Below are 71,684 nucleotides of genomic sequence, written 5' to 3'. Positions count from 1 at the left end.
AGGAAAGGAAATCTGCCATTCTTACCTGGTCTGGCCTACATGTAACTCCAGAGCCACAGCAGTGTGGTTGACTCTCAACTGACCTCCAAGGGCAACTAGGGATGGGCAATAAATGCTGGCCAGTCAGTGATGCCCATGTCCCATGAATGCATTTTAAAAAAAGAAAGCAAATTTAGAGTCATAGATGTTTACAGCATGGAAACAGCCCTTCATCCCAACTTGTCCATGCTGTGCTTTTTTAACCAATAAACAATTGCCCGCGCTTGGCCCCCATCTGTCTATAGCCATTTTACCCATGTAACTGTCTAAATGCTTTTTAAAAGACAAAATTGTACCCGCTTCTACTCCTACCTCTCAATCCAGGCACTCACCACTCTCTGGGTGAAAAAATTGCCCCTCTGGATCCTTTTGTGACTCCCTCCTTTCACCTTAAACAGATACCCTCTAGTTTTAGACTCTCCTACATCTTGGGAAAAGATGTTGACTATCTACCTCATTTAAGACCCTCACTTGGAATGTCGCTCCTTACAGTCATAGCTAGGGTGTACAGAAAGATCAATTTAACGCAGGATAGGCCCATTCAAAAGTCTAATAGCAACAGGGAAGTTGTTGTTCTTGTATCTTTTGTATCTTTTTCCCAACTGAAGAAGTTTAGAAGAATGCATTTGAAAATACTGTACTAAACAACAATACAAAAAGTGAATCCTTTTTACCCAAGAGTGAGGACTTCATGCATTAGAATCTCGGCAAATTGATGAAACAATGATTTCAAATGGGGTTGTGGCAAACAGGTCAATTTCACTTGAAGCTGTTATGTTTTCTTTGTCGTTTCCCAGTTAGATGTTAAAGGCTTAGCAGGCTCTGCCCTTGGAAGGAATGAACTTGCCCTCAAAATGCCCGCAAAACTTGCAAAATAAAAGGATTGGGGGTCATGAGACTAACTCACTCTTGCAGCCAAACACAAGTCATTATTTTCCAAAAGTGTAATCAAGACGTTGAATCACTTTGGTTGGATTAGGTGAAGGGAGATAATATTCCACTGCTCTTCGCGAGTTCAACACAAGGAATTGTTGTTTAGCGAGGCATTTAAACTGCATACCTCCTCAAGTATGTGGGATTAGTTTCCATGGCATTGTTTGAAATTGAGCAGAATGTTTCTTCTGCCAGTGTCCCGGCCAACATCCGACTGCCAACTAACATCAGCAGAAAACAACAGAGATCAACAAGGCATTTGTCACATTTACAGTTTGTGGGATCTTGCTGTGCGCACGTGGCCATCAGGTCTGCTGGTGAAACGGGGGTGACTGCATTTCAAAATTAAATAATTTTCCATGATGCACTTCGTCCTGAGGATGAGAACGGGAGAAGGGACCAATAAGCAGGAAATCTTGGCCTAGTGGCATCACCGCTAAACTATTCATCCAGGAAACTGTGAATCTGGGTTCGAGTCCCACCTCGGCAGATGGTGGAATTTAAATTCAATTGTAAAAAAAAAGTAGAACTAAGAATCCACTGATAACCGTGAAATACTTGTTGGAAATACCCATCTGTTTCACGAATGGTCTTTAGGGAAGGAAATCTGCTGTCTTTATCTGGACTGAGCTACATGAGACTCCAGAGACATGGCAATGTGGTTGATTCTCAACTGCCCTCCATGGACAACTGGGGATGGGCAAAATAATTCAAGCCAGCCAGTGACACCCATGTCCCATGAGTGAATTTAAAAAGCTTCTGCTGCAATGGCTTGTTTTGATCCTGCATTATCCTGTTGCAGGGTGTAAGAATTGGGGCAGAGAGTTACTGAATGCTCTTGGTAATGATGATGTCAGAAGTGTTTAGAGAGGCATTTTTTTCACACAGAGGGTGGTATCTGGAACAAGCTGTTAGAGGTAGTAGTAGAGGCGGGTACAATTTTGCCTTTTAAAAAGCCTTTAGACAGTTACATGGGTAAGATGGGTACAGAGGGATATGGGCCAAATGCGAGCAGTTGGGATGAGCTTAGTGGTTAAAGAAAAGGGCAGCATTGACAAGTTGGGCTGAAAGGAAGTTTCCATGCTGTAAACCTCTATGACTGTATGAATATTACACCTTTTATTTAGCGAGAAAAGACATCCTTTGCATTGTCCTGGTGCCACATGGACACTATGCAACAAATGTGATTTATTCCAGGTATTTTCTAAGTGGAAGATTCTGAAGCACATTGAGATGAATCGATGAGTCACGTTATGTTTGTTGTTGTGGTTGAAAGTAACTCTGTGGCATATTTGGCCCCATCACCAGATCAAACACAACCTTTCAGTTCTAGGCCATTAAGTTCAGTAACACCCATTCCTACGGATCAGGCCATCCCATTTGTCATCATCTAACAACAATCAGGAATTGGCATCTTAACAACACTGGTGAGAGATGTTTCCATTATGCTGGAACATTAAAAATGACATTTAGGTATGTGCAGGCTCTTACTACTGAATGAGGAGACTAACAAGAAGCTCATGTTATAGGTAATAAAATGTTTTTTAAAAGGCTTGAGATACGCTCGAGGCTGTAGCAATGCTTCAGGCACTAAATTAGGTTGAATTTGCAGCACAGAATCAGGCCCAACAGGTCTATGTTGGTGTTTACGGTCCACACAAGTCTCTTGTCACCCTAGTTCACCCCAACCTCTCAGTATATCCTTAATTCCCACTCCACCTCAATCAACCCCCTGAGATGAATGCTGCTCTTGGGGGAGGGGATTCCACGGTGATGGGGGGAGGGTTGTTCTTTTTCCGTGGGATCCAGGTATTTTTTAGTTTAATATTTTTCTTGTAAGCCAAGTTTGCAGGTGAGGCGGGTTACTTCGGAGTCAGGGTGACGTTGTGGGACTTGCCACCAGGATTATTATTTCAAAGTGTTCAAACGTTTGGTGGGGTCACAGGGGGAGAGGGCAGGGGAGACGGCCTGGATAAGTACTCTGTTAGAGAGTTGGGACAGAATCAATGGGCTGAATAGCCTCTTCTGCACTGTAGGGATTCTATGAAAAGCCGGCAGCACAGTCAATGAGCTACACACCACTTTTCCCATGTGACACTGTTGGAGGTTGCAAAAAAAGGATGGATTGTTGAAACTGAAAGATAAGTTATCTGCTTAAAGGGGCATTTGGCATATTCCAAAGATCAACATTTATTCCACGACCTAACATATATGAGCAGTACAGTGGCACAGTAGTTAGCACTGCTGCCTCATAGTGCCAGTGTCTTGGGTTCAATTCCCTGCTTGGGTTGCTGTCTGTGTAGAGTTGGCACATTCTCCCCGTGTCTGCGTGGGTTTCCTCCCAAGTCCGAAAGGCAGGCTGTTTAGGTGCATTGGCCACACTAAATTCTCCCTCAGTGCACCCGAACAGGTACTGGAGTCTGGTGACTAGGGGATTTTCACAGTAACTTCATTGCAGTGTTAATGTAAGCCTACTCATGACACTATTAAATAAACTTTAAAAACAGGTGGTCAGGTCATTTGTTTGTTGCACAAATTAAGGCTTCCGCATTCTAACATCACACTTCAAATCTACACTCCTATCAATAACTGAGTGTAGCATTTGGTTTGTCTTTTGTCCCATGACATCTTTGTCATTTAATCTGCCCCACCTTCTAACCTATCCCTGACCGCATAAAACCCATCACTCTTCAGTTTGGAAGAAGTCATACTGAAATCAAAACATCAAACTCTCTCTCTCTCCACAGATGTTGCCAAACCGGCTGAGTTTTTCCTGCACTTTCTGTTTTCATTTTAAAAGTACATCATTGTTCGTAAAGTGCTTTGGGGCAGTTTGAGATTGTGAAAGGTGCTACGTAAATGCAATCTTTTTCTGTCTTCAGCTTGCCAGAATTGTCTCTACATTCAAAAATACGGAAGGCTGAGTTGGGGTGAGGTATTGGGGACTGTCCGACGAACCACAGCTTAGAAACAAAGTTTACACACACTTTACAAATCGCAAACTACCCTTCCCCTAACAGCAACGTCAGAATCTGTTTGTTTCAGTCAATGAGACACTATGGTCTCAAAGGACAGGCCAGCCCAAAGTCAATAACATATTAACAGCAGAATAATACTTACGTGCAACATTTAACCTGCTTTCTGGAGTAATGTGCATGTAACCCTATAGCAGACAGTAGCTGCATTGGTAATTATCCAGCTAGGCTTAAAGAGTTGAGATTTAAGAGAAGCGTAGGCTTGGAAATGATTTGATTGAGTTAATAAGGTGATGAATGGACTAGAATGTTTGTGGGCAGATTCATTGTTTCAGCGGAATAATTTAGGGAAGCCCTGGGGTCACTCGTATATTGGCGTAAAACCAGCTTAGTCATTTATAATTGTTCTTTCTCCAAAGAATGGTGAATCTGCAGAACAGGCAGGTCATTGAATCATAGAATCCTACAGTGCGGAAGGAGGCCATTCGGCCCATCGAGTCTGCACCGACCACAATCCCACTCAAACCCTATTCCCTTAACTCCATGTATTTACCCTGCTAATCCCCAAACACTGGGGTCAATTTAGCACGGTCAATAAATCTAACACGCACATCTTTGGAACGTGGGAGGGAACCTGAGTACCCGGAGGAAACCCACGCAGACACAGAGAGAATGCGCAAACTCCACACAGACAGTGACCCCAGGTTGGAATTGAAGAAGGGTCCCTGGCGCCGTGAGGCTGCAGTGATAATCACTGTGTCACCGTGGCACCCCAAATCTCACTGAATCCCTTCCAGCTCGATGTGGAGGTGTTTGGGGCTGGGAGGCAGATCGGCTAGTATGAGAGTTGGGCACTGAATAAACCTTACTGATCACCAGGGCCAGTCTGCTCTCCTGCAGAGGCAGACTTATAATGAAACACATTATGCCTAGGCAAAGGGCCCTGGCCAATGTGGAGACCTCTTGCTGACTTGTGGCTTTGGGGCACCAATCAAAGCCCAAGAGCTCTGAATTTGCTGATAGGCTCATGTGTGAATGGAGAGCAACACCGGGCACTGATTGGTGTAGAGAGACTAAATAGACTGGGTCTGTACTCGTTGGAGTTTAGAAGGATGAGGGAGGATCTTATAGAGACATATAAGATAATGAAGGGGATGGATAGGGTAGAGGTAGAGAGATTCTTCCCGCTCAGAAAGGACAGTAGGACTAGGGGGCACAGCCTCAAGATAAGGGGGGTGCAGTTTAGAACGGAGTTGAGGAGGAACTTCTTCACTCAAAGGGTGGTGAATCTCTGGAATTCTCTGCCTGTTGAAATGGTGGAGGCTACCTCGCTAAATATATTTAAGACACGGGTAGATAGGTTTTTGGTAGGCAAGGGAATTAAGGATTCTGGGGAGAAAGCAGGAAAGTGGAACTGAGCCACTTCAGATCAGCCATGATCTTATTGAATGGCGGGGCAGGCTCGAAGGGCTAGATGGCCTACTCCTGCTCCTATTTCTTATGTTCTTGTGTTCCTTAGAGCGGGAAAACAGCGTACAAAATCATTTGGTGATTTTGAAGGAGAGAGCAGCAGTGACGAGGATCTCTGAAAATACTTCTTAAAACAGCACACACTCAGGTTTCTCCACCAGGGCTGGAGAAGCCTGGCATAGGCAGGTAGGCAGCCCGAGACAACAGTGAGATCGTGAGCTTACTTTGGAGGATGCGAGATTGCGAGGGGCCAAGTGAGGAGGGCAAGTTGGCAGTCATTGAGAGGAGCAGCCGAGTGAATTTCAACCCCCATGCCAGGGCTGAGGAGGGTGAGGGGGCAATCTAAATGTATAAAAAGGCAAGCCAACTTCTGACCAGAGCCAGGGGCCTGAGGAGGCCAGAGCAGCCTGAACCACGAGCAAATTTATCTCGAGTGTGAAGGCCGAGGAGGGGGCTTTGGCATTGTGGAGGGGAACAGTGGGATTAGTCAACCAGGCTAGCAGGGCTGGTGGCAAGGATCTGAGGGCGAGGTGAGGCAGGGTGAGGAGGCCAGGCAGCCAGTGGGTGAACCAGGATGTTTCCTGAGATTCTTTTCAAGCAGAGGTGAGGTGCAAGAGCCAAGGAGGTGGCGGCGGTCGTCAATGCGGTGACTTGGCCAAGTCAACGGGACTGAGGAGGGCTGGGCAATGAGCCAAGGGTGAGATGAGGAGGTCAGATCGCCAGGCAGGCAGCCAGTGAGCCAGCAGAACAGTGAGGTTATCGAGGGAGCAAGAGAAACCCGAACCCCAGGGCTGAGGGGGACAGATAAAGCCTCCTCAAGAAGAAGTGGACTTTGAAATGGGAATGGAAATTCAAGATACTGCTCAAGCTCGATCTTCTGCAGCTGAAGTGAGGGAAGAAACCCACCCTGAAGACATTGCCTTATGACCAAAGCCTGTTCCACTGGGTAAGATTGAATATTCCACAATAAATAAACCAGAGGGCCTAGGCAGTATGGAAAATTGGAGAAAAGAGTTTGACGCTGGAGGCTGAAAGCAGCTTCGATGTCTTCATGAATCCCATTTTCTGAAAGTGAAGAGTGATGGTATTATTGGAAGGAGAAATTGGTTGATTTTTTTCAGAAGCCTCTAAGGCAGTTCACTGTTGAGTTTGTGAATTATTCCCTGACCCTAGAAAAAGGGAAAACACACTCATCAACGGGTACTCTAACTGGAGAAATGCTGGAAGAGATCTTACTGATCATCAAACTTCCAAAAGTCATATTAAGGCTCTCTGTGTGTTGATGCAAAGGTGTAAATCATCTGGAAGAATTGATTCTGAGTTATTGGCTCAGTTTGAAAAAGGGTGTTCTTACTGGAGGACGTGTTGTTGCCACAAACTGCTATCTTCCTTGGGACTTCCTTCAAGAGGAATGATGAGTCATCAGTTGAAGAGGTTTTTTTTTAGCCTGCCTCGAATATCTCAGTCAGTTTGACAAGCTTCTCAAAGAACACTTGGAAGTCGATCAATATTGTGGCTCAGGGAAGACTAACCTTTTAATGGACAGACCCCATGATGACTTCATCAATATAATGGCGGAGCGGCTCAGAAACCAATTCATGGATGAAGCTAAAAATGCCAAATACTATTCCATAATAATTGATTCAACACCAGATGGGAGTCGGATGGACCAATTAACATTCATTTTAAGATATGTGACCAGCGATGGTGAAACTGTAGAGTGATTTCTCCGTTTTGTCCAGCGACAATCCCACATTTCTGAGCGCCTTGAGACAACTATTTTGGAAATCACTGCAAATTTAGGTTGAGACAGTAAAAATTGTCATGGGCAGAACTTTGACAGTGCCGCAAATATGGCAGGAAAATTTTCAGGTATACAAGCAAGACTAAACAATACAAGTCCTGCTCATGTTCATAAGAACATAAGGACATAAAATCTAGGAGTAGGAGCAGGCCATCTGGCCCCTTGAGCCTGCTCTGCCATTCAATAAGATCACGGCTGATCTTTTTGTGGACTCAGCTCCACCTACCCGCCCGCTCACCATAACCCTTAATTCCTTCACTGTTCAAAAATGTATCTATCCTTGCCTTAAAAACATTCAATGAGGTAGCCTCAACTGCTTCACTGGGCAGGGAATTCCACAGATTCACAGTCCCTCCTTGAATTTACTCTGCAATGCAGCTGCTGAATCATGTGAGAGAGCCATACAATTTATTGACTTTGTTCAAAATTTGTATGTCTTTTTTGCAGTTTCCATGCATCGGAAAAATATGCTGCAATCACCCTGGGAGCAAGCACATGAAAAATAAAAGACGGACAAAATAATTTGTGACACCAGCTGGTCCGATAATGCAGATGCTGTTTTGAAAAAGTTTATTTATTAGTTACAAGAAGGCTTACATTAACACTGCAATGAAGTTAATGTGAAAATCTCCTAGTCGTCACATCCTGGCACCTGTTTGGTTACGCTGAGGGAGAATTTAGAATCATGGAATCCTATAGTGCAGAAAGAGGCCATTTGTCCCATCGAGTCTGCACCAACCACAATCCCACCCAGGCCCTATCAACATATCACTACATATTTGCCCACTAACCCCTCAAACCTATGTATCCCGGGACACTAAGGGGCAATTTAGGATGGCCAATCAACCTAGCCCGCACATCTTTGGACTGTGGGAGGAAACCAGAGCAAACCCATGCAGACACAGGGAGAATGTGCAAACTCCACACAGACAGCGACCCAAGCCGGGATTCGAACACAGGTACCTGGAGCTGTGAAGCAGCAGTGCTAACCACTGTGCTACCGTGCCGCATGGCCAATCCACCTAACCAGCGCATTTTTCCGGGTCGTGGGAGGAAACCAGAGCACCTAGAAGAAACCCGCGCAGATATGGGAGAGAACGTGCAGACTCTGCACAGACAGTGACCCAAGCCTGGAATTGAACCCGGGGTCCCTGTTGCTGCGAGGCAGCAGTGCTAACCACTGTGCCACCATGCTGCCCTGCTTTGAAATCAACTATGTTGCTTTAAAGGAATGCTTACAAGACATAACCATAAAAAATTCAGAGAAACCAAGTGTGAAAGCGGAAGCAGAGAAGTTTGAAAGGTATTGCAGGTTTTACTATTTTGTGTAACTGTTTACTTCAAAGAATCAATGCCATCAACAGATCATTGAGAAATGTTCATATAACTTTATTGAATGCTTTATAATTGTTAGCCTCAGTATGAAGTTTTGTCATGGAAGTTTGAAATGATTGCATCTTAGTGATAGCATTAACAAAGAATAAGGTCCCTCTGACAATGAGAAGCGTACAAGATGCAGGAAGTTATTTTTTGATTAAGCTAGAGATACTGAAACCATGTTAAAAGAGAAAGAGAAGATCATTGTTGAGACTGTCAATGTTATTTATGACACGGTAATGGTGCAATTTCAGAGTAGAAGTAAATCGTTAAAGGAAACTGTTGGATTATTTTCTGAGCTTTTTGAAAGAAGCTTGGATGAGAAAGCTAGGAGCCACTGCAGTAAGAAATTCACTGAATTCTACCAGGAGGCCATAGGCACAAATCATTTTGAAGATGAAGCGAAACAATTCATTCATTTGATCGATGATGATGAGCTCTGTGCTTTGAGATCACCGGTTGATTTGTTCAGACCTTTGCAGGTAACCTTTCTGCAATGACTCAGGAAGGCTGACTGGAATGAAACAAACTTTATTACAGAATGCAACATAAAACCACTACTGTGGTGCACACACACTAGTCCCTGTCTGGGACTATAGTTCAGCAGGCCCAGTCCTGGTCCTGCCTTACAAAAGGCTCATGATAATGAATTCCAACTGGACAGCTCATTGCCTGTTACCAGGGGAACTCGTGCTCAAAATGCCCCACTGGGAGGTCAATCAATGATTCTTCATGAACCTCGAGGGGATTAGCATACTTTCCAAATGTGGAAACTGTTCTGAAAATATTTTAACAATACCTGTCACAAGTGCTTCCAGTGAATCTGAGTGGCATGGTGGCACAGTGATTAGCAATGCTGCCTCACAGCGCCAGGGTCCCAGGCTCAATTCCAGCTTTGGGTCACTGTTTGTGTGGAGTTTGCTCCCTGTGTCTGCATGGGTATCCTCTAAGTGCTCTGGTTTCCTCCCGCAGTGCAAAGATGTGCGGGTTAGTTTGATTGGCCATGCGAAATTGACCCATTGTATCAGGGGGTTAGCAGGGTAAATGAGGGTTACAGGGATAGGACCTGGGTGGGATTGTGTACGGTACAGACTTGGTGGGCTGACTTGCCTGCTTTTATGCTTTAGGGATTCTAGGATTGTTCTTTCTCTGTATTGAAAAGAGTTTAAAAATTATCTGTAAAGCATGATGATTCAAGAACATTTGACAGGTTCAGCAATACTGATGATTGAAAATGCATCCTTAAAAGATTTTACCTATCGTGATGTTATTGATTTTGTGAAGAAAAAGTGCAGAAGAAAAGCTATCTAAATTGCCATGGATTGCAAACAACTAATGAAGCAAGAAAACCTTTAAAAATATCCTTATACCATATTGTTTTGTTTAAATTCTGTTTTACAAATGGGATCATCATTTGCTGCTCCGATATCGTGCCTGTCACATGCAGTCAGTTATAACCAGTGAGTAATGCCATTCCCCCATCGCTCTCAATACTGACCTTCAGAAGGGAATCCTGCCAGACAGTTGCCAGCAAAGCCACTGACTTGGACACACTGGATGAGAGTATTTGCTCTGGCACTGGACTTTTTCTGGCTCATTCTGTCCTGTAGCCATATCATTGGCTGATTTCTCATTGCACATTGACCAATTCCATGTTTGCTTGCATCAAGACACATAGATCACAATATTGACCATCTCTGCTGTCGTGCTGACAACCCGTGGGCTTGGATTTCAATTGATCAATTACTGGCTTGTTTTCATCAGTTTAAAAACACTAAAGAAACTAAGCAGTGATTAGTCATTTGCGTATTTTTTAATATATGTTTGTGGCTTGGAATGTGAATTCATCAATTACAGGCTTGTCATAAAATCATAGAAACCCTACAACGCCATTTGACCCATCGAGTCTGCACCAACCACAATCCCACCCAAGCCCTACCCCCATATCCCTACATATTTCCCTGCTAATCCCTCTAACCTATGCATCTCAGGACACTAAGGGGCAATTTTTAGCATGGCCATTCAACCTAACCCTCACATCTTTGGACTGCGGGAGGAAACTGGAGCACCTGGAGGAAACCCACGCAGACACGGGGAGAATATGCAATCTCCACACAGACAGTGACCCAAACCAGGAATCGAACCCAGTTCCTTGGAACTGTGAAGCAGCAGTGCTAACCACTGTGCTACAGTGCCACCTAGTCTTCGCCAGTTACAAAACCTGAAGCAGTGAACGCTAATTTGCATACTTGTACTTTTTCCGGTTTCTATGGCTTGCATTATGGATTTGAATTCATCAGTTACAGGCTTGTTTTCATCAGTTAAGAATCAGTGATCTGCACGCACCTCTGTAGTTTTATGGCTTTCATTGCGTGACTTGAGGGCAGGCATGATCAGGAGGGCAATGACCTCACGGGGAGTGGGTCTTGACATCACCGGGGGGTGGAGTTCCATGTCAGAGGGGGCGGAGGCGGGGTATGACATCATGGGGTGCCCCACATAGAGGCAGAGCATGGAGCTGCCAAATTGTAAATCGTCTGGTTTCCTGGACTAGTGTCAATTACCGGAAAGTACCTGAGAGGAATTGTTTGGACTGTTTTCATTTCTCTGCCCAATAACCTTGGCTCGTGTGCTGGGTTTTTTCTCCCATTGCTTCTAGGAGATCACACGGGGTTTGTGTGTGTGTATATGAGACAGGCTTAACAGGACAGACTGCATGGACCTGTCAGTCTTTACCTGTCCATCAACATTCGTAAACAAGTTGAGGGTATCGCGTTTCTGGGAAGGAGAGCACACTTGCTCCGATTCTAAACAGGTAATATTGTGCAGTGGGGGTGAATGCTAGCTCCTATCTTTCCCACCAGAAGTTAATCATATGCTGGTTGTCTGTCCTGACACTACATTTTATGAGTCGAGTAGCTGATTACTGCCAGACCTGGCTGCAAGCCCAGAGCTAGATTTTGTTATAATTAAATGAAGCTTCAGACATTGGAAGAGGAAGGGGGTGGGGAGTTTTTTGTTAGCGAGGGAGTCTATTCTGGGTAAGGGCAAGGAAATGTTCTAAAAACTTTGAAGATTGCTGAAGCTTCCTGACCTTTACTGTGCTAATTAATGACATCAGTGTTACCATGGCACAGGGCAGCAATATAGATTGTTTACCTTAGAACTTAATTACTGTTTTCCCCAACTTGGCTAGAAGCAACTTGGTAATGTAGATATTCATTATCTTCTACATTTTATCAGCTCATGTTCTTCTTTTATCGACCTTTACCTGCCTGATGAGCTAAAAGATTAGCAACATACACAGAAACCCCATGGTTGTGTTACAGGATTAGCAATTGGGTGGGATTTTCCAGCCCCCCAGTGTGTTTTCCAGTGGTGGTGAAGACAGCTCGCTATTGACCACCATAGGGGATTTCCAGTCCCACCGATGTCTACGCCACTTTGTGTGGCTCCCCCCATTGCACTGCTGGGAGACTCACTGTGGGTGGTGGTTACTTTCGGGTAGGGAATGGAAAACCTCCCCCATGGCGGTGACCACCTCAAGGAGCCTTGCGTTGCAGAAACCGCTCCAATCTCTATGGGCAGTGGAACGTCTCCTCATGTTCCTCATTAACATTGAGCTGGAGACACTGCCTGGAGGTACGTCTGCCTGGATGTTTGAACCATCTGAGAACCCTTTTAATCCTGCAAGACTCACAGACTGTCCCTGCTCCATAACACAAATAAATTGGGATCACACAGAATTTTACAGCACAAAAAGAGGCCATTCAGCCCAACCAATCCATGCTGGTATTTATGCTCCGCTCAAATCTCCATCGATCTTTCCTCATCTATCAGCAAAACCCTCCAGTCCCTCGTATGCTCTAAATATATCCTCACTGTTCACTTCGGGCCATCCCGAAAGCTTGTGGCTTTTGCTATGAATAAACCTGTTTGGACTTTAAACTCTTTCTGTTTTACCCCAGTCCAATGCCGGCATCTATACATCATGGGAGATAGGGACATTAAAGCAGAGCAAAAATAATTTCTAAAGTCTCTAGAGAGGGTGGGTGGGTGGGACTGGGCAGGAGGGGGTGACCAGAGGAGGAAGTGATGTCAAACAGCCAGTAATAGAGAGGAACCGGACTGTCCCAGTCACAGAATATCTTACGAGCAAATATAAATGGTGAGGAACATTGTTGGAAAACACACTCCCCGCTAACTAATCCCCCTCCTTCTCTTGGCCACCGTTCTTCACTTACTTTCCAAAACCCATTGCTTCCTTGCTGAAATATAGCTGGGGCCCAGGTACGGGCAAATCTTCACCAGGAATGTGAGTTACCCAACTGTGACGCTGCACCCTGTTGGTCCACTAACTATTTGGAATAAAATAGAGGAAAAATTGGGGAATGAGGCAGCAAGTCTGACCCTGAAATACTGCACAGTCACAGACTGCTGGGCAAAGCAGGGTCCAGCAAAACAATGAGGCTGGTCGGGGGGGCGGGCGTTGTTAGATGGCAATAGGCACAGTTTACTGCTCAAATGTACTAAATACTAGTGTGAAGGGAAATTGCGGATGAGGTTAAATAACTGGGATTGGATCTGTTGTTCTTAAACGTAGAAGATTTGAACAAAAAGGTTGGTCTGGATACACAGACCAACATTCCAGACTCTAAACAGGTAGAAGGTAAGCACCATATTTGTTGAACAGAATCTTTACAATGCAGAAGGAGGCCATTCGGCTCATCGGGTCTGTACTGGCTCTCCGAAAGAGCATTCGACCCAGTCCCACGCCCTGCCTTACCCCCCTAACCTTGCACATTCTCTCCAAACAGCAATCCAATTCCCCCTTTGGACACCTCAATCGAATCTGCCTCTACCCCCTCTCAGGAAGATTGTTGCACACTCCAACCACTCTCTGGGTGAAATAATATTCCCTTGCATCATTTCTACTCCTGTTGGCAATTTCTGTGTCCTCTGGTTGTATAGAAACATAGAAAATAGGAGGAGGAGGCTACTCAGCCCTTCGAGTCTGTTCCATTATTCATTCTGTGGGTCATGGGTGTTGCTGGGTGGGTATTTATTGCCCATCCTTCGTTCCCCATGGAGAGCAGTTGTGAGCCAACCACATTGCTGTGATTCTAGAATCACATGTAGGTCAGACCAGGTAAGAATGGCAGATTTCCTTCCCCAAAGGACATTAGTGAACCAGATGGGTTTTTACGACAATCAACAATGGTTTCATAGCCTGGCACTGCTGCCTCACAGTGCAAGGGACCGGGGTTCAATTCCCAGCTTGGGTCACTGTCTGTGTGGAGTCTGCATGTTCTCCCCATGTCTGCGTGGGTTTCGTCCGGGTGCTCTGGTTTTCTCCCACAGTCCGAAAGACATGCTGATTAGGCGCATTGGCCATGCTAAATTCTCCCTCAGTGTACCCGAACAGGTACTGCAGTGTGGTGACTAGGGGATTTTCACAGCAACCTCATTGCAGTGTTAATATAAGCCCACTTGTGGCACTAATTAATAAAAGCTATTCTTAATTCCAGTTTTTTAAAATTGAATTTACATTCCACCACCTGCCGTGGCAGGATTATTTTGATCAATATCCAGATCCTGCCCCCACCCCTCTCCTTATCCCTTTAGCTCCAAGAGATACATCTAATTTCTTCTTGAAATGACACATCTCCCTTGAGAGGGTGAGGGGGGGGCGGGACGCAGCAGACAAATGGGAATTTGTCCAAATCAAGTTTGAAAGTTGAAGCTTCACCGGAAACATTTGGTACTCGCTGGTTTACAGAGAGAGTGGGTTAAAACTAATGAATATGCTTCAAGGAAATAAACCTTTCAAAATCTGCCAACTGTGTGCAGGAGTTCATGGAAAAACCTATCAATATTAATTATTAACCTGCTATCGTAAACACCCACCCACGCAGAGGTCCCCCACCCACATACGCTGACTGACAGGTTTTGAGTAAGCATTCTGCGCAAGAGGATAAATATGCAAATTATAGTGTAAAGCCGAAAAAGGAAAGGATCTGATTTCTGTTTTCTTTGTAAAAAAAAAGGTAAACACACTTTCTCGGATGCAATGACAGATCCGCCCACCTCTGCTGCCAGGGCTCTCACATCAGCGCTGAATATTCAGAAATAAAATGACAGCTTTCAACAGAACGCTCCTTCACAAAACAAACCGGGTCACACCCTCCAGCACACACTGAGGAGAGGATACTTCAATATTTCCGAGGTGACTCCGGGATCTCAATCCTCACAAGAACATGAAATCAGTACTGGCACAAAGTCCTTTGTGAGCCGGTTATCTCCAGTACCGAGTGTTTAAGGAATAGACACTATCTGAAGTGATAAACACAGTAAGACGTCTCACAACGCCAGGTTAAAGTCCAACAGGTTTATCTGGTATCACAAGCTTTCAGAGCACTGCTCCTTCGTCAGGCGAGCGGAGAGTTGGGTTCCTGATGAAGGAGCAGTGCTCCGAAAGCTCGTGATACCAAATAAACCTACTGGACTTTAATCTGGAATTGTGAGACTTCTTACTGTGCCCATCCCAGTCCAACACTGGCATCTCCGCATCAAAGTGATAGGCGGATTGCAATCATACAATACCTATAGTGTGGAAGGAGGCCATTCGGCCCATTGAGTCTGCACCAACAGCAGTCCTGCCCAGGCTCCAACCCTGTAACTCCATGCATTCACCCCGCAAATTCCCCCGACATTAAGGGGCAATTTATCACGGCCAATCAACCTAACCTGCATTTCTTTGGACTTTTTTGGAGACGAGGAAGCACTGACATGACCAGGGGCTCCTCAGTTTGAATTAGAACCTGGTGGGGGTCTTTATTTTGGCCAATTATTTTTCATTTCCCCTTCCTGAAGACAGCAATGCTTGGGTGTGACTTGCTTGCCTGGGCAGCAGCTGGCATCTTGCCCAGTCCACAGTTCTTATACTGGCCTTGATTCAGTGGGCTGAATGGCCACCTTCTGCACTGCAATGACTGACAGCAAGTGCTGCGGACAAATGTGGAACCGGAGAGTCACGAAGGAGCAGAAAATGAACGTCAGCCTACAAGCCTCAGTTTTCACTCAATAAACACACCAGAATTTAGTAGTTTAAACTACTGGCCTCACAACCCAATGCAATAGCCCACCCCCATTTTACTGCCGCCATTCTGACCCCCTTTATTCTTCATCCTCTCAGCCATATAGCTATTTCTGATGTGAGAGCCTTATTCCCGTGGAGAGCTATTCGGCTACATGCAGCATCACAGACCCTGCCTGAATCAGAGAGAACTTAACCGCTCCCTAACCTGGGACCTCTGCTACTCCAAGCTCAGTAAACTGGAACTCCCTTTCCCCAGTAGTGACTGCCAGCCTGAGGCCAATGGGAGGGCCAAAGGACATTCATTTCTTCTATATCTTTATTACAATTTCCACGCCCAAAGTTCAAGGAGTAATTCCTCCTCCTCCCTCATGTTTTTTCCCTTATTCATGGAACATGGACCATGCTGGCTGAGCCAGCATTTATTGCCCATCCCTAGTTGCCCTTGGGGAGCAGTTGAGAGTCAACCACGTTGCTGTGGGTCTGGAGTCACATGTAGGCCAGACCAGGTAAGGACAGCAGATTTCCTTCCCTAAAGAATATTAATGAACCAGATGGGTTTTCCGACAATCGGTAATGGTTTCACGGTCATCAGTAGATTCTTAATTCCAGATTTCTTTTTATTGAATTCAAATTCCACCAGCTATAGTGACGGGATTCGAACCCGGGTCCCCAGAACGTTACTGAGTTTCTGGATTAATAGTCTGGCGAAAACACCACTAGGCCATCGCTTCCCCTTGTCATTTGAAACCATTCGCAATTCATTACTTGACTGCTCAACACATCGGGGAGTTTTGTTTTATTTTAAATAGAAAACACGAGGTTTATGATACACAGTCAATTCACTCAGGCCTGGCTAAGTCCATCACTTTGCTTCAGAGGCTGCCTGCGGCCTCTCCTTCTCTTTTGTGAAGTCATGCAGGTTCAGGACACTGGGTTTATTTGTAAAGGGATTCCACTGGCCCTGTATGCTGGGGTTGTCCGTGTGAAAGGGTTTGCGAATGCGGATGATGTCCAGGCCCGACTGATTAGCCATTTTCTGAATGAGCTGGCCAATCTCCGCTGCTGTCTTGCGGTTCAGGGCCTCTTCCTTCACTGCTCCATTCACTGCAACCAGACAGGACAGGAAGTTATATATACTTAAAATCCGAAGGTGCCACTCATGCTATCAGTATGGGTTGAGTTCCTGATCCCTGGCCACAGAACTCAGAAAAACAGCCAGCAACCTCACTCAATATCAAAATGCTGGAAAAACCTCGGCAGGTCTGACAGCATTTGCGGAGAGAGAGAATAGAGCCAACGTTTTGAGTCTGGGTGACCCTTCAATTTTTAATCTGATTTGATTCAAAGAACAAAGTTCTTTGATTTGATTCAAGGAACAGGCCCTTTGGCCCTCCAAGCCTGCACCGATCATGTGTTCCTACCTAGACCATCCATTCGTATCCCTCTATTCCCAGTCTGTTCATGTGGCTATCTAGATAAGTCTTATATGATCCTAGTGTGTCTGCCTCAACCACCTTGCTTGGTAGTGCATTCCAGGCCCCCACTGCCCTCTGTGTAAAAAAAGTCCCCGCATTTCTGTACTGAACCTTGCCACCGCCCCCCACCTTAAACTTGTGACCCCGTGTGTTTGTATTAACGTACAGTGAAAAGTATTGCTTCTTGCGTGCTATACAGACAAAGCATACTATACATAGAGAAGGAAAGGACAGAGTGCAGAATGTAGTGTTACAGTCGTAGCTAGGGTGTAGAGAAAGATCAGCTTAGTGCAAGTTAGGTCCATTCAAAAGTCTTCCCTGGCAGCAGGGAAGAAGCTTTTCTTGAGTCGAGCTCTGACGAAGGGTCATCCAGACTCGAAACATTGGCTCTATTCCTCCCCCACAGACGCTGTCAGACCTGCTGAGATTTCCCAGCATTTTCTGTTTTTTCTTCCTATTCCCTGCCTCCCTCCCCCTCAATATCTACCAGTAAAGTCCTTCCAGGTCTCGAAAGGTTAACTCAGTTTCTCTCTCCACTGACGCTGCCTGACCAGCAGAGGGTTCCCAGCATTTCCCATCTTAATTTATTAAAAATTACAGAATTCTGAATCTGTCTGGACCAGACGAGGCCTGTATTTGGAGCGAGCGTGTTGAGCTGTGCTAGACCCGGGTAAAGTGCGGGCGGTAGCAGGTCTGTTACTGATGGTAGGGAGCGGCGAGACCAGTTAGAAGGGGACACAACCAGACAACACTCAAACTTTGGTGTTTATCTTTCTGCTGCCCATCAATCGACTGTACTAAAGCAGATAATCTAGTTATTGGTATTTGTCTGAGCCTGCTGTGTACAAATTGGCAGCTGTGTTTCCCACATTACTAAATGCCCCACCATTACTCCAATGACTGCTAGGTTCTTTGGGACGTGGTGAAAGACTCTATTAGAAATGTGAGTCTGGCGTACCCGTTAAGCCAAGCTCTGCTCCCACAGGAAGGGTCTGGGAATTGGGATGGGGAATCTGGGGAAACAGCACATCGATTTCCACAGGAAATCCGGGATCTGAATGAATAGTCTTGACGAAACATGAACTGACCTTGCTCCGGATGGAGGCCCAGGACTCCATTTCCCAACAGGCCCAGGGGTTCCTGCACGTGTGCAGAGCACGGCAGCAGGACAGGCTATGCTTGCCCTCTGCTGGGTTTTCTCCCCCGAGGTTAAGGGGCTCCAGCTATCCAGCCATGGGCAGTGCGTCTGTATGGGATGAAGCAGCAACCAGGAGGCCCAGTACAGGAGTCCCATGACAGAGTGAATGGAACTCAAGGAGAAGATCCAGAAAAGGAAACCCGAGAGAGACAGAGAGAGAGAGACCTGGCCATGCGCAGCAGCACGACATTGTCACTGCTGCTGATCAATCCCAATTTGACTGGCTCCGTGATTCTCATGAATCATGCACTGAAGAAGTGACATTACATTGAGTGCGCTGTGGCGGGATTCTCTGATCCCACTGATGTCACCCCACACTGGTTGGTGAGGAACCTGTGGGCAGTGGTGTGCTGACGACAGAACTGGAGAATCCCGCCGGTGTGAACGGCCTGGATATTCCTGCCATGGCCTCCACCAAGCCTATGGTGCACTGGTGCATTGCAGGCAGCTACATAGGGATATCGGCACTTAACCGCACATCTTCCCTTGTCTGAAGCAGCAGCCATTTTGCACACAAGTAACCCAGGAAACGCTGGGCCCGTTTGGACGTTATTCAGCTGCCCATCATGTGCTTAGACTGACAAATCGGTTCCAACACCATCAGATTCCCATCTTTCTGGAAAGGAGCAATGTGATAATCCCCCATGTGGTCCATGGGGGAAAATCGCTGACCGATGTCTCGATGGGGGTCATTGAGTACGAGTTCTCCTGCTAACAGGCAGTGACCTGCCCAACTGGAACTCATGACCTGAGCCTTTTATAAGGCAGGCCCTAAACTGGGCCTGCTTAGCTGTAGTCCCAGATAGGAACTAGCGTGTGTATACCGCAGCAGTGATTTTACTTTACATTCCGTAATAAACCATGTTCCTTTCCAGTCAGGCTTCCTGCGTCATTCCAAGCAACACAAAGTTGCCCGATCTGAGGAGATGTACATGTAAATCATCCTTCCCGTGCCCCAGTAACCTTTGCACGTACCACGGCGTATCAACAAGGTTGCCAGTTTGAGCGCAAATAATGACGTGTCACCTGATATCAACACTGGAATAAAGAAACTTGTCAGAGTTTGCTTTCTGTAAGCCAGACGCGGCTCAAATATCAATGAGCAGACGTGTGCTGCAGGGACAGGTCGAATGGAACAGACTCACAGATCTGCTTTGATGTATCACCCATTCAGCACTTCAGTCTGGTGGTGATTCACAGACTCTGATTACATCTTGGGTCTGTCGAAGAGGCACGGAGTTTGCTCAGTCTGCTGCTTTGGGACTTGGCGAGGACTGGAAGGCACTCGTCGGGGGGGGGGTAGGGAAGGTGGCGGGGGTGTTGTCAGCATTGGAGTGTAAAACTAGCTGTCAGTCCGTTTGTTTGCTTTCCTTGCAGGGCCAAGCCGGTGAGCTGGGAACTCTGTGGCGTGCTGTCAGGAGCTGCGCATGCCTGCCGGTTCCTGCAGCATCAGTGACGATCGAGTTGGAAAGATGACTGGAGATGGATTATAGCACGCCCTGTATTACGAGGCATTTTCAGCACACAGTCACAGGGAATTGTCAGAGTCCGTGGACAGGTGTTTGTGACAGGGGAAAGTTTATAAGAGATTACATAGAAACTAGAAGCAGGAATAGGCCATTTGGCCCTTCGAGCCTGCTCCGTCATTCATTTTGATCATCAAATTCAATATCCTAATCCCAACTTCCCCCCCATATCTCTTTAGCCCCAAGAGCTATATCTAATTTATTCTTGAAATCAGACAATGTTTTGGCCTCGACTACATTCTGTGGGAGTGAATTCCACACATTCACCACCCTCTGGGTGAAGAAATTTCCCCTCATCTCAGTTCCAAAAGGTTTACTCCTTATCCTCAAAATCTGACCCCTAGTTCTGGGCTCCCTCACCATCAGGAACATTCTTTTCAAATCTAACCCTGTCAGAATTTTATAAGCTTCTCTCAGATCCCCTCTCACTCTTCTAAACTCCCATGAATATAATCCTAACTGGCTTAGTCTCTCCTCAGGCGACTAAAGACAGCAGAAAGCCAGGTTGCGAGGGGAGTAAACTACACGGTAATGAATGAAGAATGGCAGCGGGAACATCAGTGGCAGTCACTGATAAAGACAGGAGCTGGCTCAGATACCTACAGAAAACAAAATGAGATTTTAAAATTCATTCTTTTGGGCTGAGCGTACCACTGGCATTACATGAATGATGTCGATGAGAATGTGGTTGGGGGGGGGGGGGGGGGATATTATCAGTAAGTTCAGAGATGACACAAAAATTCGTGGTGTGAAAAATAGCAAAGAAGAAAGCCTAAGATTATAGGACGATATGGACAGGCTGGTCAGATGGCCAGAACAGAGGTTAACGCTGAAGGGTGAGCTGATACATTCTGCGAGGATGAACAAGGCAAGGGAACACACATTGAGTGGTAGGACACGAGGAAGTACAGAGGAATCTTGAGGTACGTGTCCGTGGATCCATGAAGGCAGCAGTAGAGGTAGCTAATGTGGTCAAAAAGGCATATGGGATACTTGCCTTTATTAGCGAAGGTATACAATACAAGAGCAGGAAGGTTATGATGGAGCAGTATAAAAGGCTTTTTAGGCCACAGTTGGAGTGCTAGTCACTCACCTGATGGAGGTGCAGTGCTCTGAAAGCTGGTGGCGTTTGCTACCAAACAAACCTGTTTGACTTTAATCTCATATTGTCAGACTTCTTACTGTGTGCACTCCAGTTGGGGGGTGGTATAGTGGCTCAGTGGTTAGCACTACAGCCTCACAGCGCCAGGGACCCGGGTTCTATTCCCGGCTTGGGTCTCTGACTGTGCAGAGTTTGCACGTTCTCCCCGTGACTGTGTGGGTTTCCTCCGGGTGCTCCCACAGTCTGAAAGACATGCTGGTTAGGTGCACTGACCCGAAGAGGCGCTGGAATGTGGCGACTAGGGAAATTTCACAGTAACTTCATTGCAATGTTAACGCAAGCCTTATTTGCGACTACTAAATAAACTTTTAACTTTTTTCTTCTAATTGCATTTCTGGTCGCAACACTATGGGAAGGATGTGTTTGCACTAGAGAGGGTGCAGAGGAGATTCAATCAGGTCTCCCCTCAGCCCTCTCAACGATTTAACTTTTCTACAGCATGAGATCAGCGAACGTGTAAACTACAGACTGCCGAGCTACTTCTGTATCCCAAACGGTATCTACTATCCAGGGCATGCTGTGTTTACAGTTCTGGTCACCCTATTATAGAAAGGATATTATTAAACCAGAAAGAGTGCAGAAAAGATTTACTAGGATGCTACCGGGACTTGGTGGTTTCACTGGGACATTTTTCTCTCGAGCTCAGGAGGCTGAGGGGTGATCTTACGGAGGTCTATAAAATAATGAGGGGCACAGATCAGCTAGATAGGCAATATCTTTTCCCAAAGGTAGGGGAGTCTAAAACTAGAGGGCATAGGTTTAAGGTGAGAGGGGAGAGATACAAAAGGGTCCAGTGGGGCAATTTATTCACACAGAGGGTGGTGAGTGTCTGGAACAAGCTGCCAGAGATAGTAGTAGAGACAGGTACAATTCTGTCTTTCAAAAAGCATTCGGACATTTACATGGGTAAAATGGGTATAGAGGGATATGGGCCAATTGGGATTAGCTTAGTGGTTTTAAAAAAAAAAGACTGGCATGGACAAGTTGGGCCGAAGGGCCTGTTTTCAAGCTGTAAACCTCTGTGGCTCTGAGGGGGGAGCTGATTGGGGTGCACAAAATTATGAGGGGCATAGATAGAGTGGATAACAACAAACTTTTCCCCTTTGTAGAGGGATCAATAACCAGTGGGCATAGACTTAAGGGGCAGGAAATTTAAAAGGGATTTGAGGGAAAGTTTTTTCATCCAGAGTCACATTATTGAGAGGGGTTGGGAAGCGATGGCCTAGTGGTATTATCGCTAGACTATTAATCCGGAAACTAAGGTTTCGGGACCCCGGTTCGAATCCCACCGCAGCAGATGGTGGAATATGAAACCAAGAAAAAAAAATGTGGGATCAAGAATCGACTGACGACATGAAACCATTGTGGGAAAAGCCCATCTGGTTCACTAATGTCCTTTAAGGAAGGAAATCTAACATCCTTACCTGGTCTGACCTCTGTGTGACCCCAGAGCACCAGCAACGCGGTTGACTCTCAACTGGCCTCAGGCAACCAGGGATGGGCAATAAATGCTGGCCAGCCTGCGATGTCCACGTCCCACAAATGAATAAACAAAGTCTAGCTGGAGCACTTTGACATGACTGGTGTGTGGACTGACTCTCTAAATTGCAAACTGGAATTACACATTATGTACACATTTCATTCAGCCTACAAAAAAAAATTGATAACAATGAGCGCAAACCTATCTTTATTACACTGGATCGGATAATCTGCCAGGGCCTTTGGAGACAAAAGCCTCCTGGGAGACCTCACCTCACTGCACAGCCCAATATCACCAGCCTCGTCCTTTGTGACATTAGATCAGCCGGGAACAATTACATTCCAGTCATGCCATTCCTACTGGACGTGTCCTTATTCAGCTTGCTCCTGCCGTGCTACAAGGGACTGTCTAAACACGGAGGTTCAACTGTCCAACTGCGCCCGTTATTCGGCTGGAGGGCCTGTGTGGGGGAGCGACAGAAAGCCGGGTGGGAGGGTGAGCCGTGAGGAGGATGCAGAGATCCGATTTGAACAAGTTGAGTGAGTGGGCAAATGAATGGCAGACGCAGTATAACGTGGACAAATGTGAGATTAACAATAGCAAAAACAGCACGACAGATTACTGCCTGAAAGGCCATAAATTAGGAGAGGAGAATGTGCAACAAGACCTGGGCGTCCTCGTAAAACAGTCACTGAAGGCAAGTTTGCAGGTGCAGTAGGCAGTAAAAAAAAAGGCAAATGGTATATTGGCCTTCGTAGTGAGAGGATTAGAACTCTCCATTCACCTGACGAAGGGGGTAACCCCGAAAGCTAGTGAGTATATTATCAAATAAATAGGTTGGACTAAAACCTGGTGTTGTCAGACTTTTTACTGTGTTGCTGCAGTTATACAGGGCCTTGGTGAGACCACACCTGGAATAGTGTGTGCAGGTTAGGTCTCCTTATCTGAGGAAGGATGTCCTTGCTCTAAAGGGAGTGCAGAAGTTTCAGGCTGATTCCTGGAATGGCAAGATTGATGTACAAGGTGAGATTGAGTTGATTGGGATTGTCTTCACTGGAGTTCAGGAGAACGAAGGGGGGAATCTCATAGAAACCTATCAAGTTTTAACAGTACTGGACAGGGAACATCCCAGAAGGAGATGAGGAGAAATTCCTTCACCCAGGGAGTGGTGAGCCTGTGGAATTCACTACCACAGAAAGTAGCTGAGGTCGAAACACTGCATGTTTTCAAGAGGCAGTTCGATATAGCACTTGAGGCAAAAGGGATTGAAGGATATGTGGGAAAGCAGGATTAGGCTATTGAGTTGGATGATCAGCCATGATCATAATGAATGCTGCAGCAGGATGAAGGGGCCAAATGGCCGCCTTCTGCTCCTATTTTCTACATTTCTATGTGCTGAATAATAATGAAGGTTCTGTTGTATTTCCACATTTAGATAAGAGATTTACAACAGACAGCACAGTGGTTAGCACCGCTGCCTCACAGCTCCAGGGATCCAGGTTCGAGTCCCGGCTTGGGTCACTATCTGCTTGGAGTTTACACGTTCTCCCCTTGTCTGAGTGGGTTTCCCCCAGGTGTTCCAGTTTCCTCCCAAGGTCCAGAGATGTGTGGGTTAGGTGCATTGGCCCCGCTAAATTGTCCCTTAATGTCCCAGGATGCGTAAGTTAGAGAGTTACAGAAATAAGGCCTAGGTAGATTTTTTTCAGTGCAGACTTGATGGGCTGAATGGTCACCTTCTGCACTACAGGATTCTATGATTCTTTAACATCTTTCACAACTTTAGGATGTCCCAAAGCGCTCCACAATCCATTGAGGTACTTTGGAGGAGTGATCATTGCTGTAACATCAGTGCAACAGGAACTTACTGGTTTAGCCTGGAAAAGGGATCTGGATAAATACTTGAAGGAGAAAAGCTAAATGTAGAGAGTTGAGGAAAGAACGGGGGCATGGGATTAGATGGCTCTATGAAAGAGCTTGCATAGACTCAATGGGCCGATTGGCCTCCTGCTGTGCTGTACCAGCCTAGCCGTAAGGCCTGTAGCCCCTACACTCTCCCTCATCAGTTTCAGTAAGACACTGCGCCTTTTCCAAGGCATGCTGGCTGCCTGCTGGATGAGAGTAACTCTCAGGACTGACCCCAATGGAGACCTCCTGCACCCGCCCTCCAATTTTGCCATCGGGGGGAATCGAGGCTTCCTGTACTACGCGGGACAGCCTCGAATGTGCCGAATCTGCGGCAAAACCGGCCATTTTGCCGCGAGCTGCAGCACCACCTTCTGCAGAAACTGCTTGAAGGAGGGGCACGCGACAAAGGACTGCAGCGACAGCAAATGTTGCAACCTGTGTGGGGAGGCTGGCCACGTCTACAGAGCCTGCCCCAAGCGAAAGGCCACTTACGCCCAGATCACCGGAGGCGGAGTGAAGAAGGCAAGCGTCCGTGCCACCTCAGAGGGACAGACGACCGGTCCAGAAGCAGGCCCGGAAAAGGCTTCGGAAGGACGAGCGGACCCCCCAGTGCAGCAGGAGGACGCATCGTCAGCACCACCAGCAGAGGGCGCCGAAGCCATGGAACAGGAGAGCTCGGAGCTCGAAAGCCCCTGGCTGAAAGTCAAATCCAGCAGAAAGATACGGAAAAGGAAATCCGTGGCAGCGAGACCCCTCAACGGTGACGAGAGAAAAGCTGCCAGACGACGACAGAACCTCAAGAGGCTCTTTTCAAAAGCGACGAAGAATCCACAGGTGACGGGGAGAACCGACGCCATCGCAGCAGCAGCAGACCATCCAGACGGTCACATGAGTCCGACGATGTCACCCAGTCGCCGACGAGGTTTTGAGGCAGGTTCGGACGGATATATCAGCCCTGCCGCCCTGCAGAACTTCGTCAGCACCACAGGAATGCGGAACCGGGTGCATGCTGACTGACGGACATGTAAGAACTGCCAAATCTTTTTGTACTTTAAAAATGTCTTTTAAGTTTGCCTCGGTAAATGTACGCAGTGTCAAAGACGGGTTGAGATGTGCGTCCACGTTATCCTACCTGGCCAACGTCAAAGCCGACCTGCTGTTCCTGCAGGAGTGTGGGATCCCTCACCTCAGCAGCTACAGGCGCTGGTCGAGTGCGTGGTCCCACGGACCGTCCATCTGGTCAGGTGGGAACGACTGCCGTTCCTCGGGCCTCGGCATCCTGCTGCGGGGAGGTGGCTTCACCATCTCCGAAGTTAGGGAGGTGGTGGGGGGACGCCTTCTCGTAGCAGACGTCACGTACAAAAACTGCCCTCTCAGGCTGATTAATGTGTATGCCCCTGCCGCCAGAACCGAGCGGCTGGCGGTTTTTGAGCAGCTGCCACAGCTGCTCACCACCTCCAGGCCGGTCATTCTGGGTGGGGACTTCAATTGTATCCTAGACAAGGCCGACCGATCCAGCAGGGCTGAAAACAAACTGGACGCTACGTCCAGAGCCCTGCTGGAGACGGTCAAAGATGCAAAGCTGCTCGACGTCTTCAGCAACCCAGCAGACGGAGGGCAGCGCAGGTACACGTGGTCGCGGCCCGACGGGTCGGTTCGCTCCAGGATCGACTTTATGTTTGTGTCCCGCGCGCTCACGGTCAGGCCCACCGACGTCAGGCCGGTGTTCTTTTCTGACCACTGCCTCCTGCTGGCCGACTGTCAGCTGGAGGCAAACCAGAAAGTGGGCAGGGGGTCCTGGAAGCTGAACGTAGAACTGTTGACCCCAGAGAACCTCGAGGAACTCAGGAGGGATTACCACGGTTGGAGGACCGTCAAACCCTTCTTTGAGTCTCCATCGCTCTGGTGGGAAACCATCAAAGGCAACATCAAAAGGTTCTTCATTCGCAAAGGGGTTCAGAAGGCCAGGGAGAGACGGCGGGACATGTCCCGACTCCAGAAAAGCATGCAGGAACTGCTCCAACTGCAGTCGATGGGGGTCGATGTCAGGGAGGAGCTCCAGGAGGCAAAGAGCCAGCAAGCCTCGCTCTTTGCCTCGGAGGCCGCCAAGGTCATTTTCCGGTCCAGGGTCCGCTCCGTGGAGCAGGACGAAAAGTGCTCACGCTTCTTCTTCCAGAAGGTGCACAGAGAAACCTCTGTGATCAGCAGCCTGAAGGAAGAGGACGGCTCAGTGGGGTCATCGCAGTCTGACATTCTGAGGATCTGCAAATCCTTCTATGCCGGACTGTATGACCTGAAGCTGACAGACAGCACGGCCTCCCAGTCTTTCCTGTCGTCTATCACGCAGGTCTTAGACGACGGTGAGCGGGACAGCCTGGAGAGACCGGTATCTCTGGAAGAGCTGACCAAGGCCGTTGAGTCCTTGCAGAAGGGTAAAACTCCCGGAAGCGACGGCTTACCGGCGGAGTTTTACTCGGCGTTGTGGGACTTGACGGGCCCGGACCTCCTGGAAGTATACGAGAGTATGCTTCTGGAGGGCAGGATGTCAGAATCCATGAGGAAAGGCATCATTACCCTCATCTACAAGCAGAAGGGGGAGAGGGAAGAAATTCGGAATTGGCGACCCATTTCACTGTTGAACGTGGATTACAAAATTCTGGCCAAGGTCATCGCCAACCGGGTCAAGTCTGCTCTGGGGTCAGTGATCCATCCTGATCAAACCTGTGCTGTACCCGGCAGGAAGATCTCTGACAGCCTGGCGCTACTCAGGGATACGATTGCCTACGTGCAGGACAGGCAGGTGGATACGTGCCTCATTAGCCTCGACCAGGAGAAGGCGTTTGACAGAATATCGCACAACTACATGATGGATGTGCTCTCCAAAATGGGTTTTGGGGAGGGAATACGCAATTGGATCCGGCTGCTCTACACAGACATCAGTAGCGCAGTCTCAGTCAACGGGTGGGAAACAGATAGCTTCCAAATCAGGTCTGGAGTCAGACAGGGCTGCCCTCTCTCCTCCGTCCTTTTTGTGTGTTGCATTGAACCCTTTGCCCAGGCCCTCAGAAGCGACCCAGGCATCAAAGGGGTGACAATCCCAGGCAGCGGAGGCACGCAGGTCAAAGCCTCCCTGTACATGGATGACGTGGCTGTGTTCTGCTCGGACCCCTCGTCTGTCCACAGGCTCCTCCAGGTCTGCGAGCAGTTCGAGCTGGCCTCGGGAGCCAAAGTCAACCAGGGAAAGAGCGAGGCCATGTTCTTTGGGAACTGGGCCGACAAATCCTTTGTCCCCTTCACCGTCAGGGCAGAGTACCTGAAGGTGCTGGGGATATGGTTCGGAGCGGCAGGGGCATGCATCAAAAACTGGGAGGAGCGCATCGCGAAAGCCAGGCAGAAACTCGGCTTGTGGGAGCAACGCTCGCTCTCCATGACAGGGAAAAACCTGGTGATCCGGTGCGAGTTGCTGTCCGTGTTGTTGTACGTGGCGCAGGTGTGGCCTATCCCCAAATCCTGCGCTGCAGCAGTGACGCAGGCCATCTTCAAATTTATCTGGAGATCAAAGATGGATCGCGTCCGGAGGGAGGCGATGCACAAATCTCCAGAGAACGGAGGGAAAGACATTCCCAACGCCGCCCTGATCCTGATGGCCACCTTTGTGTGCGGCTGCATCAAGCTGTGCGTAGATCCTCGGTACACCAACAGCAAGTGCCACTACTTTTTGAGGTTCTACCTGTCCCGAGTGTTGCGAAGGATGGGTCTGGCCACACTGCCGCGGAACGCTCCGAGTAGTTGGACCGTACCGCAGCACCTGTCCTTCGTGGAGAAATTTTTCCGCAAACACACCTTTGACCACAAGGCGATTAAGCAGTGGTCAGCGCGTAACGTCCTTGGGGCCCTGAGAGAAAAGGAGATGGCGGATCCTGTCGGATGGTTCCCTGAGCAGACTGTCAGTGTCATCTGGCAGAACGCCTCATCACCAGAACTGACAAACAAGCACCAAGATCTGGCTTGGCTGGTGGTGAGAAGGGCACTCCCCGTCAGATCCTTTATGCAAGCTCGAGGTCTCAACATCACCGCACGCTGCCCTCGAAGCGGCTGCGGGGCTGACGAGACGGTCGCACACCTCCTTGTGGAATGTGCCTTTGCAAAGAAGGTCTGGAGTGAGATGCAGTGGTATTTGTCGAGGTTCGTCCCGAGCAGCTCGGTGACGCAGGACTCTGTGCTCTACGGGCTGTTTCCGGGGAAGCACACCCAGACAAAAATCAACTGCTGCTGGAGGGTCATCAACTCGGTGAAGGACGCACTTTGGTCCGCCTGAAACTTGCTGATCTTCCAGCTGAAAGAACTGTCCTCGACCGAGTGTTGCAGACTGGCACATTCCAAGGTCCAGGACTACATGCTGAGGGACGCGCTGAAGCTTGGGGCAGCCGCCGCAAAGGCACAATGGGGAAAGGCCACACTGTAAGGCCTTTTAACGGAGGCAGACCGAGGGCCCAGGAACTGCAGAATACCCTCGACCTGCGTAACTGTGTGCCAATCTGAGCACTAACGGCACACAGTAATCTTTTGAGGCATGTATATAGTTTTAAGTATTGAAATGTAATCATGGCAATTAGTACAAATATGTAAATATTGAGACATGGACATAGTTTTTTAAGTACTGAAATGTAGTCACTGTAGTTTGGACAGATCTGCAAAAATGTTTTGATTCCGCATTGTTTTGCTACTCGAAGCCCTGTACACTGTAATAGATTACTTGAGATTTTTATGAATAAAGTATATTTTTGGAAAAAAAGAAAAAAAAAAATTCCTCCATTTGTCAGTGCCCCATGACTTGGCTGCAGAGAGATGCCATTAATTGCCCCAGTCCCAGGAGCATCGGGAGACTGGCAGGGCTCTCACGATCGAATGTACGGTGGCCAGGAGCCAAGGGTGCAGCTCAGCAGTTACCGAGTCTAGATTAGGATCAACAGAGGGAGGAAAATTCGAATCTGTGTCATCACACAGCCCCCCATGGCAGTCAATCTCGGTGAGACAGCGTCACGGGTCCTCCTCACTGTCCAGATGCTGGCACAAGCTATTCCAATATAAATCCCAATCAAAGTTCACATTTCCACCTTTATTGAAGAAAACTGGCAAAAAGAGCAGAGAAGGAGGAATCTTTTTTGTTGTTAAACACAGCGAGTCGTCATCATCTAGAATGCGTTACCTGAGAGCAGATTTAATATTGATGTTCAACAAGCAATTCAGATCAAAACCTAAAGGGAGCAAGTTGTGCAGGGTTATAGGGAAAGAGCATGGGACTAATTGGATAGGTACAGGCACGATGGGCTGATCGGCCTCTTTCTGCACGGTTCTGTGATATACAAGTGTGATATGGTTGAAGTGGGTAGCCTGCAACTGCCTAATACAAAAGAAAATGCCCCAAAATTCCCACAAACAACACTGCAACAATGAACGGTGAAGTGTGGCGAACTTGCAACAACCTACAAGAGTTCACAATACAGCTGCCAATTCATGCTGGTCTATTCAACCCACCCAAGGTACACCTCCCATCAAGAAGGCCAGTCTGGAAAAACCCTCCCACACACTGGACATCAACACAAATCCTACCTGGATAAATAGGAATCATTGGACACGGCAAACAAGCACCTGGACTCAAACCCAACCCAATAGCTGCCTGGTTCCAACATTCCAAGAAGAGAGTGGTCCACCCTCAACAGCCACAGCCCCCTGCCTGGTCAATCTTCACAGATGGGGCATTAGTGCCAGCCCCCTGTGTGCCCATGGGAGAGAGCAAACTATACATCACATCACAGAAGAATGTCCAATAAACAGACTCAGCAGAGACCAATCCACACTCAATAAACTACTCGGCTAAGGGGCTCTGCATTTGCTAAATAACTAATTGAAGACACAGTGAGTGGTTAGCACTGCTGCCTCAAAAGTGCCAGGGTCCTGGGTTCAATTCCGGCCTCAGGTCACTGAGTACGGAGCCTGCGCATTCTCCTTGTGTCTGCGTGGGTTTTCTCCAGGTGCTCCAGTTTCCTCCCCAAATCCAAAGATGTGCGGGTTAGGTGGATTGGCCATGCTAAATTGACCCCAGTGTGATGGGGATTAGCTAGGGCAAATACATGGGGTTACGGGAATGGGGCCTGGGTTGAACTGCGGTCGGTGCAGACTCGATGGGCTGAATGGCCTCCTTCTACATTGTAGAAATTCTAAGAAATATTAACAGGGATAACATGCAATAATAATGTAACTGATTTTAACACTGCGGTGCTAATGTTGCAGTGTGATTAGAATCTCTCCACAGTAACGCGCTGCATTTTAACCACACTGGCGCTATCACACTTTCAGTCCAGTTATGGGTCACATTAGAGGCAGGTTGGCTTAAAAGGTGTTACAGCTCCCAGAATACACTGTCTCACCAGCAATACATGTACTGGCACCCAGAACACACTGTGTCACAAGCAATCCATGTACCAATATCCAGAATACATTATGTCACAAGCAATCTGTGTACCAGTATCCAGAATACACTGTGTCACAAGAAATCCATGTACTGGCACCCAGAATACACTGTGTCACTAACAATCTATGCAGTCTGCAGTAACACCTTTGTGAAAAACTAATTCACTAACATATGTTTAAATAAAATTGCTGCAGCTCCAGGCTGTGACATTTGCTGAAAGTGGGCCTGATATTCTACCCCTTTTTCAGTTCTTTAATCCTAACTTGTCTGAAAACGATTCCTGGTTAACTGGTGTGAATCAGAGGAAGTCCCTGGCGCAATGCTGAATCTCCGGTCCATTTGGATGGACTGGAGCTGGGTCACAGAGGACACCTTGTGGCAGGGTGCCGAAACTGCAAACAGAATCATCTCACAAAACCTGTATTTACATAGCGCCTGTAATGTGGCAAAATGACCCGAAGCACGTCACAAGAGCGATTATCAAGTGTAATTTGACACCAATCCCACAAGGAGATGCTCAGACAGATGACCAAGAGCTTGGTCAAGGAGGTAGGTTTTAAAGGAGCGTCTTCATTATTGTAATTCTGCCCGTGGGAGCATACTGTGCGCAAATTGGCTTCCAGGTTTCCCACATTTCAGTGGTGTTTCCCCGTCACTGGCAGAATAATACAGACTGACAATTGGTGGCAGTAGGTCATTTGAGGACATCTCGTGGTGAAGTTTTATCCTTGGATTAAAACGTATGGCCTGGGAAGCAGCATTGCTTCACCTGCTATGGGCTACACAGTTCCAAAGTGCCACAGAGTAATGCGGGTTTGGCAGTATAACTGCAGTCTTGGCTTTTTACTATCACAACTCTGGATAAACTAACAGAGAGCACAACCACAGACATTTACAGGCAGCAGAATTCCTCTCATATTACACACTGCGAACTTCACTCACCTAGAATTATCCACCTTCGTCTCAAAATGATGCTGCAACAGAGATCGCCATTACACTGCCTGTCCCTGTTACAGCATCGCCATTACACTGCCCCCTGTTACAGCATCGCCATTACACTGCCCCCTGTTACAGCATCGCCATTACACTGCCCCCTGTTACAGCATCGCCATTACACTGCCCCCTGTTACAGCATCGCCATTACACTGCCCCCTGTTACAGCATCGCCATTACACTGCCCTCTGTTACAGCATCGCCATTACACTGTTACAGTATCACCATTCCAATGCCTGTCTCTCTCTATTACAGTATCACCATTACACTGTCTACCTGTTACAGTATTACAATGTCTGTTTTTCTGTTATAGTACCATTACACTGCCTGCTTCTCTCTATTACAATATCTCCATGACACTGCCTGTCACTCTGTTACAATAGCTCCATTACACTGCCTGTCTCTCTCTCTCCATTACAGTATCACCATTATACTGCCTGCCTCTCTGTTACAGTATCACCATTACACCTCCCTGTCACTGCTTTTAACTCAATTGTTCAGCATTGTGGTGTTTTGCTCTCATTACGAGGAGATGCTGGTTCACTTGGTAACCTGGTACGGTGTCTGTTGGGGAGGTGCCAGACACAGGCAGGTGGGGCGAATACATCGGCTGGTGTTATCTGGAGTTTCAAAATGCCTTTCACCAGATGCCTTACTGGAGAGTGACGGAGATGAGAGAACGTGGGGTCAGTGAGAAGGTCAGGTTAGACTGGAGAAAGCAGAGCGCAGGGTTGGAGAATATTGACTCAAACGTTTCAACGCAGTAACAGTGTTCTGTGCTGTGACAGCTCGCATTAGTGAATTCAGAAAGAATATTCCCGATGGTGAGGGAGTCCAGAATTAGGGTTCACAGTCGAAGGATAAGGGGCTGAGATGAGGGGAAATTTTTTCACCCAGAGGGTGGTGAACGTGTGGAATTCACTACCACAGAAAGTAGCTGAGGCCAAAACGTTGTCTGATTTCAGGAAGAAATTGGATATAGTTCTTGGGGCTAAAGGGGACAAGGGATCTGGGAGGAAGGGGGAAAATCAGGATATTGAATTCGACGATCAGCCACGATCATAATGAATGGTGGAGCAGGCTCGAAGGACTGGATGGCCTACTCCTGCTTCTAGTTTCTAAGTTTCACCGTGTACCTCAACAATTAAACTACACGCCCTACACCAATCGGGAGGGCGGGGGTAAGCTGGGTTTTCTGAAGGTGTAAAAGTATTGGGGAAGGGTGCAATTAAAGTGGTTAAAGTCAGCGGTATTAAATGGATGGGTCTAACGGAACACAGCGGGGATGTACAGTTTTGGGCTCCACACCACTGGAAGGACAGTGAGAGAATAGAGAGTACAAAACGCAGTCACTGGCTGGTCAGTGCGTGAAAACTGTGAGGTTTCTCAGGACTCCACCTTTTGGTTTGAGCTACAGTTTGAGACGGTCTCTTTAAACCGAGGCTAAATGAAAGAGTGGAGTTAGTTAGATCAGTTGGTTAGATGTCTAGCCCATAGTTCATAGCAACACCAAAAGCACTCTGGCTGTCTGGGAGCTGCCTCTGTGCCTGCCCCATGTTCCCCGTGGAGAGGTTCCCCCCAGACTACAATTAGGAGAGAGATGCTCACAGTCCCTTGAGGATTCCTGCTGCAGTGCTGGTCTGCTCCTTGGCTCTGCCTAATTACCCTCCTACTGAAATGAATGGTAACGTGCTGGCATCAGCTCGGGTGGTTATATTGTTAGAGATCAGGAGCAGACTCAGGATTGTTTTACTGAGAAGGGGGTGCAAGACATTTAGACTTGGGGACATTGTAGATTTAGGAACAGCTGTCATGTGTCTCCCAAAGTCCCAGAAAACTGGTATCAATACCAATGTCAAACATTTATGTTAGGGCCAAAGGCAATTGTGATCAAAAGTAACTGATTAGCACTTCCACTTGGAAACAAAGCCAGTAGGTTGCCATGGAGAAGAGGATAGAGGAAGCCATTTTGAGATCAGGTTACAGGCTTCCCCATAAATCCAGAAATACCACCGTGTGGGCAATAGCCTACTTCGTGTTGAGGTGATCTTTCTCTACACGGGCACAGTGGTTAGCACTGCTGCCTCACAGCACCAGGGATCCAGGTTCGATACCCGGCTTGGGCCACTCTGTGTGTGGAGTTTGCGTGTTCTCCCTGTGTCTGTGTGGGTTTCCTCCCATAGTTCAAAGACGTGCTGGTTAGGTGCATTGGCTGTGCTAAATTCTCCTTCAGTGTACCCGAACAGACACCAAAGTGTGGCGACCAGGAGATTTTCACAGTAATTTCATTGCGGTGTTAATTTAAGTCTACTTGTGATGAATAAATAAACTTTAAACTTTACCCTAGTATGACTGCAACACTACATTCTGCACTCTCTCGTCTTCTTCTCTATGAACGGTATGCTTTGTCTGTATAGCACGCAAAAAACAATAATTTTCACTGTTTTCTAAAACGTGACAATAATTACTCACATCAAAAACTGAGAGGGAGCGAGCAAGAAGACAGAATAGCCTGCGCCTTAAACAGAGTAAACACTGACTATCTTTTACAATGCAGAATTTGGGTGCAAGCTTGCACTAAAGACCAAGACTGCGAGAAGTGAAACAAGGCTGGAAGATTTGCCTAGCTTGGAGCGAGAGAAAGGAATTTACAGTGCAACGCTCACAGTGAGAGATCATTCTAAGATAAGAAGTTAATTTGCTGGGAAAATAGAAAGTAAACAACATAGTGGAAGATGGGAGCAACAGTAAACTGGTGGCTATGAGACTTTGTAACAAGAAACAAGTTGCCTACACAACAAGATGGTGTTTGGTCAATCATGTTTTTCATCATTTGATACAGTAAACATTTAAACTTGATGTCAGCCTTTCAGTTAACAAGCGGAAGTTTGAAATTTCTCTTCCAAAGTTACAAGTCTCTGCAGAAAAAATACTAAAAGGTTGGAGGGATTGGGGTTATTTTCATTCAGATAGATACTAAGGCAATTTGATGCATTGGGCTGAACAGGAGGTTTAGAATTATATTTCCTCTCAATAAAAAAGGCCGTAGGTACTGGAGGAAAACTGGAGCTTATCACAAACAAAGGATTTTTCATTTGGCCAGGAATGTGGCAGTTAAGGTGTAGATCAGCCCCCATCTATTCTGAGGGGCTGAATGGCCTCCTCCTCACCCGACAGCGGATAGAAACAGACAGTTTCCATTCTTCAAGGAATCCAGAATGAGGGAACATCGATTAAATAAATAAAGCAGAAGAAATCTTACCAGACAAGAGACTTACAAGGATACACTACCAAAGTTGTGGTTGAAGCAGAAAACAAGCCAATATTTAACAGTTGAGAAAAGCGGGTGAATAAAAAGGGGGAGAGGGCCACATGAAAGCAGGAAAGGCAGATGGATTTAAGATCACTGCCAGTATGGGTGATAAGTAGCAGAATTGATTGGGTGGGACATGTTGTAATTCTTAAACAGATCAAGTTTGATCATTAACCAATCTGCAGGTTTGGGGCACCATCTTGTGGCCAAAGGCTGCACTGCAGCATTTGCACTAATAAAAAGTCCCACAAAATACTGGACATTTAAAATCACATCCTCTCTAAGTTTATTTATTAGTCACAATAGGCTTACATTCACACTGCAATGAAATTACTGTGAAAATCCCCCAATCGCCACACTCTGGAGCCTGTTTGGGTACACTGAGGGAGAATTTAGCATGGCCAATGCACCTAACCAGCACGTCTTTCAGACTGTGGGAGGAAAGCAGAGCACCCGGAGGAAACCCATGCAGACATGGGGAGAACGTACAGACTCTGCATGGACAGTGATCCGAGAATCGAACCCGGCTCCTTGGCACCGTGAGGCAGCAGTGCTAACCACTGTGCCACAGAGAGGGTGACACCAAAACCAACCCTTGTATGCTTTGTAAATCATCCTTATATTAAAAAAATCTCTGGTCAGGGTTTCAGAATGGACATGGAGATTTGCAAAGTGGCTGGGAAACAATACCGATGTTGGTGTGGGAGGCCATTCGGCCCATCAACTCAAGTGTCGGCTCACCGCTGCAGGTGGGCAGAAAATGCACAGAGTGGAGTTACCTGTTCAGATTTTGATCGCAGGAGGAACAAACAGCATGAAGCAGATAGAGTGAGATAAAAAGTTAGAGGAGAGAATTTTGATTGCCTTCTAATGTGTGGGGGAGGGGGGCCTGATAAGATACTCTGTCAGAGAGTTGGTGCAATCGCGATGGGCTGAATGATTTTTGATTTATTATTTTCACATGTATTAATAAACATTGAAAAGTATTGTTTCTTGCGTGCTATACAGCCAAAGCATACCATTCATAGAGAAGGAGAGAGTGCAGAATGTAGTGTTACAGTCATAGCAGAGGTGCAGAGAAAGATCAATTTAATATCCCAGTGGTTAGCATTGCTGCCTCCAGGAACCTGGGTTTGATTCCCGGCTTGAGTCACTGTCTGTGCGGAGTTTGCACGTTCTCCCCATGTCTTCACGGGTTTCTTTCAGGTGCTCTGGTTTCCTCCCACTGTCCAAAGATGTGCAGGTTAGGTGCAATGTCCATGTTAAATTGTTTCTGGGATGTGTAGGTTAGAGGGATTAACGGGGTAAATATGTGGGGTTACAGGAGTAGGGCTGAGATGGAATTGTTGGCACAGGCTCGATGGGCCAAATGGCCTCCTTCTTCACTGTAGGGTTTCTTTGATAAGGTAAGTCCATTCAAACGACTGATGGCAGCAGGGAAGAAGTTGATTGGTACTTGAGCAATTTTTTCCTGAAGTGTGAGATATCACCAGCACTGACAGGAGGACACAGATACAAGATCATCAATGGGAACAGAAGTATTTTTAACACAGCAACTTATAACAATCTAGAATGTTCTGCCTGAAAGGGGGAAGCAGATTTATTAGTAACTTCTGAAAGGGAATTAGATGAAGGATCAAAAAGGAAAGCTATAGGGAAAGGAATTCGTAAAGAGCTAGCATCAGCAAAATGGGCTGAGTGGCCTCCCTTGGCGGGCATAATTCCCTGAAAGGCTCTAAACTTGATGTTTTAAGTTTAATAGACACAAATAGATTTACACTGCAATGAAGTTACTGTGAAAATTTCCTAGTTGCCACTCTCTGTTCGGGTACACTGAGGGAAAATTTGCATGGCCAATGCATCAAGCCAATACAGCTTTTGGACTGTGGGAGGAAACCGGAGCACCTGGAGAAACCCATGCAGACTTGGTGAGAATACGCAGACTCTGCACAGACAGTGACCCAAGCTGAGAATCGAATGCAGGTCCCTGGCACTGTGCAGCAGCAGCGCTAACCACTGTGTCACTGCAAACCAGACAAAAGAGGCAAGTACGTGAACAACAAGTAAAGGTGACGGGGGGAGGGAAAGTTAATAATCAATGCTGGTCGGGTGGCAGGAGTGGGAGCTGGGACAAATCCGGGTATCAGATTTCCCTCCTGTATTTTCTGGTACCTGCCCCTGGGCAGAACAGGCTCCCAAGTTTTCCGGAATGGCGAGCGATACTCACGGTATTCTGCCACCAGCTTGGGAACGTTACACTGCTTTGCCGTGACGTACACCACAATTCCAGGGTTCTGATTTGCGAAATCCACCACGCCCTCCTCAATGAACTCTCTGACAAGACAAAGAACATGGCAAAAAGATACTTCAGACACATTCGCCTCATAGTCCCTGTTACGTGACACTTAGAACATCCACTGCAGTCCACACACGAAACACCCTCTCCCTCCAGCAGGGCGGCAGTGTGGCCTCAGTGTCTGCCACCTACAGGGTGCAATGGGGCAAAGGCTCCTTTGACAATAACCTACAGCCTCTGCCACATGGAAGGGACAAGGACAGCAGATGCGTAGGAACATCATCACTAACAAGTTCTCCTCCAAACCACACACTAGCCCGACTTGAAACTATAATCCCCGTTCCTACAACACCAAATCCTAAGTCCCATCCTAACAAAATGGTGGATGGATCTACGTCACATGGACTGTAGTGCTTACAAGATGGCGTCTCACCAACCCCTCTTCAAGGGCAATAAATACCGGTCTTGCTGGTGTGAGCAATATTATAACGGAATAAGTAACTAGTACAAAAGGAGTTGAGAAAATGAAACCGTTGTTTTGCATTACAATGGTTCATTTTTCCAATAAGGAGGTAGTTGCGAGGAAAATGAGAACATTAGTTTTTTTTGCGACATCATCTACTAAGAAAGAAGCTTGTGTGGGTGTGACTGATTTAACTGGAGTGCAGACAGTGGACTGGAATGGTCAAAACCTCATTAAAGAAGCTGTGAAGGCAAGTGGGTTGAAATGTAAACAGTTTATTTATTAGTGTCACAATTAAGGCTTACATTCACACTGCAATAAAATTACTGTGAAAATCCCCGATGAACACAGTGAGATGGAATGAGGAATACCAGGGCAGCACAAATGGCAATTCGCATTAAGATAAAGGAAGTGACTTGAAGTTAATGATCATGGCAGTTCAGCACTGCTGCCTCACAGCGCCAGGGACCCGGGTTCGATTCCCAGCTCGGGTCACTGTCTGTGTGGAGTCTGCGCGTTCTCCCCATGTCTGTGTGGAGTTTCCGTCAGATGTTCCAGTTTCCTCCCACAGTCCGAAAGACATGCTGGTTAGGTGCACTGGCCGTGCTAAATTCTCCCTCAGTGCACCCGAACTGGTACTGGGGTGTGGCGACTAGGGGATTTTCACAGTAACTTCATTGTATTGTTTATGTAAGCCTACTTATGACATTAATAAGTGAATTTAAATATATCAAAAGGAACATATACAATTGAGAGATTGTAAATAGATGAGGCCAAATAGTAAATTTACTTGACAAATGTAATATCCAGAAGGTAATAAAAAAAAACTCTGATCCATTCTGGGAAGCGCAACTTCTGAACAATTGTTGAAACAATAATTTGGAAAATCAAAGGAAGGGTGAAAAGATATTCGAAAAAACACTGAGGCTGTGCGACGTGTGGCTACGAATCTCAGACAAGGCAGTGAGTGTTGACGCTAGACTCGTGAACAATCAGTTCACGAATCCACCCTGAACATCAGTTTGCGCTGCTCCTTCGTCAGGGCAGAACTCCCACTTACCTGATGAAGGAGCAGCGCTCCGAAAGCTAGTGGAGTTTGCTACCAAATAAACCTGTTGGACTTTAACCTGGTGTTGTGAGACTTCTTACTGTGTTTACCCCAGTCCAACGCTGGCATCTCCACATCATGGTGATTTCAGGCAGTCCTGTAATCAACATCCGCATTCCTGCGTCAGTAATAAAAATTGTTGAAGTGGCCAAGTGACTTTAATCAACATGCCCCTGATAATATAACCGAGAGGATATTGGAGGGGTGTTTGTAATACCAGATGGGACTTACCAGTTCAAGATTATCCCATTTGGTATGGAGAAGGAACCAGCAACTTTCCAAAGACTGACAAATAAGGTTATTACAGGAATGGGTCAACGTGCTGTGCATCATAATGACCTGGTGGCTTTCAGTGAAATAGAATCGCTAAAGTGCGGAAGGAGACCATTCGGCCCATCAAGTCCGCACCGACTCCATCTCTGTAGCCCTGTACCATGGCTAATCCCCTAACCTAAAAAACTTGGGACATTAAAAGGCAATTGAGCATGGCCAATCCACCTAACCTGCACATCTTTGGAGTGTGGGAGGAAACCAGAGCACCTGAAGGAAACCCACGCTGACATGGGGAGAACGTGCAAACTGCACACGGTCACCCACGGTCGGGTCCCTGAAGCCAAGGGGCAGCAGTGCTTAACCACAGTGCCAAGGTGCCACCCCTTGTGAGAACAGCATTTACAATATCTAAAAGAAATGTTCGAATGACTACAAGAAACTAATTAGGTTGGCTAAGAGCGAATTTATGAAAACACATGTTACATACTTAAGCCAGTTGTAAAAAAAGCTATTGCAGAATTCCTAACGAAAAGAGAAGCTTTGAGAGCTCTGGGCATCAGTAACTTCTATAAAAATCTTGTGCCAAACTTTTACAGTATTCATATGAAACAAGAAACTCCACTGGACAAATTTAAACTTAAACATCAGAGTGTCAAAACGTATTCAATAATTTAAAAGTTGTGTTTTTTTTTTACAAGTTCATTTATTACTGTCACAAGTATGCTTACATTAAGCCAGCAATGAAGTTAGTGAAAATCCCCCAGTCGCCACACTCCGGCGCCTGTTCGGGTTACACCGGGGGGAGAATTTAGCACGGCCAATGCACCTAACCAGCACACCTTTGGACTGTGGGAGGAAACCGGAGCACCCTCGGTCAAGGCCGGAATCGAACCCGAATCCCTGGCACTGTGAGGCAGCTGTGCTAACCACTGTGCCACCGTATCTACTTGCTGATGCGCTGTCGAGCATTTAGAATTCAAGGAGAATTGGACATTTTAAAAGCTGAAGAAATGACACAGCGAACTTGTGCATATTATCGTGTTAATGCATTTGTATTATAACACAATAGTTCAGTGTGGAAATAGTAATTAATGCAAAAGTTGCTGAGGAAACTGTCTTTTTTAATTGTGGAAGTTGAAGAGGCAGGTTTGTGGAAAACTATTTTTTTTACAGTACCATTGTCATATCGTATTGAAGCACCTCAAAGAGCAACTTTATCTATGTAAACAACTTAAAAACATTGTACCATTTAATTTATTGTCACATGCATTCACACAGTGAAAAGTGTTGTTTCCTGTGCGCTACACAAAGCATACTTTTCACAGAGAAGGAAAGGAGAGAGTGCAGCATGTAGTGTTACAGTCATAGGTAGGGTGTAGAGAAAGATCAATTTAATGCGAGGTAAGTCCATTCAAAAATCTGACAGCAGCAGGGAAAAAGCTGTTCTTGAGTCAGTGGGTGTGTGACCTCAGGCTTTTGTACCTTCTCCCCAACAGACTTTTGCAAAACGTCTGCAGTTTCTTTGAGTGTATTGAAGCATGTCAGAGTGCAATGTGATGTAGAGAACCTGAGTAGGACTAAGGAAATTTGGCATGTCCAGCTACAACTTTCACCAACTTTTACAGATACACCTTAGCAAGCATTCTTTCTGGCTGTAGCACAGCTTTGTATGGCTGGACTCAAAACGTCAGCTCTTTTCTCTCCTCACAGATGCTGCCAGATCTGCTGAGATTTTCCAGCATTTTGTCTTTAGGTTTCAGGTTCCAGCATCTGCAGCAATTTGCTATTATTGTTGGTATGGCTCCTGCTCGGCCCAAGACAGCAAGAAACTACAAAGGGTCGTGAACGAAGCCCAGTCCATCAGGCAAACCAGCCTCCCATCCATTGAACATAAGAACATAAGAAATAGGAGCAGGAGTAGGCCATCTAGCCCTTCGAGCCTGCCCCGCCATTCAATAAGATCATGGCTGATCTGTTGTGGCTCAGTTCCACTTTCCCGCCCTCTCCCCATAACCCTTAATCCCCTCTCTTATCAAGAACCCATCAACCCGCTTCTTAAAAATATTTAGCGAGGCAGCCTCCACCACTTCAACGGGCAGAGAATTCCAGAGATTCACCACCCTTTGAGTGAAGAAGTTCCTCCTCAACTCCGTTCTAAACCGCCTCCCCTTTATCTTGAGGCTGTGCCCCCTAGTCCTACTGTCTTTTTTGAGCGGGAAGAGTCTCTCCACCTCTATCCTATCCATCCCATTCATCATCTTATACGTCTCAATGAGATCTCCCCTCATTCTTCTAAACTCTAACGAGTACAAGCCTAGTTTATTCAGCCTCTCCTCATAGCTCAATCCCCTCAACTCCGGTATCAGCCTAGTAAACCTCCTCTGCACTCCCTCCAGGGCCAAAATATCCTTGCGCAGGTGCGGCGCCCAAAACTGCACACAGTACTCCAGCTGCAGCCTCACCAATGCCCTATACAGCTGCAGCAAGACCTCCCTACTTTTATATTCAATCCCCCTCGCTATGAAGGCCAGCATCCCATTCGCCTTCCTGACCACCTGCTGCACCTGCAAGCTGGGTTTTTGCGACTCATGCACAAGGACCCCGAGGTCCCTCTGCACCGTCGCCTGCTGCAGTTTTTCGCCACGTAAGTAATAGTCCTTCCTACCATTCTTCCTACCAAAGTGGACCACCTCACACTTGCCAACATTAAATTCCATTTGCCATTTCCTGGCCCATTCGCCCAGCCTATCTAGATCCTTCTGCAGACTCTCCACACCCTCCGCACAATTTGCCTTTCCCCCAATCTTGGTGTCATCAGCAAATTTCGACACCCTGCACTCGGTTCCCTCCTCCAGATCATCTATATAAATGGTAAAAAGCTGAGGCCCCAGCACCGACCCCTGGGGCACCCCACTAGTCACCAACCGCCAATCCGAATAGCACCCATTGACCCCCACTCTCTGCCTCCTATTTGACAACCAATCCTCTATCCACGCTAACACCCTACCCCCAACTCTATGTCCCCTGACCTTCTGCAATAACCTCTTGTGAGGTACCTTGTCAAACGCGTTCTGAAAATCCAGAAAGACCACATCCACCGGCTCTCCTCTATCCACTGCCCTAGACACATCCTCATAGAACTCCAGTAAATTTGTCAGACACGACTTCCCTTTAATGAAACCGTGTTGCGTCCGCCCTATCAAGCAATTCCCTTCAAGATGCCTCGCAATTTCCTCCTTAATGACGGATTCTAACATTTTACCTACCACAGACGTTAAACTAACCGGCCTATAATTCCCCGCCTTTTGCCTGGCACCCTTCTTAAACAACGGCGTAACATTAGCCGTTTTCCAATCTTCCGGCACTTCCCCGGAATCCAGCGACGTCTGGAAAATAACCACCAAGGCATCCACTATCACCTCCGCCATTTCTTTCAGAACCCTCGGATGCATTCCATCCGGTCCTGGGGACTTGTCCACAATCAGCCCCTCCAGTCTGTCGAGCACCACCTCTCTAGTAACAGTAATGTCATTAAGACCCTCCATTCCTACCACCTTTCCATCGCTAACACCCGGCAAATTATTCACGTCCTCCTCCGTGAAGACAGAAACAAAAAAGTTATTCAAGACCTTAGCCATATCCCCATCCCCTACCACTAGCTCCCCTTTCTCATCCTCTAAAGGACCAACGTTCACCCTAGCCAGCCTCTTCCTTTTTATATATTTATAAAAACTCTTGCTATCCTTTTTTATATTAAGTGCTAGCCCAGCCTCATAGCTTCTCCTACCCTCCTTTATCAACTTCTTTGTCAATCTTTGTTGACATTTAAACCTTTCCCAATCCTCTTCTCGCCCACTACTCTTAGCTACTCTAAATTCCTCCGCTTTTAATTTAACACTTTCCTTCACCTCCTTCGTTATCCACGGCTTATTACCTCTCTTCCTACTGTCCTTTTTAACCATCGGAATAAATTTCTGCTGAGCACCAAGAAAGATCTCCTTAAAGATCCTCCACTGCTCCTCAGCAGACCTACCTTCCAACGCACTCCCCCAGTCCACATTTGCCAATTCTTCTCTCATCCTACCATACTCCCCTCTATTCAAACAAAGGACGCGTGTCCGGGAACCCACTTTCTCCTCCTCCATCTGCACCAGAAACTCCACCATACAATGATCACTCTCTCCAAGAGGATCCTTCACCGCAAGGTCCCTAATTCTACCCGCCTCATTACATAGCACCAGATCCAAGATAGCTCGCTCCCTCGTCGGCTCCAACACACACTGTTCAAGGAAATTATCCCGGCAGCATTCCAAGAACTCCTCCTCGAGCCCACCTCGTCCAACATGGGTCGACCAATCAATATGCAGATTGAAATCTCCCATAACTACTGCCGTCCCATTCCTGCACGCCGCACTTATTTGCGTGTTAACAGCCCGCCCCACCTCCAGATCATTATTCGGGGGCCTATAGACGACACCCACCAGCGTCTTCCTCCCTTTGCTGTTCCTAATCTCCACCCACAACGATTCCACTTTCTGCTCTTTGGCTCCGATATCATCCCTTGCTACCACCTTGATACTATCCTTAATCAGCAGAGCTACGCCACCCCCTCTTTCCTCCTGCCTATCCTTCCTAAACACTTGATAGCCCTGTACATTCATCTCCCAGTCCCTGTCACCTTGCAGCCACGTCTCTGTAATGGCCACCAGATCGTATCCATTTGTGTCGATCTGCGCCACCAGCTCATCCACTTTATTCCGAATGCTTCGTGCATTCAGATAAAGCGCTTTCATCCCAGCCTTCACCTGGACCCTATTTGCCGTAACGCCACCAATTGGGACATCCTTGGCCTCTTCCCTTACCTGTACCCTATCCTTAACTTTAGACCTCGTAGCGTCACCTACCCTCGCACCCTCCCCCCCCCTAATTAGTTTAAAGCCCTGTCTACAGTCCTCTTTACTCGATTCGCCAACACTCTGGTCCCAGCACGATTCAGACCAACCCCATCCCGCCCGAACAAGTCCCACCTACCCCAATACTGGTGCCAATGCCCCATAAATTCGAACCCATTCCTCCCACACCAATCCCTGAGCCACCCATTCACTTCCTTTATCCTGTCAACCCTACGCCCGTCTGCACTCAGTTCAGGCAGTAGCCCAGAGACGACCACCTTGTCGGTTCTACTTTTTAATTCCATTCCCAGCTTCTCATACTCCCTCCCCAGATCCTCAGTCCGCACTTTGCCTACGTCGCCGGCACCCACATGTACTACAACGACCGGGTTCTCACCCTCCCACTCCAGGTTCCTCTGCAGCCCAGCTGCGACATCCTGTACCCGAGCACCAGGCAGACAACACACCCTTCTGTGCACTTTGTCATTGTGACAAAGGACAGTGTCAATACTCTTCACCCCACTATCTCCAATCACTACTACGTTCCTTTTCCCCTTCTCTTTGCCTATGTCCTGCTGCATCACTGTACCGTGTGCAGTTTGCTCACCAACCTCACCTGCCTCGTCCTCTTCCAGACTGGAAGCAAGAACCTCAAACCTGTTATGCAGATTAAGAGGCTGAGGCCTCCGCTCCTCACCCCCCTTCCTCCTCCCAGCAGCCCCCTTTTGTCCCTGACCCTTAGATTTAGCCAGTCTAGGGGCACCCTCTCTCCCCCTGATGAGCCTCAGTGTCTGTAGCTCAGAGGCCAGCTCATCCACCTTGAGCTGGAGCTCCTCCAGCAACCTGCACTTACTGCAGACATGGTCACTGGGAAGGACCCTGGGGTCCGCCAGTTCCCACATCATACAGAAACCACACATCACATGCCCCTCCATTATTCACTGTAATTTTTTATGGGGAAAAAATTTTTTTCCTTGTTTCTTGCTGTAGTAGTTTTGAAAAAATTTTTTTCTTTGTTTTTTTTTCAAACAAACTCACCTGGCCTTTTTTCCCTCCAGCCCTTTTTGATATTAAGCCCTATTAACTCACTCTGCTTCCCCCTCACTCCGCTGCCCGCTCAGACGCTGCCCGCTGTCTACACCAGGCCTCCTTTTAAACCTGGTGCTGATTTAAAGCAGGCTGGTCCACAAATGCCTTTTCACCACACCCTCAGAATTCTTAAAGCAGTAAATACAATAAATAAATGCTTTAAACAGTTCTACAAAGAGTAAAGTGCTTTAAACTTATTTTAAACAGGTTTTTAACAGGTAAAATCTTAGCTCTCTCTCTCTCAGCTCCAGCAAACAATGGAAGGCTTCACCGTGCCTACATTTCCCGCCGCCTCAGTAAAGCAGCCAGCATAATTAAAGACCCCACGCACCTCAGACATTCTGTCTTCCACCTTCTTCTATTGGGAAAAAGATACAAAAGTCTGAGGTCACATACCAATCAACTCAAGAACAGCTTCCTTCCTGCTGCCATCAGACTTTTGAATGGACCTACCTTGAATTAAGCTGATCTTTCTCTACACCCTAGTTATGACTGTAACATTAAATTTTGCACTGTCTCATTTCCTTCTCTATGAACGATATACTTTGTCTGCATAGCACACAAGAAACAATACTTTTCACTGTATACTAATACATGTGACAATAATAAATCAAGTCAAAATGAATATTATTGGATTGTGTGATGGCCACTTTGAAATGTCTGTAATGTTCTTTCAGATATTTTGTGGATAAAGAATATTTTTACGAGAAAAAGGAAGTTCAACTCAAAGGGCAATTAGGGCTGGGCAATAAATGCCAACAATGCCCACATCCTGCGAAAGATTATGTTTACATTCTCCCTTTCCCTCAGTTCTATTCCCCAAGGAGAAAAGTTGCGGATCATTGCATTTTCTAGCCCCCTTAAGTCTTCACAGCTCCTCTCTGCACAAATTCCAGCTCTGTCGAGAGGATTTTCCAATGCAATTTTTCCAGGACACATTGCCTTTAACAGGAGGTGATGGAGAAGTTGTGGTACTGACCTGACCCCTCTGCTGCTGGGAGCATCTTTGCTGAAGGTGAGGCTGATTCTCTTCAGCTGGCAGACGTACCGGCCCACTCCATTCTGCAGGACACTCTGCAAGAAGCGGCTAGCAGTCCCTCTCGCTGTCATGTCCTCCTCTTTCAGAGCACAGTGTCACAGGAAGCGATTTATTCGTGCAGCACTCAAACCCTTCCGAAAGCAATCCTCTGCCTCCTCTTCCACATTAGAAGCAAGCAGGCTACCTTTTGTTTAGGAAAACAAAAAAAGTATGGTACAGCAAACTTTTCACTGCAAAATTAAAGAAACAAAAGGGTGGTAAATATTGCAAAAGATTTTAATAGAGAGGAGAGGGGCGTAGTTGCAATGGGGCTGGTTAGTGAAAAAAAACCTGTAATCCATACTGTGGGCAAAGATGCAGTCGCTGCTTTGGTTGGCAGCGCGAGACAACGTAATCCCCAGGCCAAGATTCCAAATCCCCGGGCCAAAGTTCTAAATCCCCAGGCAAGATTCTAAATTCCCGGGCCAACATTCTAAAGCCAAGCAGCGCGCGCCGCCGACCGGACGTGGAGTTGTTGCACTGTATTGCTTGTTTGCTACACGTGAAGCCCTTGTCTCCGTAAATACATGCGCATTGTATGTGTGTAGTTATATAACGGAGCTCTCTTGTCCCTGTGTCCGGGTTGCATGAACCGATGCTGGGCCTTTGCAATGCATTCAATAAGAAGCTGAAGATAGCAGCCGGTGGGTTATTGAAGGAATGACACCAGCAGCAATCCCGACGTTGCTGATGTTATAACCGCTACAGGTAAGGTGACCAGATCGAGCCCTCCTCTTCATGTGATGTGAACGTGATCGCTTTTAAGTGTGCATTCATGCAGCCAGAGAGTGCATTTGCTATTTGTCCTCAATCCACGATCTTGCTAAGATGTGTTGTGCAGTTATCAACGTTAGAAAATGCTGGAAAATCTTAACCTGGATTATTTGGTGTATAAGAGGGGGGTGGAGCAGAGTACAGAAGGTCAGTGTTTGGCGGGATTTAGGAGAGATTGCAACAAATTTCTCTGGTAGGTGGCCAGAAATGTGGGTCTTTTTCCAATTAGCAGTCAGTGACTAGTGGGGTTCCACAGAGATCTGTGCCAGGGCCCCAACTGTTCTCTATGTATTAATGATTTGGAAGAGGGAATTTAATGTATTATCTCCAAATTTGCAGATGGTATGAAGTTGGTTTGATTTATTAATATTGCATGTGTTAACGTACAGTGAAAAGTATTGTTTCTTGCATGCTATACAGACGAAGCATACCATTCATAGAGAAAGAAAGGAGAAGGTGCAGAATGTAGTGTTACAGTCATAGCTACAGTGTGGAGAAAGATCACCTTGGGTGGGAGGGTGAATAATGAGGAGGATGCAGAGATACTTCGGCATGATTTGGACAGGCTGAGTGTGTGGAAGTATGCATTGCTGATGCAGTATAATGTGGATAAATATGAGGTTATTGACTTTGATAGCAATAATAGGAAGACATTATTATTTGAATGAGTGTAAATTGAGAGGTGGATTCTCAGTGAGACCATGGCGTTCTCGTGTGTCTGAAAGTGAGCGTCCAGGCACAGCAGGCAGTAAAGAAGGCAAACGATACGTTGGCCTTCATAGTGAGAAGATTTGAGTATAGGGATGTTTTGCTGCAATTGTATAGGGTGTTGGTGAGGCCACATCCAGAGTATTGTGTGCAGTTTGGTGTCCTTATGTGAGGAAGGTTGTCCTTGCTACTCACAGCACCAGGGACCCAGGTTCGATTCCTGGCCTGGGTCACTGTCTGTGTGGAGTTTGCACATTCTCCCTGTGTCTGCGTGGGTCTCCTCCGGGTGCTCTGGTTTCCTCCCACAGTCTAAAGATGTGCAGGCCAGGTTGATTGGCCAAGCTAAATTGCCCTTAGTGTTAGGCGGAGTTAAGAGGGTAAATGTATAGGGTTACGGGGATAGCACCTGGGTGGGATTGTTGCCGGTGCAGGCTGAATGGCCTCCTTTTGCACTGAAGGGACTCTGTGATCTTATTGAATGGCGGAACAGACTCTGGGCTGAGTGGCCTACTTTTGCTCCTGTGTCTTATGGTCTAAGTTCTGCTTAAAACTTATTTCCTTGACTAAGCCTTTGGACGCTTATCCTAACAAGCTCTGTGAGGCTTAGTGTGAACGTTTTACCTGACCGTGCCCCTGTGAAGTAACTTGGGGTGCTTTTGCCATCCGAAAGGCGCTATAGAAGTGCAGTTTGTTGCTTTGTTTTTAAACTCTCTTGTTTTCCTCTGTCTACAGGGAACATGTTTTACTGTGGCTGCAAAGCAGCTAGTGGGTTCCTGCAGGGATCGAACCTGTCTCGAAGATGGTACAGCATCGCGGTATTCACCCGCTGCCAATGGATTGTGCTGCCGGTTAACCCTGGGAAGGGAAAGTCCCGTATGATGTTGGCGTGGCTGAGAAGCCCCATGCCCGCCACCCCCCTCAGTGTCACGCCCTCGCTGCGTTTCTGCACCAAGGGGACTGCCAAAGGCAAGAACTTAAAAGCTGACCTCGTGTCCACCTTCTCTCCGGTGACGGTGACGGAAATCCGGCAGTATCTCCGCTCGAAGGGCATCCCCTTCCACGACGGGTACAGCTGCCTCCACGTCCCCAGCCTGTTCGTCGGGCGGGTGTTCGACACGGGCAAGGCGGAGAAGGAAACCTTCACCCTCTTCATCGACAAGACCACCGGCCAGTTCCTGTGCAAGGAGACCCTGCTGGAGGGCAGCTGGGAGGACTTCCAGGACTGCCTGGAGGTGATGCAGAAGGAAGGGCGGGACAACCTGGGCCCCGACGTGCTGCTGAAGGTGCCGGAGAGCGACTGGGAGCTGAGCGAGCAGGAGATGGACCTGAAGGAGGTGCAGCAGATCTGGAACAAGGCGTTGGCCTTCGCTGAGGTGGAGGACGAGGAGGCGCGACTGGTCAAAGCCATGTTTGGGATCGCAAAGGTTCCCGACCTGACTCTGAAAAAGCTGAGTGTGAAGTACTTCAAGCCCACCAAAAGCTTGGTGTTCCCCTGGTTTAATTGGCGGGATTTGAGTCTGAAAGGGTTAAAGCTGCTTTCAGCCGAACAAGATGGCCGCCAGGTCAAGTATGTGGCCAACACTCTGCCAAGACCCAGCAACTATCACAACCTCTTTGGCCTCCACGTCCTGACGAGGAAGGATACAGTGCTGGTCTTGACCGGGAAGGAGACGGACTGCCTCGCAGTGAGCACCGCCACTGGCCTACCCTGCGTCTCCTTACCCAGGGGGGTGAGCTGCCTACCCCCCTTGCTCCTGCCATACCTGGAGCAGTTTAAGAGGATCACCCTGTGGCTGGGCAGTGACCTCCTCTCCTGGGAGGCCTCCAAGATCTTTGCCCGCAAGCTGAACGTGAAGCGATGCTTCCTGGTGAGGCCGGGGGATCGTCAGCCCTGCCCCCAGGAGGCTCTGGCCCTGGGCCTCAACCTCAGTAAGATTGTGAAGAGTGCCATCCCTGCCAGTCACAAGTCCATCATCTCCTTCCGCCAGCTACGGGACGACGTCTTTGGGGAGTTGGCCAACGTCGACCAGGTCTCCGGCATCAAATGGCAGAGATTTCCTGATTTGAACAAACTCCTGAAAGGGCATCGCAAAGGGGAACTCACCGTCTTCACAGGTAGTGTAGCCGCTATCCTGAACGCCATCGTGTCACACCCCTGCTGGCGAATGGATGTGGGCACATTTCCATTTGGGAATGAGCTTCCTTGCCTAATGCACCCTTTTGTTAGGCCGCTCTTGAGAGTATTGAATTCAAATCTGGTCGCCAGGATGCGGAGGCTTTGAACATAAGAACATAAGAAATAGGAGCAGGAGTAGGCCATCTAGCCCTTCGAGCCTGCCCCGCCATTCAATAAGATCATGGCTGATCTGTTGTGGCTCAGTTCCACTTTCCTGCCCTCTCCCCATAACCCTTAATCCCCTCTCTTATCAAGAACCCATCAACCCGCTTCTTAAAAATATTTAGCGAGGCAGCCTCCACCACTTCAACGGGCAGAGAATTCCAGAGATTCACCACCCTTTGAGTGAAGAAGTTCCTCCTCAACTCCGTTCTAAACCGCCCCCCCTTTATCTTGAGGCTGTGCCCCCCTAGTCCTACTGTCTTTTTTGAGCGGGAAGAGTCTCTCCACCTCTATCCTATCCATCCCATTCATCATCTTATACGTCTCAATGAGATCTCCCCTCATTCTTCTAAACTCTAACGAGTACAAGCCCAGTTTATTCAGCCTCTCCTCACAGCTCAACCCCCTCAACTCCGGTATCAGCCTAGTAAACCTCCTCTGCACTCCCTCCAGGGCCAAAATATCCTTGCGCAGGTGCGGCGCCCAAAACTGCACACAGTACTCCAGCTGCGGCCTCAGTGTTGCCTGGATTCGAGGGTATGAACTATAAGCAGAGGCTGGACAAACTAGGCTTGTTTTCTCTGGAGCGGCAGAGGTGGCAGGGAGACCTGATTGAAGTCTATAAAATTATGAAGGCTTAGATAGAATTAACAGTCAGAATCTTTTTCTCAGAGTTGAAATGCCTAATACTAGGGGGCACGCACTTCAGGTGAGAAGGGGGGGAAGTTCAATGGAGATGTGAGGGGTGGTTTTTTTACACAGAGGTTGTTAGGTGTGTGCCACTGCCAGGGGTGGTGGAGACAGGTATAGAGGGGCTTTTAGATAAGCACATGAATGTGCAAGGAATAGAGGAACATGAACCAAGTGCAGGCAGAAGATTTAAAGTTTATTTATTAGTAGGTTTACACTCACACTGCAACAGTCACTGTGAAAATGCCCTAGTCACCACACTCTGGCGTCTGTTCGTGTACACTGACGGGGAATTTAGCATGCCCAGTGCACCTAACCAGCACGTCTTTGGACTGCGGGAGGAAACCCCCGCAGACATGGGAAGAACATGCAGGTTCCAGACAGACAGTGACCCGAGCCGGGAACCGAACCCACGTCCCTGGCGCTGTGAGGCAGCAGTGCTAACCACTGTGCCGCCCCAGGGAATTAGTTTGATGTCATGTTCGGCACAACATTGTGGGCCGAAGGGCCTGTTCCTGTGTTGTACTATTCTATGTTTTCACAGCCTCCAGGAGTGCTCTTGCAACCAATGAGGTCGTAACTTAGGAAATGTAGCACCCAGTTTTTGCACAGCAAGCTCCCACAGACAGCAACGAGCCAATGAGAGTCTGCTTTCAGTGAGGGATGGATATTGACCAGGACTCCAGGAAAATCTCCCCTGCTCCTTTTTTGAAATACTGCTTTGGGGATCCGATACCCTGACCTGAGAGCGCCGATAGAGCCTGGGGATTACAGTCTCACCTGCAAGGTGGTGCCTCTGACAGTGCAGCACTCACTCTCTGTCCTGCACTGGACTGTCTGCAGAGATGATGACCCAGTGGGCCACCACTGAGTAATGATGGCAACCTGGGTGTGCTGAGTGAAGGGATCTTAGAACAGGAGCAGGGTTTAGCTAAAAGTAGTTCCCAAACTTTGGAACCTAGCCTGGAGTTTAAGGGTAAATTTTCCCATCACGGGAATTGGAGTGGGCGAGGGGCGGACCATGGAAAGGGATTTTCCGGTTTCAGGGCGAAAGTGGCCAGAGAATCCCACCCTAAGAGTCATATTGGTACAAATATAATTTGGAAACATTTGCTTACAGATTTTGGGCTAGTTTAACGTTGAGTTCCTATTCGTCTATTAACTGTAACTGAATTATTGTCTAAATATGGTGTGGGATCGTCACTCGCTGCCCCCCACCACCTTCAGCTGCCGTTAGTCTAAGGAAATATGTATAGCTTCCCCATCTCCGCCATGAGCTTGTGTTTTCCCTTGGTAGCAGAGTTGTTTTGGGCCTACGTTTTCAGGCTCTTCCCACTGGCGGTAGGGGATACCGTACAAGCGAAACCCTGCGGACATCGGTAGGACCTGGCGAGCCTGCCGCTGGCCAATGGCAGGCCCCCTCCCCCAGCGGAAAATCCCGCCCACGGAGTCAGAGTGTTGTGGGTTCGAGGCCCAGTTTGGGACTCGACCTAGACTGAGATTTCAGCGCGGTACTGAGGGAGTGCTGCACGGCTCACCGTGTCGTCTTTTACATGAAAGCGGGGCCCCATCTCCTCATTCATGTAGATGCCATGATCTTGGGGAACCTCGGTTTAAATGCACCATTTGAAAGGCAGTGTAGCGCTCGCTCAGTACAACACGGGGTGTTATGGCTTACGACGTTGAAACACAGCAAAGAGAAGCAGGAGTAGGCCATTCGGCCCTTCGAGCCTGCTCTGCCACTCATTTTGATCATGGCAGATCATCAAATTCAATATCCTGATTCCCCCGTCTCCCCCATATCTTTTGATCCCTTTAGCCCCAAGAGCTATATCTAATTTCCTCTTGAATCAGACAACGTTTTGGCCTCAACTACTTTCTGTGGTAGTGAATTCTACACATTCACCACCCTCTGGGTGAAGAAATTTCTCCTCGGTGCCAAAAGGTTAACCACAAGATATAAGAGCAGAATTAGACCATTCAGCCCATCGAATCTGCTCCACCATTCAATCATGGCTGATATGATTTTCATCCCCATTCTCCTGCCTTCTCCCCGAAACCCTTGATCCCCTGAGTGATCAAGAACCTTTCTATCTCTGTCTTAAAGACATTCATTGACTTGGCCTCCACAGCCTTCTGTGGCAAAGAGTTCCACAGATTCACCACCCTCTGGCTGAAGAAATTCCTCCTTATCTCAGTTTTACGGAGTGTCCCTTCACTCTGGGGTCGTGCCCTCGAGTTCTAGTCTTCCCCACTAGTGGAAATGTTCCCTCCACATCCATTCTACCTAGCCCCCTCAGTATTCTGTAAGTTTCAATTAGATTCCCCCCCTCATACTTCTAAACGCCAATGAGTACAGACCCAGAGTCCTCAACCAATCCTCATGTGACATACCCTTCATGCCTGGGATCATTCTTGTGGGCATCCTCTGGACCCTTTCCAAGGCCAGCACATCTTCCTTTCGATATGTGGCCCAAAACTGCTCACAATATTCCAAATAAGATCTGACCAGAGCCTTATACAGCCTCAGTGGTACATCCCTGCTCTTATATTCTAGCCCTGTAAAAAATTAATGCTAACATTTACCCCTTATCCTCAAACTGTGAACCCTTGTTTGAGGTCGAGTTGGGGATGAGTACGGTGCTGTGTTTGCCCGTCGGGGCTCGGTATGGTGGAGACCGGGTAACCCCTGGCAACCGGCTGTGGTCGCGCCTCATCATTAAACCACCCGTCTCTCTCTCTCTCTCTCTCTCTCTCTCTCCTCAAACAGGCCCCACAGGCAGCGGGAAGACGACCTTTATCAGCGAGTGCGCTCTGGACCTCTGCGCCCAAGGGGTGAACACCCTGTGGGGAAGCTTCGAGATCAACAACGTCCGGCTGGCCAAGATCATGCTGACCCAGTTTGCGATGCAACGCCTGGACGACCAGCTGGAGAACTACGACGAGTGGGCCGACAAATTTGAGAATCTGCCGCTTTTCTTCATGACGTTTCACGGGCAGCACAGCATCAAGTAAAGTATTTGGTGATTCGGATAAACTACGGCCTGTGTTTATTTTGCCTCTTTAACATGTCCCAAGGTGCCTCACAGGACAATTATTAAATAAAATATTACACTCCAACAGAAAATAGGTAACTGACTGCAAGCCAATTGGTGAAATATGAAACTAGAACCTTCTTTGATGATAGATTTATTTACAGAATGTTGTGCTACCTGTTTTCTCCACACTGCCTACAGGCATACTAGTCTAAGAACGTCTTTATCTCGGGAGCTAAGCAGACTCAGGCCTGGTTAGTACTTGGATGGGAGCCCACCTGGGAATACCAGGTGCAGTAGGCTACCTTAAAAGAGGCCAAAGATGTGCCGATTAGGTGGATTGGCCGTGATAAATTGCCCCTTAGTGTGTCAGGGGACTAGCTTCCCGACTCTTTCACATACCTCATAGCAACTCTGCTTAACCATAGAATTCTTACAGTGCAGAAAGGGGCCATTTGGCCCGTTGAGTTCGCACTGACCCTCCGAAAGAGCATCCCGCCAAGGTCCTCCCCCCCCTCGCCCTTTTGTCAAGTCTCTCCTTAACCTTCTGGGCTCTCAGGAGGACAATCCCAGCTTCTCTGGGTCTTCACGCACATGTCTCTGCTGCGAGACGGGAATGGGGACAATGGTGAAAAGGCAGGCTGGTGGAGTTGAGAACTGTTTAAGGAACTGGATGTGTTGAACCCACGGGAGTTTTCATGTTTGTCCTGGTTTTTGATCCAGCCCTAGCCAATGTCTGTCTGCAGCACTGCTTTATATAGCCTGACGATCGGTGTGACTTTAACCAGGTTTCTCTCTGTTGTGTAGGTCAGTCATCGACACGATGCAACATGCAGTGTACATGTACGACATCAGCCACGTTGTGATAGACAACCTGCAGTTCATGATGGGACAGGAACATTTTTCTGTTGACAAGTAATTATTCCTCTTTTGAAATAACACATGGGATAAATCATGATGTCAATATCTTGTTTTTTTTTTCTACAATCGTTGTATCGAGATTTTAGCACCCATCCTATATCACACGTGATCTCTTGAGCTATATATTTTATGTTGGTGTCTTCTAAAACCTAGTGAACGTAAGAAATAGGAGCAGGAGTAGGCCATCTAGCCCTTCGAGCCTGCCCTGCCATTCAATAAGATCATGGCTGATCTGAAGTGGATCAGTTCCACTCTTCCGCTTTCTCCCCATAGCCCTTAATTCCCTTGTCTGTCAAAAGCCTATCTACCCATGACTTAAATATATTTGGCGAGGCAGCCTCCACCACTTCAACAGGCAGAGAATTCCAGAGATTCACCACCCTTTGAGTGAAGAAGTTCCTCCTCAACTCCGATCTAAACTGCCCCCCCCCTTATCTTGAGGCTGTGCCCCCTAGTCCTGCTATCCTTTCTAAGCGGGAAAAATCTCTCTATCTCTACCCTATCCATCCCTTTCATTATACTATACGTCTCTATAAGATCCCCCCTCATCCTTCTAAACTCCCAAAGTTTAGTGGAAACTGCTTTAATCGCTTTTCCTCAGTCTCCTTAACGCCAAAGATTTCCCCATCTCTGCTCAGAATGTATCTATTCTTTGATTGGATGTGGGCATCACTGGCAAGGCCAGCTTTGGTGCCCATCCCTAATTATCCTTGAACTGAGCGTCTTTATCTGAGCCACGACAGATCAGCCATGATCTTATTGAATGGCGGGGCAGGCTCGAAGGGCTAGATGGCCTACTCCTGCTCCTATTTCTTATGTTCTTATCTGTCATTTCAGAGAACAGTTAAGAGTCAACCATATTGCAGATGGTGAAATTTGAATTTAGTAAAAATTTTGAATGAAAAGTCCTAACAATGACCACGAAAACCATTGTCGATTATCGTAAAAACCCATCTGGTTCATAGCTGTCCTTTAAGGAAGGAAATCTTACCTGGTCTGGCCTGCATGTGACTCCAGACAGTGACATGCACATCCCAAAAACAAATAGAGAAGATGGGAACACAGTTTGACAGATCAGGAGGATTTGATGCTACTTCTGGTTAGTCTGGTCACTGTGACCCATTGAGTCACTGAGACCCCACACCCACAAATCTCTGCATCCTTAACTTCGTTTCACTCCTGTATTCCATCACCCTCCACAACCTCGATCAGCATCGCCATTTTTAAAAAAAATATTTTCATGGGATGTGGGTATCGCCAGCACCCCTAATTGCCCCTTGAGCTGAGTGGCTTTTCAAAGGGCAGTTAAGAGTCAACTGCATTGCTGTGACTTTAAGATTATGTGTAGGCCAGACCAAGTAAGGACGGCAGATTTCCTTCCCTGGTTACAGCAATCACTGATAGTTTCATGGACTAATTAATTGAATTGTAAGTGTGCCAGTTGCCGTAGTGGGATTTGAACTCATGTCCACAGAGCATTACCCTGAGTGTCTGGATTATTACAACAGAAAAGCTCAGCAGGCCTGACAGCATCTGTGGAGAGGGAGAATAGAGCCAACGTTTTGAGTCTGGATGACTGTGGGACTCGAACTAGGGAACACAGAATAAGGGATAGGTCATACAGGGGAGGAGGAATTTCCTTGTTCAGAGGGTGGTGAATCTTTGGAATGCTGTGTCCCTGAAGGCTGTGGAGGTTCAATCACTGAGATGGATAGATTCCTAGATATTAAAAACATCAAGGGTATGAGGATAATCAGGGATAATTGCATGCTGAGATAGAAGATCGCCATGATATAGTTGAATGGCGGAATTGACTCTATGGGCCGAATGGCCTACTCCTGTTTCTGGGAACAAAGGAAGAGAAAAAGGCCACTCAGCCCCTCAAACTTGCTTTGCCATTCAGTTAGATCAGGGCTAACCTCTGGTCTGTTTTACCCCCGATAGCTCCACATGAAAATTTATCAGTCTTCGCCTTGAATCTTTCAAGTGACCAACTGCGCAGTTGAGGCCGGGGAGGTCCTGATGTCCAGTAGTCTTTGTGTAAGGAAGTGCTTCCTGACTTGACCCCGCCCCAACTCTACTTTTTAAATTTACACTCCTCCCTTGTTTCTGGACCTCGCCCACCCCCACCCTTCCCCCAAGCTCGAGGGAGGAGAGAGAACCCAGAGTGACTGGGCAAGTGTTTCCCTGTGGTCTCGACTTGCACGAACTAGGATGCTGTCTTCTCGCCCCAGGTTTTCTGCGCAGGATTATATTGTTGGGACGTTTCGGAAGTTTGCTACAGACAACAGTTGCCACGTGACCCTCGTCATCCATCCCAGAAAGGAGGAGGACGATAAGGAACTGCAGACAGCTTCAATCTTTGGAACGGCCAAGGCAAGTGGGACCTCGCAAAAAAAAAACATATTATTTCACACAGGGGTCATGAGCTTGGTCAGTGATGATTTTGCTGTGAATCACCGACTGTGTCTCATTCCTCCAAAATCTATGCTGCCCATCTCATGACTCGTACCAAATCCCATTCACCTAACATCCCCCTATCCCCCCCCACCCATCCATCAGCACTCACTGACTAAAATCGGCAGCTTTCTCTCTTGTGTACAGATGCCTCTTCCCCGACCCTCAGCCATCTCTGCAGCCCGCAACTCCCTGAGATCTCTCTACTCCCCCCCTCTCTGGCTCGCTCCCTTTTCCCATTCTATCCGACGGAGCTGTCAGTGAGGCCCTTACTCTGCTAGCCTGTCCTGGAACCTCTTTCCAACCCTCCCTCTCCCCTGCCCTCATTGTCAACACTCCGTCAAAAGGTGACAGGCTGGTCACCACAACCTTCCCACCCTGAATGTGGTCTCCCTGCACTCGTGAGTCCAGCTCCACAATCCGTTCTTGGTCTAATCAACATTGGTCTCTCAAAATAAGCCTCCTGTGCTAACTACACCACTGCAAACTACACCATGTGAGATTCCCACTGCAATTTGGGCAGAGTCAAGAGAGCCAGATTCCTCACTCTTCCAACTAAAATTCCGTTTCCTCCTTGATCTGCATGTTTGTTGTCCCTGTGTCACCTCTTTTTGAAAGAGCTTTTCACATAGTTCCATTTCTTTTCATTTGCCCCAGTGCTTTTAAGATGATTTTTGAACCAGTATTAATCCCCTTTTAAGAGCTCTTCCGGATTCCCTGGGTTTTCTGATTGGATGTTTCATATCCTAAAGACGCAAAAAAAACCCCAAATTCTCTCCTCAGTTTACCTTCATTTTTCTGGTCATCGATCTTCAATTGATGCCCTCTATTTACCTAATCACCTGCCCCCAGGGAAAATAATTGCTCCACTCGATAACCTCATGAAAATCCTCTTGATGTTTTCCGAATTCCAAAGCGTTTTTTTCCAAGTCAATATTTTGAGGTTGAAGCTGTCCCTGACCTTTAATCCCATTGAGTGGCACACAGTGGTTAGCACTGTGGCCTCACAGTCTGCACATTCTCCCCATGTCTGCGTGGGTTTCCTCTGGGTGCTCCGGTTTCCTCCCACACTCCAAATATTAGTAGTTTAGGTGGATTGGCTGTGCTAAATTGCCTCTGTGACCAAAGATGTGCAGATTAGGTGGATTAGCCATGATAAATGGCCAGTAGGTGGCTCAGTGGCACAGTGGTTAGCACTGCTGCCTCACAGCACCAGAGATCGAGGTTTGATTCCTGGCTTGGGTCACTGTCTGTGTGGAGTTTGCACATTCTCCCTGTGTCTGGGTGGGTTTCCTCTGGGTGCTCCAGTTAAAGTAAAAAAAAAAGTAAAGTTTATTTATTAGTCTTAAGTAGGCTTACATTAACAGTGCAATGAAGTTACCTAGTTGTCACATTCCAGCACCTGTTCAGGTTACACCTGAGGGAGAATTTAACACGGCCAATGCACTTAACCAGCATGTCGCTCGGACTGTAGGCGGAATGCAGACACGGAGAATGCGCAATCTCCGTACAGACAGGGACCCAAGCCGGGAATTGAACCCAGATTCCTGGCGCTGTGAGACAGCAGTGCTAACAACTGTGTCACCGTGCCACCCAGTTTTCCCCACAGCCCAAAAGATGTGCTGGTTAGGTGCATTAATTGTGCTAAATTCTCCCTCAGTGTACCCAACCAGGCTCCGTAGTGTGGTGACCAGGGGATTTTCACAGTAACTTCATTGCAGTGTTAATAAATAAAATTTTAAAACAAATCTCTAGCTTTTCGGTATTTATAGCTTGGGGTTGGTGGTTTGTCTGAGATGTTGGGGTTTGTGGGGATACAGAAAATGCTGAAGCCACCTCACGTTGTTTCTCGTCTCCCAGGCCAGTCAGGAGGCTGACAACGTGCTCATTCTGCAAGACAAGAAGCTGGCCTCGGGTCAGGGGAAGCGCTACCTGCAGGTGGCCAAGAACCGCTTCGACGGAGACCTGGGCATCTTTCCGCTGGAGTTCAAGAAGGCCTCCCTCACCTTCTCGCCCGTCAAGGGGCGAGCCAAGCTGCGGAAGGTGAAGGAGGAGGATGACGGTGCCCCGGAGCAGTCTGGGAAGTCCGGCAACGCCAAAGAGAAAAAGTGAGGTCGGCGGAGGGGGGGGGGGGGTCCCGTGAGAGGGGGAGTGCCGTCATGGACACACGGACCTGGACTCCCCTCTGCTCAGGTTTTCTGTTGTTTTAACACTGCGGGACAGGCCAGGCCACTCCTCGGTGCCAACATCGATCTTTGTCTTTCTGTTACTCTTGTACTTTATCCCATGATAACCTTCAAAGACCCTGTGCTGTTATGCTGCCAGCTCGTGCTTGGGGGGGAAAAAGATACTGACAGAACTTTTTAAAACAAATCAGGAGATTTGGGCTTGCTTAAGTGGCAGCTAATATTGATCTGCCGTCAACCTAAACCTGTGCTCTGTCCTGCAGACCTATCCAAAGACCATCCCGAAATTATCCCTGCGAGCGAGTTGAAGGCATTCACTTTGTTCTGGAGCGAAAGGTCCTGCATTTGTTTGACGCCTGTCACAACCTCAGGATGTCCCAAAAGTGCTTTATAACCAATGGGCGACCTCTGAATTGTCATCATTGTTACCATTGTTAGGGTTTAAACATGACAATGAGAGGGACGGACTGAATTCAGAGTTCACAGGGTTGATCTGTGCCAACTAACTGACTGACTGACTGAAAGATGCTTGAAATTAAATGTCCTTTTTTTTTATTCTTGGGAACCTAACTATTGTCTGAATACAGCCTGTTTCTAGCCCCACAATTTTACATCCCCATCAACTCCAGTTTCAACTTTTATATTAAAAAAAGTCATTTGGAAATGAGGAGCTAAATACTGCGGATGCTGGAAATCTGAAATGAATTCGGAAACTGCTGGGAACACTTGACAGGTCAGGCGATATCTGTGGAGAGGGGAAACACAGCTAACGGTTCCACTCCGTGATCTTCCTTCAGAATGGAATGTAGGAAAGATCATTGACTGACATACAACAGGAACTTTCTCATTCCACAGAAACCACCTAAACTGGCAACCATGTTCAGCATTTCCTCTTATTTGAAAACTGAACTCTTTCTGGATGTGCCCCCCCTGTGGGGTGTGTGTGTGTGTGTGTGTGTGTGTGTGTGTGTGTGTGTGTGTGTGTGTGTGTGTGTGTGTGTGTGTGTGTGTGTGTGTGTGTGTGTGTGTGGCATGTATATTTCTTGTGTCCTGTGTGCATGTGTCTGTCCGGCATGTATATTTCTTGTATCCTGTGTGCGTGTGCCTCTCCCTGTAGGCATTCTAACTTCAACTACCTCCATGTTTACCAAAGCACACAATAGTTCCTCTGTTGGAGCCAGGAGATTTTTTTAATGATGACCTGAAAATAAACTCCATCCTGTTGACCTGCCTTTGGGCAAAAGTGACAGGAGGAGTCCCTGGGCATTTCTTGCTGCTCAAGGAATGGATTTGCCCCTGACTACATCTGTCGATGTGGCTGGAACGCATTGAATTCTGCTTCCCATTCCTACTGCAGTGACTGTGACGCCTATCGACTGTTCACTGTTGCTGTTTAAGGCTGTACAATTGTTTCCACCCTGAATCCTGTGATAGATACGACCACAGTAACCATATATATACATCTAAGGATCATGGAAGTTCTGAAAAGATGATTAACCTTTGTGTTCAACTTCATTTGAATCATATTTTGTGTTGATTCTTTTTAAACACTGAATCATGTTTTACTTGCACTGTGCTGCTATGTATTAGAATGAACTGTACAAACCCTATTACCAAGTTACTTTGCGGAATTTTACTGTAGTCCATGGATTTCTGATGCCACTCTTTGTTATAAAATGAAACAAAATCCACTGGCTTTTGCCAACTTTTAAAATTCTTTGGAACTGTAGCACTTTGTCACAAATATATTCAACCAGCAAATCAGGAGAAATAGCTTGACCTAAAAAGGCTACATCTGAAACTATCACAAGGAAGAACCATAGAATCCCCACCGTGCACAAGTGAGCCACTCAGCCCATCAAGACTGCACTAACCCTCCAAAAGCATTTCTTACCCAGGCCCACCCTACTTCCCCCCCCATAGCTCGGGACATCATGGGGCAATTTTACCATGAGGTGGCCAATCCACTTAATCCACACATCTTTGGAGTGTGGGAGAAAACTGGAGCACCCGGAGGAAACCCATGCAGACAAGGGGAGAACGTGCAGACTCCACACACATACGCACACGCACACACACACATCCGAGGCCAGAATTGAACTCAGGTCCCTGGCGCTGTGAGACAGCAGAGCTAACCACTGTATGCTCAACACTGAGGAGGTGAGTAACTGCAGCTATGTTTGAGGTGAAGCAGGCTGAGGGAGAAAGGAATGGAGGGTCTAATGATAGGATTAGATGGAGGAGGATGAGAGAAGGCTCACGTGCGAGCTAGCATTGATCTGTTGGTACAAATGGCCTGTTTGGTGGAGAATGTTTTGCAGTCTGCACCCTGTCCACCAGGTGGGGCTAAATCACTTACAATTGAGAAACCCAAGTGAAAGGAGAGCATTTTTATCTTCATTTATGAGGGAGAGTCTTGGATTTTACACTGTTATTGGCCTGGGCTGGGAAGTAAAATATGGTACGATGGGGGTGGACAGGTGCTAAAATTGGACAGTCCACCTACTGCACATAAACAGAAGTTTAAAATTTATTTATTAGTCACAAGGCTTTCTTTATACTGTAATGAAGTTATTGTGAAATTCCCCTAGTCACCACCCTCAATGCACCTAACCAGCATATCAGTCAGACTATGGGAGGAAACCGGACCACTCGGAGGAAACCCACGCAGACACGGGGAGAATGTGCAAACTTCACATAGACAGTGACCCAAGCCAGGAATCAAACCTACGCCCCCTGGTGCTATGAAGCAGTAGTGCGAACCACTGTGCTGTCCCCTCAAATAATTAAGAGTCAATTGAGCTTGTCTGCAAGCTATTTAACCCTAATATTATCCTGCCCACAGGTTCAGCATGGGGCAGATGTGTGGGCAGAATAATATTGGTATTTTTAAAAGGGTATTAAGAATGTGGGGGTTGGGTGGAGTGATGCCCATTGCACATCGTGGACACCCCCCCTCCCTAATCCCACCTGAAGATGGTGCCAACCCTTTCCCCACCTGCATTGCAAGTCCACCCGATCAGGACCCCACCCCTCGTGGCCCTATCCCTCCCCCTGCCCAGTACCTCTGGTTTGTCTGATCCCAGGCTCTGTTGGGGTTTTCACTCTGGGTCTGTCTGCAGTCCTGGTAGCACCCAGTATTGAGAGTTCTGGCTCTCCCTCCTGGGGTAATGGGAGTCCCTCACTCTGCTCATTGTGGGAGCCTGCAGCTTGTCATTGCTGTGGGATGGAGTTTTTTTCCTGACCTTTTAGTCAGCGGGGCGAAATTAGAAGCAGCCACATGCCCCCCACTGCTATGCATTGTCCCCAGATATGGGAGCTATATTTAAAAGCTTTGGGTAGGTCTGGACTTTCCTGCAACAACAGCTTGTGTTTGTATAGTTCCCTTTAACATCGGAAAGCATAGAACATTTTAGCACAGTACAGGCCCTTCGGCCCTCGATGTTGCACCGACCTGTGAAACCAGTCTAAAGCCCATCTAACTTACACTATTCCAATATCATCCTTATGTTTATCCAATGACCATTTAAGTGCCCTTAATGTTGGCAAATCCACGCTCTTACTACTCTGAGTAAAGAACCTCCCTCTGACATCTGCCCTATATCTATTACCCCTCAATTAAAGCTATGTCCCCTTGTGTTAGCCATCTCCATCCAAGGAAAAATGTTCACACTGTCCACCCTATCTAATCCTCTGATCATCTTATATGCCTCTATTAAGTCACCTCTTAACCTTCTCTCTGAAGAAAACAGCCTCAAGTCCCTCAACCTTTCCACATAAGACCTCCCCACCATACCAGGCAACATCTGGTAAATCTCTGCACCCTTTCCAATGCTTCCACATCCTTCCTATAATGTGGTGACCAGAACTGTACGCAATACTCCAAGTGCAGCCGCACCAGACCTTTGTACAACTGCAACATGACCTCATGGATCCTAAACTCAATCCTTCCACATGGCAGTGTGCTTCTCCGTAGAGTTGCGGTGGGGGGGTGGGGGGCAGGTGGCGGGAAGGCGTGGAATGTAGTATTTAGTGTGTGAAGATGCAACTTCTTGATATGGTTTCATCAATGGAAGAGATTGGCAGGCAGTGCTTTTGACACTCGAATGAAAAGTAGACACAGGAAACAGCGAGGTCGTTGCAATTGCAGAAAACAAATAAACTGAAGAGTTTACGGAAACAGGACATCTTTCTTTCATTCACTGCAAGGAGCTCAGTGTAATTCAGACATTGCACTGCTGGAGATGGGTAAGCGCTCATGACTAGAGGATGTTGACTGCAATGATGCAGCGATGAAACAATGATGAGACAGAATACAGGAATGATATAGAGAATATGTGAACAATAATCTTTCTCTCATGTCAACAAAACGAAGGAGATTGTCACTGACTTCAGGAAGCGTAAAAGAGAACGGGCCCCTGTTTACATCAACAGGGACAACGTAGAAAGGGTCGAGAGCTTAAGGTTTTTAGGTGTCCAGATCACCAACAACCTGTCCTGGTCCCCCCATGCCGACACTATAGTTAAGAAAGCCTACCAATGCCTCTACTTTCTCACAAGACTAAGGATATTTGGCATGTCAGCTACGACTCTCACCAACTTTTACAGATGTACCATAGAAAGTGTTCTTTCTGGTTGTATCACAGCTTGACATGGCTCCTGCTCTACTCAAGACTGCAAGAAACTACAAAAGGTTGTGAATGTAGCCCAATCCATCACACAAACCAGCCTCCCATCCATTGACTCTATCTGCACTTCCCACTGCCTCGGCAAAGCAGCCAGCATAATTAAGGACCCCACGCATCCCAGCCATTCTTTCTTCCACCTTCTTTTGTTGGGCAGAAGATACAAAAGTCTGTACCAACAGACTTGTACCAACCAACTCAAGAACAGCTTCTTCCCTGCTGCCATCAGACTTTTGAATGGACCTACTTCGCATTAAGTTGCTCTTTCTCTATACCTCAGGTATGATTTAACACTATATTCTGCACCCTCTCCTTTCCTTCTCTATGAATGGTATGCTTTGATTAGTGCGCAAGAAAAAATACTTTTCACTGGATACTAATACATGTGACAATAATAAACCAAATCAAATGCTGCTACATGGACAACCACAGCAACTATTTGATCTAACGATCTGATGACTTGCTTTTAGGGGTGTTGGTCAAGGATGGTTTATCTGTTGAGACGGTGGGACAATGCCCGCTCTGGTTCAATTAATTGTATGGCTCTGCTTGTCACCAGTTCCTTCCCAAAATCTGACAGTATATTATCGCCCTGCTTCTTCTATAGTTCTTACCTATGTTTACATTAGAAATACAATGTTGTACCTACTCAGCGAGGTGGAGCACAGTGAGCCATTGGTTGAAAAGTGGCGTACCCGCAGTAAAAGGGATGTGTCAGCATTCTGAAAGTCTTTCAACCCATTCACCAGAAACCGATGACTCAGCACAAACGTGGTTTTGCGTTTGCAACAGAAGGGATTGCATCAGGAGAAGAGGATGTCAAGAGGAGAGAAACGTGTGCTGCATTCTGCCTCAAAATGTATTTGGCCGTGTTAACTTGCCATTGCCTCTCAAGTCAGTGTGAAGTGTCCTCCACTTTGTTATCCTCGATTACAGGGTGTGAATGTTTGTTCAGTTTGAACAGAAGTGCGGAATGGAATAACCCAAACTGGGAACCATAAGCAAGTGGAGGTCCCTGAGCTTTATCATCCCATATCTGAAATCCTAGACAACTTAATCATTGGGCACTCAGCCCATCTTCTCTGTGCCAGCTCTCTAGAATCATACAATTGTTTGTTTGTTTATTTGTTTATTATGGTCACAAGTAGGCTGACATTGACACTGCAATGATGTTACTGTGAAAATCTAGTCGCCACACCCTGGTGCCTGTTCAGGTACACTGAGGGAGAAATTAGCACAGCCAATGCACTAAACCAGCACATTTTCGGAGTGTGGGAGGAAACCAGAGCACCCGAAGGAAACCCACGGGGAGAATGTGCAAACACCGCGCAGACAGTGACCCAAGCCGGGAATCGAACCCAGGTCCCTGGCGCTGTGAGGCCGCAGTGCTAACCACTGTGCCACGTTGCTGCCCTGAGGAGGCTGCTTCACCTGTTGAGCCTGCGCCGCTTCTCTGCAAGAACAGTATTAACTAGTTCCGAGAGCGGCCCAGTTACTGCCCGCTCCCCTACTCTTTCTGCAGCTTTGGAGAATGTCTCCTTTTCAAGTACGTTCCAATTTCCTTTGGTCAGGCTGGGTGTGAAACCGGCACAGGCACGACGGGCCGAATGGCTGCCTGTATGAGTCCGTAACAGATGACACGGTTAGCCCAGGTGAATAGGGTGGATGAGCAATGGGAAACAAAGGTGGTCCTTCCTGATTTTGTTCAGGGGGGAAGGAGAACAGACAAGTCCCCTTGAAAGATTGATGGTGTTGTGTTGGGGGGTTGCTGAAGGCGACAGACATAAACAGCGCCATTGTAGTGCCAGATTGCATTGGAAAAGCCTTGCACCTGTTCTCAAGTGGGGCCAAGTGGGTTGGTTAATGCTGATAACAGTGGGGGAGGGGGGGCGGAATGATAGATCCACATTGCCTACCCTTTGTGTGGCAATAACCGGGACTGATTCAGCCCTGCAGGCCTCAGGGCAACTGCCACGTTGTACAACCTTGTGTTTCTGTTTGACCCAACGGTTGTTATGCAGCTGTCAGGGTTTATGAGTGGCATAGACTTCTTAACATGGCACAGCAGTGGCACTATTTTAGGTATATATATATATATTCTGCGGCGTTTTTCTCATTCCCGTAATGTCCCATCAGTTCCACTACATCAATCAAACTCCATCTCTGTCAGTTTGATAGATGATGCACCTCGACTGATGTATGGAGCCCATGCCAAGGGAATATCATTCGAGACAATAAGTAAATGTCGTTAATAGAAAAAATTAATCACGATTCCCTTATTTAATATTCACCTTGTAACAACCAAACTCGGAGATTGAATGCACTCCTTGCTTGATGTGAAGATGGTGTTAATTAGCCCATACAAACTGTGCTCAAGGTAAGCGGCCGATATTTAAAGATGGAAAGGTTATAAATAATTTGTTACAGAATTGGTGCGGCCAGCATTCTCAAATTATAATATTCAAGTTTCTTTGTTTAATGTTTCTATATGAATGATGGCTCTGATTAAAATAAATGTTGAGGGAAATGTTGTTCTCGAGAGGATTGTATAGTCTTATTGAATTCCAATATACCGGGGGGAATTTACTGGCCACTCTCGCCCCGAAACCGCAAAATCCTACCCGAGGTCAACAGACCTTTCCATGGCCTGCCCCTCGCCCGCTTCGATTCCCGTGGCAGGTGGAATGGGAAACTTCACCCCAACTTGTTCATATTGAATTCTCAAAAGGGTACAACTCACTTGTGTTTTATGACGGCGGCACAGTGGTTAGTGCTGCTGCCTCACAGCGCCAGGGACCCAGGTTCGATTCCTGGCTTGGGTCACTGTCTGGGTCTGCACATTCTCTCCGTGTCTGTGTGGGTTTCCTCTGGGTGCTCCAGTTTCCTCCCCACAGTCCGAAAGATGTGCTGGTTAGGTGAATTGGCCATGCTAAATTCTCCCTCAGTGTACCCAAACAGATGCTGGAGTATAGCAACTAGAGGATTTTCTTAGTAACTTCATTGCAGCGTTAATGTAAGGCTGCAAGTGACTAATAATTAAAAATAAATGAATGATGGCACTGCACCATTTGATCACGGAGGGTGATGGTACATTGTCACAACCTCTCTTGTTGGTATGAACTTTTGTTCATTCATGGGATATAGATGTTGCCGGTTGTGCCTGCATTTATTGCCCATTTCTACTTGCTCTTCAGAAGGTCATGGTAAACTGTCTTCTTGAACTGTTGAAGTGAAAATTTCTCCTGCTTTTGACTGTGGTAGAGAGACTCAACAAAGTTCGTTCCAACAAAATAACTTGTCTTTATTTAGAAAACACTGCATACAGTATTGGCAAAAACTTGAGTTCAGAGAGCCGTCGTTACAACTTGCTAATTCTTCGTCAAGTCCGCACTAAAGAATCAGTTCAGTATTTATACATAATTATTATCAGTTTGTATGACCAGAGCTTACTGAGGAATTCGATCAGTAATAGCGTCATAAGCAATGTCATAAATCATGGTACAACCTACTGACCTCTGAGAACTCTTCGTCTCATCAGTCATATCTTGTCCTTTGATAGGACAGAAGAAGGTAGGTGACTTTGTCATTTCTGACCTTATCTCGCCTCACTTCTTCAGCCCTAAGTTCTGTGGAGTCAGCCTTATCAGGTCTTACAGAGGTCAGACATAACTTGACCTTCTCTGGTCTTATTCATGTCTTATGTTATGCGGAATCAGTCTTACAGGGGTCCAGCATTTTGGAATAGCTTGATCAACTTTCCTTATTTTTGTACCAAATACTTGACCAGTTTTCCCATCATGCCACTACTTCATTCGTACAACTTCACAGAACCACTATAGTCCGTGAGGTGTAGCTACACCCACTGTGCTGTTAAGGAAGGAATTCCAGTGACGGTGAAGAAACAATGATATATTGCCAAGTCAGGATGATAAGTGGCTTGGAGGGGAACCTGAGGGTGATGATAGCGGTTATGGTGTTCGCATGCATCTGCTGCTCTTTCCCACCTAGGTGGTAGGGGTTACGGGTTTGGAAGGTGGTGTTGGAGGAGCCTTGGTGAGTTGTTGCAGTGCATCTTGTAGAATGCGCTTGCTTTGGGAATAATGGATCTTAGGAAGGGTCTTATTGACCTGTCGATATGCAGGCTGGCTGTTCCACCACAAAATCCAACGTTTGGAAGAATGAATGGAGCTGCATTTCAATGGCCCCATTCCCCATCCTCTGATCTTCAAACTCAGCAATATCTCCTGAAAATTAGATAGAAGAACATCCCCTGTTCTCTCCTCTCAACGCGACGAATCCTCAGTCCTAGTTTAATATCTGAGCATTGCACATTCCTGAAAGAGATGGACAGTTCTTGTTTAACACAGTTTTCTGTGGGTGTTTCTCGCAAAAGGATAATGCCTAGATTTTCCGGCTGGCCTGCGGAGGGTTTTCTGTCAGGGCAGGCGGCTCCCAATTGGCTGCTGGCAGGATTTTCCAGTCCCGCTGAAGTTAGTAGTCATTTACATTGTGGGGGTGATGAGGGTGATGGATTCACCTCTGGTGGGACCAGAAGATCACACCAAAAGGAAGACTGGAAAAGTCTTGGTCTTTGTAATAAGCAGAAATATGAACTGAACATTGAAGTCACATTCTTTGGTTTGGAATTAGTCTATATTTTGATGTGATTTGGACACTCTTTATACTTTGGGTGACTGGAAAATTGCGAGTTGGTTCTGTTTGAGGGCGGACATTGCAGTTGAAGAGTCGCAGTAAGAGCGAGTGCGAGTCCTAGCTGATATTTCAGTGCAGTGTTGAAGGGTTTATTACGGACAGGCCACACGGAGGAATAATTTAATCAGCCCTGATTGAAGTTTTTAAACAATATTTTTGACTTCCCCCTTTGTAACAGATGACATATTTCTCCAATTCTCCAGTGTGGGAGTGATCCAATCTTGTATTAATAACCACACAGCAAATCCGAGATAAGGTTAAAAAAAAGAGTTATTTTGTTTTGAAAACAGGTAAACCTTGAGAAGGGGTTTTGCAACGCATGCCCGTATTTTGCAGACATGTAATAAAAGAGGGAGAAGGGAAGGAAAGAGATTCAGGCCAAAGATCACAGTAAAAATAAGGGTCAGAATTCTCTCAACCCACCCACCACAGGAATTGTAGCGGACGAGATGGATGGACCATGCAAAGATCATAGAGTCATAGAGGTTTACAGCATGGAACAGGCCCTTCGGCCCAACTTGTCCATTGAATCCTTTTGTTTTGAACCCCTAAGCTAGTCCCAATTGCCTGCATTTGGCCCACATCCCTCTATACCCATCTTACCCATGTAACTACCTAAATGCTGTTTAAAAGACAAAATTGTACCCGCCTCTACTACTACCTCTGGCAGCTTTTTCCAGACACTCACCACCCTCTGGGTGAAAAAATTGCAGCTTGGACACTTTTGTATCTCTCCCCTCTCACCTTAAACCTATGCCCTCTAGTTTTAGACTCCTCTACCTTTGGGAAAAGATATTGACTATCCAGCTGAACTATGTCCCTCTATTTTATAGACCTCTATAAGATTACCCCTCAGCCTTCTACACTCCAGAGAAAAAAGTCCCAGTCTACCCAGCCTCTCCTTATAACTCAAACCATCAAGTTCTGGTAGCATCCTAGTAAATATTTTCTGCATTCTTCCTAGTTTAATAATACCCTTTCTATAATAGGGTGACCAGAACAGTATTCCAAGTGTGGCTTTACTGATGTCTTGTACAACTTCAACAAGACGTTCCAACTCCAATATTCAATGTTCTGACCAATGAAACCAAGCATGCTGAATGCCTTCTTCACCATTCTGTCCACCTGTGACTCCACTTCCAAGGGGCTACGAACATGTAACTCTAGATCTATTTGTTCTGTAACTTTCCCCAACGCCCTACTATTAACTGAGTAAGTCCTGCCCTGATTCAATCTACTAAAATGCATCACCTCGCATTTATCTAAATTAAACTCCATCTGCCATTCATTAGCCCAGTGGCCCAATTGATCAAGATCCCATTGCAATCAAAGATAACCTTCTTCACTGTCCACCATGCCACCAATCTTGGTATCATCTGCAAACTTACTAACCATGCCTCCATTGGCCTTGGGTGGGTTTCTCCAGTTTTGAGGCGAGCATGGAAGGAGAATCCTGTTCAAGAGTTATGGTTTCACATGAGTCCAGAGCCCAGCACATTGATGTCCGATGGTTCTTTTAGGAGACTTTGCCTGTCAGCTTTCATGATCTTGGTCACAGGAACTCTGTAGCAGATTGAGTCTGTTGGAGATGCAGCATAGTATTCTTGTATCCTGGAAGTGAGTTCACTCTGTCAACGAAATATAGTTTCTTTCTGGAGGTTAGCTTTTAATGAAGGATGGGGGATAAGGGACAGGCTGCTAGCCTGGAGTCCCCTTCCCTATGGAGATTAAACTGCAGTTGAAGATAAAACCCAAACACTGTGTCATTAAAGTAATTCAAAAAGGTCACGTCTCAGTAGTGTGACAGGGTGGCTTCAGGTTGAACTATTTAGTTAATGAAGCCCATTGTGTATTTGCGCAGGTAATTATAGAGCCATCAGCACATTGTTGGAGATGAGGCATCACAAATAACCCTGCCTTTGCCCATAGCTGGCGGGCACAGATGCCTTGTTGACTAGAATTTTGTGTTGGCTAGGCTAGAAAGTTTATACAATGCAAGGAGTGTTATGTTCCGGGAGTTTAAACTGCTCAGAAACTTCCAGAACAAGCGGAGGTCGTTTTATCAATCCGGCCATTTGTCCACCTCAAAAAATAATAATTTTCTAAGAGACCAGGTTTAAAATGACATGTATATTTTCCTTGCGTCTTCTGATCAAGATAGGGATTGCACTGTCAGAGATGCCTTTAGTTACAATGTCAAATCATAGGAACAGGACATTCAGCCCATCCAGCATTCACTCTCTCCATCAGTAGTTCAGAGTGGCAGTGGTGCGTACCATCTACAAAATACCCAGAGCAACTTGCCAAGGCTCCTTTGATAGAGGCTGAGAATTTGGAAGGTGCTATCACCTAGAAGAACAAGGGCAGCAGATGCAGGGGAACACCACTCTCTATGATATGCTGGTTCCTTTCCAAGTCATACACAATTTGGACTTGTTAACGTGTGACCGTTCTATCATTGTCGCAACATCAAAACCCTGGACTCCCTTTCTTAACAGCACTGTGGGTGTGCTACGTCACAAGAACCGCAGCGGTTCAAGAAGCTGGCTCAGGACAGTTCGAAAGAAAGATTGTCGACCTGTAATGTTAATCCCTGTTTCTCTCCCCACAGACGCTGGCAAGCCTACTGAGTATTTCCAACATTTTAAATTTGCATTTCCAGCATTCGCAGTGTTTTATCTTTGCTTTAGGAGCCTGCAGCCTTTGTCCGAAATTTTACTGGCTTGCACGCCATGGAAATCAGAGCAGGCAAAA

The 71,684-nt window shown here is 47.0% G+C and overlaps 2 protein-coding genes across 2 annotated transcripts; one reads left to right on the top strand and one right to left on the bottom strand.

Annotated features, from left to right (window-relative positions):
- Nucleotides 1–16,478: 16,478 nt before the first annotated feature.
- mrpl43 (mitochondrial ribosomal protein L43) lies at nucleotides 16,479–46,678 on the bottom strand. Its single transcript, XM_080205892.1, has 3 exons — nucleotides 46,325–46,678; nucleotides 37,452–37,558; nucleotides 16,479–16,801 (listed from the first exon to the last, which is right to left on the bottom strand). Exons 1-3 carry the CDS (start codon nucleotides 46,453–46,455, stop codon nucleotides 16,560–16,562), a joined length of 480 nt encoding a protein of 159 aa, XP_080062018.1. The 5' UTR covers nucleotides 46,456–46,678; the 3' UTR covers nucleotides 16,479–16,559.
- A 259-nt stretch (nucleotides 46,679–46,937) lies between these two features.
- On the top strand, nucleotides 46,938–59,470 carry twnk (twinkle mtDNA helicase). Its single transcript, XM_080205891.1, has 6 exons — nucleotides 46,938–47,131; nucleotides 48,638–50,020; nucleotides 53,704–53,944; nucleotides 54,776–54,883; nucleotides 57,124–57,265; nucleotides 59,207–59,470. Exons 2-6 carry the CDS (start codon nucleotides 48,643–48,645, stop codon nucleotides 59,456–59,458), a joined length of 2,121 nt encoding a protein of 706 aa, XP_080062017.1. The 5' UTR covers nucleotides 46,938–47,131; nucleotides 48,638–48,642; the 3' UTR covers nucleotides 59,459–59,470.
- Nucleotides 59,471–71,684: the final 12,214 nt, after the last annotated feature.

The sequence above is a fragment of the Carcharhinus amblyrhynchos genome, chromosome 17, assembly GCF_965287045.1.
Source record: "Carcharhinus amblyrhynchos chromosome 17, sCarAmb.v2.hapA, whole genome shotgun sequence".
Lineage (NCBI taxonomy): Eukaryota > Metazoa > Chordata > Chondrichthyes > Carcharhiniformes > Carcharhinidae > Carcharhinus > Carcharhinus amblyrhynchos.
This window is presented reverse-complemented; position numbering and strand designations above follow the sequence as displayed.

What these genes read in the sequence shown, in the direction of transcription:
- mrpl43 (XM_080205892.1), bottom strand. Translation starts at nt 46,455, where the DNA reads ATGACAGCGAGAGGGACTGCTAGCCGCTTCTTGCAGAGTGTCCTGCAG. An exon ending in CCCAGCAGCAGAGGGGTCAG is followed by an intron (nt 37,559 to 46,324) that starts GTCAGTACCACA and finishes TTGTCTTGTCAG; the next exon opens with AGAGTTCATTGAGGAGGGCG. An exon ending in CAAGCTGGTGGCAGAATACC is followed by an intron (nt 16,802 to 37,451) that starts GTGAGTATCGCT and finishes GTCTGGTTGCAG; the next exon opens with TGAATGGAGCAGTGAAGGAA.
- twnk (XM_080205891.1), top strand. Translation starts at nt 48,643, where the DNA reads ATGTTTTACTGTGGCTGCAAAGCAGCTAGTGGGTTCCTGCAGGGATCG. An exon ending in GAACATTTTTCTGTTGACAA is followed by an intron (nt 54,884 to 57,123) that starts GTAATTATTCCT and finishes TTCTCGCCCCAG; the next exon opens with GTTTTCTGCGCAGGATTATA. An exon ending in CAATCTTTGGAACGGCCAAG is followed by an intron (nt 57,266 to 59,206) that starts GCAAGTGGGACC and finishes CTCGTCTCCCAG; the next exon opens with GCCAGTCAGGAGGCTGACAA.